At 39.6% G+C, this 70,458-nt stretch overlaps 5 protein-coding genes across 11 annotated transcripts; 2 read left to right on the top strand and 3 right to left on the bottom strand.

Annotated features, from left to right (window-relative positions):
• Positions 1–34,497: 34,497 nt before the first annotated feature.
• LOC113026540 (vegetative cell wall protein gp1-like) lies at positions 34,498–46,369 on the bottom strand. 3 transcript variants are annotated; one of them, XM_026175447.1, is made up of 9 exons: positions 46,100–46,369; positions 42,612–43,476; positions 40,033–40,126; positions 38,695–38,875; positions 38,564–38,578; positions 38,276–38,359; positions 35,245–35,315; positions 34,971–35,106; positions 34,498–34,873 (listed from the first exon to the last, which is right to left on the bottom strand). In XM_026175447.1, the coding sequence occupies exons 1-9, from the start codon at positions 46,172–46,174 to the stop codon at positions 34,850–34,852; spliced, it is 1,545 nt and encodes a 514-aa protein (XP_026031232.1). In that variant the 5' UTR covers positions 46,175–46,369; the 3' UTR covers positions 34,498–34,849. The 3 variants fall into 3 exon arrangements, with proteins under 3 accessions (XP_026031232.1, XP_026031233.1, XP_026031234.1); XM_026175448.1 differs by lacking the exon at positions 38,564–38,578; XM_026175449.1 differs by lacking the exons at positions 34,498–34,873; positions 34,971–35,106; positions 35,245–35,315; positions 38,564–38,578 and having other exon boundaries at positions 38,299–38,359; positions 38,661–38,875.
• Positions 46,370–46,440: 71 nt separating this feature from the next.
• slc35b4 (solute carrier family 35 member B4) lies at positions 46,441–53,832 on the bottom strand. The gene is made up of 10 exons (XM_026175450.1): positions 53,364–53,832; positions 52,010–52,123; positions 51,793–51,895; positions 51,642–51,691; positions 50,683–50,764; positions 50,520–50,580; positions 50,232–50,341; positions 50,045–50,120; positions 49,888–49,963; positions 46,441–48,104 (listed from the first exon to the last, which is right to left on the bottom strand). Exons 1-10 carry the CDS (start codon positions 53,438–53,440, stop codon positions 47,855–47,857), a joined length of 999 nt encoding a protein of 332 aa, XP_026031235.1. The 5' UTR covers positions 53,441–53,832; the 3' UTR covers positions 46,441–47,854.
• A 785-nt stretch (positions 53,833–54,617) lies between these two features.
• On the top strand, positions 54,618–58,200 carry golt1bb (golgi transport 1Bb). Of its 2 annotated transcripts, XM_026175452.1 has the most exons (6): positions 54,618–54,832; positions 55,440–55,531; positions 55,838–56,016; positions 56,309–56,390; positions 57,666–57,681; positions 57,774–58,200. In XM_026175452.1, exons 1-6 carry the CDS (start codon positions 54,808–54,810, stop codon positions 57,779–57,781), a joined length of 402 nt encoding a protein of 133 aa, XP_026031237.1. In that variant the 5' UTR covers positions 54,618–54,807; the 3' UTR covers positions 57,782–58,200. The 2 variants fall into 2 exon arrangements, with proteins under 2 accessions (XP_026031237.1, XP_026031236.1); XM_026175451.1 differs by having other exon boundaries at positions 54,627–54,832; positions 57,666–58,200.
• A 1,775-nt stretch (positions 58,201–59,975) lies between these two features.
• LOC113026539 (spexin-like) lies at positions 59,976–63,104 on the top strand. Its single transcript, XM_026175446.1, has 7 exons — positions 59,976–60,558; positions 60,637–60,698; positions 61,436–61,507; positions 61,586–61,631; positions 61,719–61,778; positions 62,732–62,818; positions 62,915–63,104. The coding sequence occupies exons 3-7, from the start codon at positions 61,445–61,447 to the stop codon at positions 62,971–62,973; spliced, it is 315 nt and encodes a 104-aa protein (XP_026031231.1). The 5' UTR covers positions 59,976–60,558; positions 60,637–60,698; positions 61,436–61,444; the 3' UTR covers positions 62,974–63,104.
• A 317-nt stretch (positions 63,105–63,421) lies between these two features.
• ldhbb (lactate dehydrogenase Bb) lies at positions 63,422–69,256 on the bottom strand. 4 transcript variants are annotated; one of them, XM_026175444.1, is made up of 9 exons: positions 69,120–69,256; positions 68,953–69,003; positions 67,154–67,290; positions 66,622–66,739; positions 66,229–66,402; positions 65,955–66,128; positions 65,762–65,879; positions 65,115–65,238; positions 63,422–64,068 (listed from the first exon to the last, which is right to left on the bottom strand). In XM_026175444.1, the coding sequence occupies exons 3-9, from the start codon at positions 67,280–67,282 to the stop codon at positions 63,901–63,903; spliced, it is 1,005 nt and encodes a 334-aa protein (XP_026031229.1). In that variant the 5' UTR covers positions 67,283–67,290; positions 68,953–69,003; positions 69,120–69,256; the 3' UTR covers positions 63,422–63,900. The 4 variants fall into 4 exon arrangements, with proteins under 4 accessions (XP_026031229.1, XP_026031226.1, XP_026031228.1 ...); XM_026175441.1 differs by having other exon boundaries at positions 67,739–68,980; XM_026175443.1 differs by having other exon boundaries at positions 68,953–68,980.
• Positions 69,257–70,458: the final 1,202 nt, after the last annotated feature.

Genomic DNA, 70,458 nt, shown 5'->3' with positions numbered 1-70,458 from the left:
TGTAACTGTGTCTGATCAGGATTTTGTCACCAATTTATAACAAAGAGTGAATTTTTAAAGCGTATTTGTTAACAAATATTGAGTTGAGCTATTCCAACGCTAAAGGTAAACTCTCCCTAACAAGTCCACTTTATTGTGTGTTGATAAATTTTCTCTTATTAGTGGCTCATGGTTGCTTAAAGCCTATGTCTGCACTTGAGCACAGAGGCAGAGCATCATTCATCCTGCCAGCTGCCTATCCTGGTAGCATTTCAAGGACGACCGACTCCACTTTCTCTGCAGCAGAACAGCTCATAACTGTTTAACAGTCTCTCCCTGTCCTGATACTCTGATACCATCTGCTGTCATCAAAAACCATACAGCTCAAAAGTTTGAGGAGAATCGGAAACGTCTTGTTTTCTAAATACAGTCAAATTTGATTTGATGTTTAGTCGCTCCTAATTATGTCAAGAAATGTAAATGTTTAACAGTAACATTGATCATAAATCATGAATGAGTTTGTATGGAATATCTACACAGGTGCACAGAGGCCCATTTTCAGCAGTAATACCTCCTGTGTTACAGCGGTACATTATCTTATCTAATGTTACTTTCTCATGTGTACAGCCCAACTTCTCAGTCAAAAAACCTTTTTACAAAGATATTAGCACAGATTAAAACAACTACAGTGATGAAAGAAAGAATCAGTTTTGCATCAATAGTGTCTGAATCATCAGATTTTCTCTTCCTAATCTAACTGGACCCATCTGGATGTAGCGTTTCCAATGGGAGAAACGTTTCGTCACTCATCCAAGTGACTTCTTCAGTCACTCAGGCCGAAGAAGTCACTTGGATGACACTGAAAACGCTGCGTCCAGATAAACTCTGTGTATATAGTGTATTATCTTACTTATTTTATATTTGTTTGTATTTATTTGTATTTCTTGTATTTTCCTTCTGCTATCTGTACCTGAGCTGAGGTAACGCAAAATTTCACCGCTGTGGGATCAATAAAGTCTTATCTTATCTTATCTTATCTTATCTTATCTTATCTTATCTTATCTTATCTTATCTTATCTTATCTTATCTTATCTTATCTTATCTTATCTTTTCTTATCTAACAGAATCAACCTTTTGGGATTTAGTTACCTGGATGATTGAGCATGCACCAATACATAACTGGACCCAGTTTGCACTTTTGTTCAAAGGGAGTTACACACCACAGTGTAAGAAATCTTCAGTTTGTGTTCCAAGTTTCATACATAAAAACCCTTATCCTTCTACAAAATATTATACTCGTTCCAAAAATAGTAAATATAGCCACATCTGTGTGTGAAACACAACATTTCTAATATGATTAGATCAAATTTGCTCTGTCCTGAAAAAAGAGTGACACATCCAGTTGTATAAAACCTTTTTCTATAGACATTAGCACACACTCCAACAGGTTTTCATCCACTTGAACCCAAAAAGTCATTGCTCAGGACCCCAAACTTTCTAAATGTAATGCTTCCTTTGATGACAACAATGTTTTTCAGTTTCTGAAATGCAGTTGCAGAAAACCTGAGCTCTGCTATTTTCATCTGGAATGGCTTATTCTTTGTAGAAAGGTTTTTCTACTCATATATTATCCATCTGATCTGATAAACTTGGATAAAGAATCACAATCTAAGATTACAATATACAGGAGTGATTGTTAGTAAAAGTGGGTTTCTGCATAGCTGTGTAGATATTTCCTTAAACATCAGAAGTCATTTACAATGAATGATTTGATCAAAACTATCTGTGAAAAAATGTTACTGATAAACTTCAACAATAAAAGTAAATTTGACATTAAAATCAAGAACTTTTCTGACTGACCCCAAACTTTTGAGCAGTAGTGTGTATTGTATGCATGTATGTAACTGTGTCTGATCAGGATTTTGTCACCAGTTTATAACAAAGAGTGAATTTTTAAAGCGTATTTGTTAACAAATATTGAGTTGAGCTATTCCAACGCTAAAGGTAAACTCTCCCTAACAAGTCCACTTTATTGTGTGTTGATAAATTTTCTCTTATTAGTGGCTCATGGTTGCTTAAAGCCTATGTCTGCACTTGAGCACAGAGGCAGAGCATCATTCATCCTGCCAGCTGCCTATCCTGGTAGCATTTCAAGGACGACCGACTCCACTTTCTCTGCAGCAGAACAGCTCATGACTGTTTAACAGTCTCTCCCTGTCCTGATACTCTGATACCATCTGCTGTCATCAAAAACCATACAGCTCAAAAGTTTGAGGAGAATCGGAAACGTCTTGTTTTCTAAATACAGTCAAATTTGATTTGATGTTTAGTCGCTCCTAATTATGTCAAGAAATGTAAATGTTTAACAGTAACATTGATCATAAATCATGAATGAGTTTGTATGGAATATCTACACAGGTGCACAGAGGCCCATTTTCAGCAGTAATACCTCCTGTGTTACAGCGGTACATTATCTTATCTAATGTTACTTTCTCATGTGTACAGCCCAACTTCTCAGTCAAAAAACCTTTTTACAAAGATATTAGCACAGATTAAAACAACTACAGTGATGAAAGAAAGAATCAGTTTTGCATCAATAGTGTCTGAATCATCAGATTTTCTCTTCCTAATCTAACTGGACCCATCTGGATGTAGCGTTTCCAATGGGAGAAACGTTTCGTCACTCATCCAAGTGACTTCTTCAGTCACTCAGGCCGAAGAAGTCACTTGGATGACACTGAAAATGCTGCGTCCAGATAAACTCTGTGTATATAGTGTATTATCTTACTTATTTTATATTTGTTTGTATTTATTTGTATTTCTTGTATTTTCCTTCTGCTATCTGTACCTGAGCTGAGGTAACGCAAAATTTCACCGCTGTGGGATCAATAAAGTCTTATCCTTTCTTATCTTATCTTATCTTATCTTATCTTATCTTATCTTATCTTATCTTATCTTATCTTATCTTATCTTATCTTATCTTTTCTTATCTAACAGAATCAACCTTTTGGGATTTAGTTACCTGGATGATTGAGCATGCACCAATACATAACTGGACCCAGTTTGCACTTTTGTTCAAAGGGAGTTACACACCACAGTGTAAGAAATCTTCAGTTTGTGTTCCAAGTTTCATACATAAAAACCCTTATCCTTCTACAAAATATTATACTCGTTCCAAAAATAGTAAATATAGCCACATCTGTGTGTGAAACACAACATTTCTAATATGATTAGATCAAATTTGCTCTGTCCTGAAAAAAGAGTGACACATCCAGTTGTATAAAACCTTTTTCTATAGACATTAGCACACACTCCAACAGGTTTTCATCCACTTGAACCCAAAAAGTCATTGCTCAGGACCCCAAACTTTCTAAATGTAATGCTTCCTTTGATGACAACAATGTTTTTCAGTTTCTGAAATGCAGTTGCAGAAAACCTGAGCTCTGCTATTTTCATCTGGAATGGCTTATTCTTTGTAGAAAGGTTTTTCTACTCATATATTATCCATCTGATCTGATAAACTTGGATAAAGAATCACAATCTAAGATTACAATATACAGGAGTGATTGTTAGTAAAAGTGGGTTTCTGCATAGCTGTGTAGATATTTCCTTAAACATCAGAAGTCATTTACAATGAATGATTTGATCAAAACTATCTGTGAAAAAATGTTACTGATAAACTTCAACAATAAAAGTAAATTTGACATTAAAATCAAGAACTTTTCTGACTGACCCCAAACTTTTGAGCAGTAGTGTGTATTGTATGCATGTATGTAACTGTGTCTGATCAGGATTTTGTCACCAGTTTATAACAAAGAGTGAATTTTTAAAGCGTATTTGTTAACAAATATTGAGTTGAGCTATTCCAACGCTAAAGGTAAACTCTCCCTAACAAGTCCACTTTATTGTGTGTTGATAAATTTTCTCTTATTAGTGGCTCATGGTTGCTTAAAGCCTATGTCTGCACTTGAGCACAGAGGCAGAGCATCATTCATCCTGCCAGCTGCCTATCCTGGTAGCATTTCAAGGACGACCGACTCCACTTTCTCTGCAGCAGAACAGCTCATAACTGTTTAACAGTCTCTCCCTGTCCTGATACTCTGATACCATCTGCTGTCATCAAAAACCATACAGCTCAAAAGTTTGAGGAGAATCGGAAACGTCTTGTTTTCTAAATACAGTCAAATTTGATTTGATGTTTAGTCGCTCCTAATTATGTCAAGAAATGTAAATGTTTAACAGTAACATTGATCATAAATCATGAATGAGTTTGTATGGAATATCTACACAGGTGCACAGAGGCCCATTTTCAGCAGTAATACCTCCTGTGTTACAGCGGTACATTATCTTATCTAATGTTACTTTCTCATGTGTACAGCCCAACTTCTCAGTCAAAAAACCTTTTTACAAAGATATTAGCACAGATTAAAACAACTACAGTGATGAAAGAAAGAATCAGTTTTGCATCAATAGTGTCTGAATCATCAGATTTTCTCTTCCTAATCTAACTGGACCCATCTGGATGTAGCGTTTCCAATGGGAGAAACGTTTCGTCACTCATCCAAGTGACTTCTTCAGTCACTCAGGCCGAAGAAGTCACTTGGATGACACTGAAAACGCTGCGTCCAGATAAACTCTGTGTATATAGTGTATTATCTTACTTATTTTATATTTGTTTGTATTTATTTGTATTTCTTGTATTTTCCTTCTGCTATCTGTACCTGAGCTGAGGTAACGCAAAATTTCACCGCTGTGGGATCAATAAAGTCTTATCTTATCTTATCTTATCTTATCTTATCTTATCTTATCTTATCTTATCTTATCTTATCTTATCTTATCTTATCTTTTCTTATCTAACAGAATCAACCTTTTGGGATTTAGTTACCTGGATGATTGAGCATGCACCAATACATAACTGGACCCAGTTTGCACTTTTGTTCAAAGGGAGTTACACACCACAGTGTAAGAAATCTTCAGTTTGTGTTCCAAGTTTCATACATAAAAACCCTTATCCTTCTACAAAATATTATACTCGTTCCAAAAATAGTAAATATAGCCACATCTGTGTGTGAAACACAACATTTCTAATATGATTAGATCAAATTTGCTCTGTCCTGAAAAAAGAGTGACACATCCAGTTGTATAAAACCTTTTTCTATAGACATTAGCACACACTCCAACAGGTTTTCATCCACTTGAACCCAAAAAGTCATTGCTCAGGACCCCAAACTTTCTAAATGTAATGCTTCCTTTGATGACAACAATGTTTTTCAGTTTCTGAAATGCAGTTGCAGAAAACCTGAGCTCTGCTATTTTCATCTGGAATGGCTTATTCTTTGTAGAAAGGTTTTTCTACTCATATATTATCCATCTGATCTGATAAACTTGGATAAAGAATCACAATCTAAGATTACAATATACAGGAGTGATTGTTAGTAAAAGTGGGTTTCTGCATAGCTGTGTAGATATTTCCTTAAACATCAGAAGTCATTTACAATGAATGATTTGATCAAAACTATCTGTGAAAAAATGTTACTGATAAACTTCAACAATAAAAGTAAATTTGACATTAAAATCAAGAACTTTTCTGACTGACCCCAAACTTTTGAGCAGTAGTGTGTATTGTATGCATGTATGTAACTGTGTCTGATCAGGATTTTGTCACCAGTTTATAACAAAGAGTGAATTTTTAAAGCGTATTTGTTAACAAATATTGAGTTGAGCTATTCCAACGCTAAAGGTAAACTCTCCCTAACAAGTCCACTTTATTGTGTGTTGATAAATTTTCTCTTATTAGTGGCTCATGGTTGCTTAAAGCCTATGTCTGCACTTGAGCACAGAGGCAGAGCATCATTCATCCTGCCAGCTGCCTATCCTGGTAGCATTTCAAGGACGACCGACTCCACTTTCTCTGCAGCAGAACAGCTCATGACTGTTTAACAGTCTCTCCCTGTCCTGATACTCTGATACCATCTGCTGTCATCAAAAACCATACAGCTCAAAAGTTTGAGGAGAATCGGAAACGTCTTGTTTTCTAAATACAGTCAAATTTGATTTGATGTTTAGTCGCTCCTAATTATGTCAAGAAATGTAAATGTTTAACAGTAACATTGATCATAAATCATGAATGAGTTTGTATGGAATATCTACACAGGTGCACAGAGGCCCATTTTCAGCAGTAATACCTCCTGTGTTACAGCGGTACATTATCTTATCTAATGTTACTTTCTCATGTGTACAGCCCAACTTCTCAGTCAAAAAACCTTTTTACAAAGATATTAGCACAGATTAAAACAACTACAGTGATGAAAGAAAGAATCAGTTTTGCATCAATAGTGTCTGAATCATCAGATTTTCTCTTCCTAATCTAACTGGACCCATCTGGATGTAGCGTTTCCAATGGGAGAAACGTTTCGTCACTCATCCAAGTGACTTCTTCAGTCACTCAGGCCGAAGAAGTCACTTGGATGACACTGAAAATGCTGCGTCCAGATAAACTCTGTGTATATAGTGTATTATCTTACTTATTTTATATTTGTTTGTATTTATTTGTATTTCTTGTATTTTCCTTCTGCTATCTGTACCTGAGCTGAGGTAACGCAAAATTTCACCGCTGTGGGATCAATAAAGTCTTATCCTTTCTTATCTTATCTTATCTTATCTTATCTTATCTTATCTTATCTTATCTTATCTTATCTTATCTTATCTTTTCTTATCTAACAGAATCAACCTTTTGGGATTTAGTTACCTGGATGATTGAGCATGCACCAATACATAACTGGACCCAGTTTGCACTTTTGTTCAAAGGGAGTTACACACCACAGTGTAAGAAATCTTCAGTTTGTGTTCCAAGTTTCATACATAAAAACCCTTATCCTTCTACAAAATATTATACTCGTTCCAAAAATAGTAAATATAGCCACATCTGTGTGTGAAACACAACATTTCTAATATGATTAGATCAAATTTGCTCTGTCCTGAAAAAAGAGTGACACATCCAGTTGTATAAAACCTTTTTCTATAGACATTAGCACACACTCCAACAGGTTTTCATCCACTTGAACCCAAAAAGTCATTGCTCAGGACCCCAAACTTTCTAAATGTAATGCTTCCTTTGATGACAACAATGTTTTTCAGTTTCTGAAATGCAGTTGCAGAAAACCTGAGCTCTGCTATTTTCATCTGGAATGGCTTATTCTTTGTAGAAAGGTTTTTCTACTCATATATTATCCATCTGATCTGATAAACTTGGATAAAGAATCACAATCTAAGATTACAATATACAGGAGTGATTGTTAGTAAAAGTGGGTTTCTGCATAGCTGTGTAGATATTTCCTTAAACATCAGAAGTCATTTACAATGAATGATTTGATCAAAACTATCTGTGAAAAAATGTTACTGATAAACTTCAACAATAAAAGTAAATTTGACATTAAAATCAAGAACTTTTCTGACTGACCCCAAACTTTTGAGCAGTAGTGTGTATTGTATGCATGTATGTAACTGTGTCTGATCAGGATTTTGTCACCAGTTTATAACAAAGAGTGAATTTTTAAAGCGTATTTGTTAACAAATATTGAGTTGAGCTATTCCAACGCTAAAGGTAAACTCTCCCTAACAAGTCCACTGTATTGTGTGTTGATAAATTTTCTCTTATTAGTGGCTCATGGTTGCTTAAAGCCTATGTCTGCACTTGAGCACAGAGGCAGAGCATCATTCATCCTGCCAGCTGCCTATCCTGGTAGCATTTCAAGGACGACCGACTCCACTTTCTCTGCAGCAGAACAGCTCATAACTGTTTAACAGTCTCTCCCTGTCCTGATACTCTGATACCATCTGCTGTCATCAAAAACCATACAGCTCAAAAGTTCGAGGAGAATCGGAAACGTCTTGTTTTCTAAATACAGTCAAATTTGATTTGATGTTTAGTCGCTCCTAATTATGTCAAGAAATGTAAATGTTTAACAGTAACATTGATCATAAATCATGAATGAGTTTGTATGGAATATCTACACAGGTGCACAGAGGCCCATTTTCAGCAGTAATACCTCCTGTGTTACAGCGGTACATTATCTTATCTAATGTTACTTTCTCATGTGTACAGCCCAACTTCTCAGTCAAAAAACCTTTTTACAAAGATATTAGCACAGATTAAAACAACTACAGTGATGAAAGAAAGAATCAGTTTTGCATCAATAGTGTCTGAATCATCAGATTTTCTCTTCCTAATCTAACTGGACCCATCTGGATGTAGCGTTTCCAATGGGAGAAACGTTTCGTCACTCATCCAAGTGACTTCTTCAGTCACTCAGGCCGAAGAAGTCACTTGGATGACACTGAAAATGCTGCGTCCAGATAAACTCTGTGTATATAGTGTATTATCTTACTTGTTTTATATTTGTTTGTATTTATTTGTATTTCTTGTATTTTCCTTCTGCTATCTGTACCTGAGCTGAGGTAACGCAAAATTTCACCGCTGTGGGATCAATAAAGTCTTATCCTTTCTTATCTTATCTTATCTTATCTTATCTTATCTTATCTTATCTTATCTTATCTTATCTTATCTTATCTTATCTTTTCTTATCTAACAGAATCAACCTTTTGGGATTTAGTTACCTGGATGATTGAGCATGCACCAATACATAACTGGACCCAGTTTGCACTTTTGTTCAAAGGGAGTTACACACCACAGTGTAAGAAATCTTCAGTTTGTGTTCCAAGTTTCATACATAAAAACCCTTATCCTTCTACAAAATATTATACTCGTTCCAAAAATAGTAAATATAGCCACATCTGTGTGTGAAACACAACATTTCTAATATGATTAGATCAAATTTGCTCTGTCCTGAAAAAAGAGTGACACATCCAGTTGTATAAAACCTTTTTCTATAGACATTAGCACACACTCCAACAGGTTTTCATCCACTTGAACCCAAAAAGTCATTGCTCAGGACCCCAAACTTTCTAAATGTAATGCTTCCTTTGATGACAACAATGTTTTTCAGTTTCTGAAATGCAGTTGCAGAAAACCTGAGCTCTGCTATTTTCATCTGGAATGGCTTATTCTTTGTAGAAAGGTTTTTCTACTCATATATTATCCATCTGATCTGATAAACTTGGATAAAGAATCACAATCTAAGATTACAATATACAGGAGTGATTGTTAGTAAAAGTGGGTTTCTGCATAGCTGTGTAGATATTTCCTTAAACATCAGAAGTCATTTACAATGAATGATTTGATCAAAACTATCTGTGAAAAAATGTTACTGATAAACTTCAACAATAAAAGTAAATTTGACATTAAAATCAAGAACTTTTCTGACTGACCCCAAACTTTTGAGCAGTAGTGTGTATTGTATGCATGTATGTAACTGTGTCTGATCAGGATTTTGTCACCAGTTTATAACAAAGAGTGAATTTTTAAAGCGTATTTGTTAACAAATATTGAGTTGAGCTATTCCAACGCTAAAGGTAAACTCTCCCTAACAAGTCCACTGTATTGTGTGTTGATAAATTTTCTCTTATTAGTGGCTCATGGTTGCTTAAAGCCTATGTCTGCACTTGAGCACAGAGGCAGAGCATCATTCATCCTGCCAGCTGCCTATCCTGGTAGCATTTCAAGGACGACCGACTCCACTTTCTCTGCAGCAGAACAGCTCATAACTGTTTAACAGTCTCTCCCTGTCCTGATACTCTGATACCATCTGCTGTCATCAAAAACCATACAGCTCAAAAGTTTGAGGAGAATCGGAAACGTCTTGTTTTCTAAATACAGTCAAATTTGATTTGATGTTTAGTCGCTCCTAATTATGTCAAGAAATGTAAATGTTTAACAGTAACATTGATCATAAATCATGAATGAGTTTGAATGGAATATCTACACAGGTGCACAGAGGCCCATTTTCAGCAGTAATACCTCCTGTGTTACAGCGGTACATTATCTTATCTAATGTTACGTTTTCATATGTACAGCCCAACTTCTCAGTCAAAAATTATCTTATCAGTACCCCAAACTTTCTAAATGTAAGGCTCCTTTTAATGAGAACAATGTTTTTCAGATTCTGAAATGTAATTGCATAAAACTTGAGCTATGCTATTTTCATCTGGAATGGCTTCAAGGGCCCGGCAACCTGTTGATTAATTTGCAATAGCACAGGTGTGTCTTCCATTTATAAAAGCTGACGTTTAAATCGACTAACAGATTACAGCATTAACAGTCCCATTAGTACTGAAGGAAGCTGCGAAGTTATTAAACATTTGACACACTAAGTATTTGAGAAGAAACAAGAAACCTCTCTTCAAATTTCTGTAGTATTTGCCAAAAGCATTGTGCTGAGTAAGAAACAATCACTTTTCTTAACATTAATATTGGGATCATCCTATTTTAGGGCGTTAAAATAACTAAATGAATTCTTCTTTTTATCAGCACAATAGTTTTCAGGCTTGTCAATGCACTTACCGAAAAGATGTTTCTAATGACAGATTAGCCTTTTTCACAGCAGTGTGTTATGTCTTTGTGTACTCACGGTTTTTAAGCTGCCCTCTTGTACTCTTTCTTGATACACAGTTACCTCTGCTCCATCTTTCTGCCGTCTTCTCTCTCCTCATCATGCCCCACCACATGTCCTGTCTTCTGATGCAGTGCCACCAGCTGCCTTTCTTCTGCTTCAAGTTGTATTAGCAAAAATCACAAAGGTGAAATAAATCAGGAAACTGTAAACAAAAGCCTAACACACTTTTTCACATATTAACAAAATGCACTGTGTGCAAACATTTTTTTTCTTTTACTTACCCACTAAAGTATCAACATCAACCCTTCAGTCAAAATACTAGCCTGAGTACCACAAAGGAAACCCTTTTAATTGCACTATGTAGACACATAACATGTACCAAGTGTTTTTTTTTAAAAAAAGATTTACAAATTAAAGCTATCTAGTGTAAGAAAAAACAACTGATTTGAAAAAAAACTGACAAGTCTCTGAAAATATCTCAACTGTTTTTTAGTAACTAAAAGAAAAAATCACTTTACTGAAGAATTAATGTTGGGAAAGTAATTTTAGTCTTTATCTAGCATAATATAGGAAGATTAAACAGAAAAAAGATAGGTAAAAACAATTTTATGGTCTTACCTTTCCAAAGGTGGTTGAAGATCTGCGATCAGAATTCTGTGCTTCTGCAGATGCAATAAGCTTCATCTCCATGGTGACGTCAATTTAAAGATAAACATCATCAACATAACTCTGTTGATGATGTTTATCTTTAAATAGACCCTCTCTGATCCTGCAAAGTAACCTCTTAGCCGCCATCACTGTAGTTCATTCTGCACTGGAGCAATGGTCACAGTGACTGATATATGTAGTTTCAGCACTTTTCATCCCATAGAAATCAGCTGATCTTCAATGTGCCTCTTTGACATATATTTATACCTTCACACTTTACAGGGTGCAGGAGCGGGCTGATTAAAGCTTTTATTCTCACCTCATTCTAAAAATAATATGTACAAGTGGACTCAAAAAAGCAATGTGATGAACAGCTGTCTGCACTGATTTTTACTGTTTAGTCGTATATATGTTTACATCGCGTGTGTGTGTGTGATGGCCTCGGGGTCTCTATCTCCACTTCCAGGTCTTTATTTGTTAATTGCCTCGTTGTGATTGGTTTTGTATATTATCACTGACAGCAAAGAATAAGTTTAGAAGAATCATTTTACAGGATGGTTGTTCACAGGCTGAAGAACAATGGTCACTACAACAATTCGCTTCTCCAAAGGCTCGTGCCTCTCTGTTGCTGTACCCCAAGATTTGATTCAATGACCCAGTACAAGAAAACTTGAAAATCACTTTGATATCTCGCAAATTAACTCTACAAGATCAAAAAGGAGTCAAACAGGTTTCCTTTATTAAACGAATCATAAATGAAATCACATTTATATGAAATTCAAAGAAATATCCTTTACATACTGTCTGTCTCTCTGTGAAAGTCCATGTTGACATACACTACTTGAATGCATGCCTAAAGGTGCAAACATTAAACTAATGCAGATTACAGATATTCAGACAGCAGGCCAAACAAGAATGCTAATGACATTAAATTAAATATTAATAACTGATTTGATTAGCAAAAGGCTTAGAAACACATTAAAAGTTCAAAATTGCTATATTGTTCATGTATTTTGAAGCTGGAGCTGCACTCATTAATTAAAGCGCTGCAGCTGGGACAGGCAAACAGGAACTATGATACAGACTGGAACAACTTTAAAGAACAAATAAGACTAACAGGCAGCAGAACGAAATTGTGGAATGAAATAAATGGAATAAAAAACAAATGATCTGGGTGGACAAGATATCATAATGACCTGAAAATGGGGTCATCTTTTCCATTGGGTGTTTTCACCTCTTCCCCGCAGGTGCTACAAACATATCACTGCTCCTCTTTGTGAGCTCTCGTGTGTCTTTTCAAGTTTGAAATCTTTACTGAATTCTCTTCCACAGTTGCTGCATGAACAATGCTTCTCACCAGAGTGGACTCACTGATGTATTATCAGTTTAGCTTCACACCAAAAAGCTTTTCACTTTCCACAGCACATTTTGCAGGCTTTTCACTCGCATCAGCTTTACTCTGGCTCTCTGACACAGGAGCATTTTCCACTCTGCTGCTGTGACTTCTGTTTCCGTCACGTTTCCTTTTCTACAGCTCTGCTTTTAGAGATGATGCCGAGCCCACAGACTTTCTTTTTTTCTTTTTTCGGCTCTCTGGTTTGGGGGATTTTCCAGACAGGGTCCGGTTACAGTTTTGCTCTTCATCTCTGCGAACGCGTTCTTTGTAAGTAGGAGTCACCATAAAGGTAGAAGTCGGCTGCCACACTGCAAAGCGCTCTCCCTCCTGACTGGTGCAAAGTTCCTTCTGTTTCTTTTTAATTGGCGGCAGGTTTGTTTTCTGCTGGTACAGACTGGACCTCCTTTCATGGTTACAGAACTGTCGTCCATGTCGGCCTATCTTTTTCTTACAGACACGCTTTTGTGGGGGGTTGGAGGAGACAAATGGAGAAAAATCCCCCAAAAAAGTTATGGCAGAAAAACACACATCTGTGTGTATGAATGCATATTTTGGAAGCATACAAGGTCTTAAATAATCAGGCCCCATGTTATCTTAATGACCTTATAGTACCATATCACCCCATTAGAGCACTTCGCACTCACTCTGCAGGCCTACTTGTTGTTCCTAGGGTATTTAAAAGTAGAATGGGAGGGAGAGCCTGTAGTTTTCAGGCCCCTCTTCTGTGGAACCAGCTTCCAGTTTGGATTAAGGAGACAGACACTATCTCTACTTTTAAGATTAGGCTTAAAACTTTCCTTTTTGCTAAAGCATACAGTTAGGGCAGGATCAGGTGACCCTGAATCCTCCCTTAGTTATGCTGCAACAGGCATAGGCTGCTGGGGGACTCCCATGATGCACTGAGTTTTTCCTTTTCAGTCACCTTTCTCACTCACTATGTGTTAATAGACTTCTCTGCATTGAATCGTACTTGTTATTAATCTGTGGCTCTCTTCCACAGCATGTCTTTATCCTGTCTTCCTTCTCTCACCCCAACCGGTTGCAGCAGATGGCCGCCCCTCCCTGAGACTGGTTCTGCCAATTTCTTCCTGTTAAAAGGGAGTTTTTCCTTCTGAGTGCTGCCAAAGTGCTTGCTCATCGGGGGTCATTTGATTGTTGGGTTTTTCTCTGTATGTATTATTGTAGGGCCTGCCTAACAATATAAAGCGCCTTGAGGCGACTGTTGTTGTGATTTGGCGCTGTATAAATAAATTGAATTGAAATTGAATTGAAGCGTGAAAGAGCCATCCAGGAAGAAAACAGACCAGTACCTGATCTCACTATGACAGGTTATAGCAGTTTTTCCTCAGCAAATCCTGTTTCTTTAATAGTTTTTAGTGGAGGGGACAAATGCATGATGTCTAAACATTGTGGGGACATGCTCTCTCCATCTCACTGATAGCTTTATGCCTGTTTCTCTTCTAAATCAGGCTTTTCAGGGTATGGGGAAAATACCTTCTGGAAAATAAAGATGGTGGCTGTATCCCAATTCAGGGTGTGCAGCCTTAAAGGCCGCATTTTAAGGCCGATTACGTCACAGTGGCGCGCCGAAGGCTGTCCCAATTTGAAGGCTGCTCGAAATGCATCCCTCAAATGTGTCCTTCGTTTCCCTGAATTTTAAGGCTGTGGCAGTGTAGACTTTGTGGCCCAACATATCCCACAATTCATAGCGCGGCAGTCGGTGTGGATAATTTTGCCGCAAACGGCAGAAGCGGAGCGGCCGAAGAGTAAACTGTGAAAAGTAAGTACTAAATATTATGTCACTTATTTATGTGCAAATGTTTAATAATGAGGAACATTAAAACATTACTGTTGGCCACATGTCGGCAAAGTTATTTGCCATTAGCGATGTTTGTACTTTCAGCGTTTATTTGGTTTTAAAGCCTTTAAAATATAATAATACAATAGTCGACCTTAATCTTACAGAGAATGTGATGATTTTGTGGATAATTAAAGTCAGTCATATATCCACAATCACAACATGCTGAAAGTCAGTGAATGCCGCTCGGTTTGCAGTCCTGAATATCACGGCACAAGCAGGATCCACTGCACTGTTAATGTTAGCTATGTTATATTGCTGCCTCTGTTCGGTGGTGTCGAGCCAAACGGACTTTAACGTGTGTTTGAACGAGCTGACGGTTCACTCGTTAAGCTGAAAGAAAGATGCTTTAATCACAGGAGTCACACATAGAATAGAATAGAATAGAATAGAATAGAATAGAATAGAATAGAATAGAATTCAACTTTATTGTCATTGCACATGCACAGGTACAGGGCAACGAAATGCAGTTTGCATCCATCCAGAAGTGCTTTAGTGATATAGATATATTACAATATATATTAGCAATAATATAGATATGTGAGTATATTACAGAACATGTGTCCACTGTACCATCTGGGAACTCTTCTTGTTTAGCACTCGTAACTATTTATACCTAGAAAGGCTGAGGATGCCATTTTTACCCCATAGAAATGAAGTGTTGTAAAATAACATTTGGGGTATGCCAGATCTGGTATTTAAACTGTTGTAATTACTTACTGGCCTATAATCTGTGAAACGTATCTCAAAGAATATTATTTGTATGTACAATACTTGGTCTCACAGCAGGTCGTGACATAAGCTATGTATTTGTGTTTCTGGCCATGAATATCTCAACAGTATTTTGTCAACCCACGATTTTTGTATCAGTGTGCTCTCATGCTCTCGTGTCCTCTTTGAAAAGCAAAGGAAGTCTGCATCTAAAAGTCGAAGGAGTGGTGGAGGATTAAGTTGGCAGACTGTCACACCAGGTCATTTTTGTTGATAGAAAAATACGTTATTTGTTTAGGGGTACACATTAAAAAGTTCTTGATTATCTTGATTATTCCAAAAATATGGTTTCATCTAAAATATAACAATTTATGTTGATGGACACAAAAAAGATTTTGTTACGATTTCACAAATTTTCTAGAGACAGGGCTGAACAATACCAAATCATTTTGGGCCAGAAAGAATATCTCTGTTACAAACTCGCAGCCGCAGTCAGCTTTAAGGCAAAGTGACTTTTAAATACCTTCTTTATTAAGGTAAAAAATTTAACTGCCATTAAAAATGTCTTTTCAAGTGAGATCCAGCCATGAGGGTGGCAGAAACTGCAACAAATGTAGCATCAGAGTTTTATATAGATATTTTACATGGGACTGGATTGATTATAATACAGGTACAGTAACGCTGAGTCATAAATATGTTAACAGTGTAGCAGTGGTAGTGGTAATTATGCATTTTTACATTAAAAAAGTAAGTACTTCATATATTCCTTTATTAGCTGACAGTTCTTCATACCTACTATGTGTCCTCTTATCTCTGGTTTCTGGGTGACCTTCAGCAGTTGGTGAGTACTGATCTCCTTCTGATACTGGAGGATCCTTTTTTCAACTTCTGAGGAGATTTCCTCAGCAACAGCAGCTAGTCTCTCCGTGATAAACCGTCTTAAACTGAACTGAAATGAAGACATTTTTCCTTAAGCAACCAAATTATTTCTTCGTCTGGGCATCAGAGTCCACCCTCTTAACATAAAGCAAATTGGAAGCTATCATCCATTAAGCTAGCGGTTCCCGCCTTTTCAGGCTTACTTTCAGATCATTGGTCCGATCCTAGAGGCTGCCTTGATGTTACCAGGGGTGTTTCCTTGGTTTTTGAAATGTGGGGGGTAGGGCACAGGAGGGGCAGGGTGGGCCACAGGAAAGACAGTGTAGACATTAGCATGGGCCGGGGTTTTTCCATGGCTTTTGAAATAGGGTGGCACAGGGTCCAATAATATTTAATTTAACAAACGCACCCTTATTTTTGATTCATAACTGTTCATATGATTTATGCTTTTTTCTTTTTTACTTGGAGATTATTTTAATTGCTTGCATGCTGCCAATAAGCACTAATTATAATAATACAGCATGCAATACTGAGAACCTTCACAGACATGCAATATTAGATTTATATTACAAAATTTGAAAAATAATAAATACTTATAAGTATATGTTATAGTTAACAAAGTGTAGTATTTGACTGCAAAATATAGTGGAGCCATAGCGAAATCCATCTTTCATACTGTAAGTGGATTCAGTGGTATTTTTATGGTACTAACCTTCTATATGGTCATGGCACATAGTTATGGCCTGCCCTGCAGTGCCTCTGACGCATGACTCCTGAGAAATGATAACAGGTCGGCTTAGTTGAGGCAGAGGCACAGTAGTGCAAGACTAATTGAGTAACTAATCCCTTTTGTTATTTTCATTTCAAGTATTTTTTCTTCGATAATACCAGGTTTGTAATGCCCAGTACACACTCCTCAAGCTGCCATTTTCTCTTTACTCTATTTAGTTTATTTTTAATCTTATTTGTCTTATTTATTGTCAGTGTCAATATTATTATAATTATTGTTGATTGTTATTATTTACAGCTCCTCTCTGACTGCTCGTGGCTTTTTGATAGCCTGAGGTAAATTCCTTTTTTTTGTGTTTAGACACTTGACAATAAAGTTTATTCAGGTAATAAGTCTGTAGTGCACGTTGTTTTAGACACACACCTTATTTTTGCTCCAGGGCCTATATTATTTAGTTTTTCTAACTGAGAAATATATAACATCAGCATATAAAATGGTACTTGTCTTTTCTCAGACTCAGATATCTAATGTTGTGAAAGTTATCATCAGTAAAATCCCAGCATTCCCATCTAAACGTTGCCATCTCATCTGCACAAAGCTTGTAGCGTATCTTTGTATTCATGCCTTGCAGTTTGTGAGAACAATGCACAGTCACTTTATTAAGTATAACTTATTATTACTTGATTTGACCCCCTTTTGTCTTCCCTTAACTCTTCATAGGAGAGAATCAACAAGCTTGAGCTTGAAACTTTCCTCAGGCATTTAAGTCCACATTGATATGATAGTGTCACACATTTTCTGCAGATGTTGTGAATCTGCTGTTCTCCCCTATCTCAAAAGCACTTTGTTGGATTGAAATCTGATGATTTGAAGTATATGAACTTGTCATATTCAAGAAACCAGTTTTAAAATGATCTGAGCTTTGCGACAGCAGCAATACTCAGGCAGGCTCTGGCATTTAAGCAATATTCAGGTGATACAATGGGGCCTATAGTGTGTCCAGAAAACATTTGTCACACCATTACACCAGCACCACCAGCCTGAACCGTTGATTCAAGCCAGGACAAGTCCATGCTTTTATGCTGTTTATACCAAATTCTGACCTTAGTATTCGATTGTAGCAGCAGAAATCGAGAGTAACATTTTTTCATCTTCTATTGTCCAGTTTTGTTGAGCCCCTGTGAACTGTAACCTCACTTTCCTGTTATGATCCAACAGGTGTGGCACCCAGTCTCGTCTTGTGCTGCTGTAGCCCATCTGCTTCAAGCTTTTGAAGTGTTGTAGATTAGGAGATGCTCTTCTGCACCCCTTGGCTAGGGTGAGTTGTTATTTGAGGTACTTTTGCTGTAATATCAGCCCAAAGCAGTCTGGCCATTCTCCTCTGACTCCTTGTATGAACAAAGCATTGTCACCCAGAGGAGTCCTGCTCTTTGGAAACACAGGGAACATTCAAACTCCACACAGATGTGCCCAGGGAGAGAAGAGAATCAAACCCAATATTTCATCCATGAAACCTTAATTTAACTTTTACTTTATTAAAGACATTATTGTTAAATGACTTTAAGGCATCTAAATGGTAAATATCTTTAACAAGTCCTCACTTGGACACCATTCACCAGTCGTTTCAACTAATTTCACATAGAAATGAGAAACATGGAGTGCAACTGAAACTTTAATCAATGATATAATTATCTCTTTCAGAACATAGGCAGTAGCTGCTTGTAGAGCTGGGCGATAGAACGATAACGATATGTATCGCGATATAACTTTTACTCGATAGAGAAATTAAGCTATCGCGATAGACCTCGCCGCTCTTGTCCTCTTAAAAAAAAAAAAAAAAAAAAAGGTCAGCCAATCCAAATTAAGTAGCGCAGAGCCGAACCAATCACAGCCGCAGCGTCACGTCGCATGACTTGTTACATACAGCACAAGTGCCAAGCCGCACGTGTGTTTGTTTGGGAAGCAGCCAGCGGGTAATGGAGGAAATGAGTGTGCCGACTAGAAAAATCAACCGAGCGTGACCGAAGAGAAAACAGATGATGGTTCCAGTGCCGGAGAGATTGTCGAACGGAAGAGCCATAGAAGCTCCGTAGTGTGAAGGTATTTCGGCTATTTCAAGTCTGACAAAAAACAGAGTAGCGTGCACTGTAAATTGTGCCGAAAGCAAGTCTGGAAATACAATAAACTGGTGCATGCGTCACACTGTGCGCCACGTTATTGTTTCGGTGAAATGAATTTCTACAATACTGTTACTGTTAATTCTACTCTCTGCAGTGTTTAAATGCTTACATATACACACAGTTACTGTCCCTCCACACATACGACTCTGTTCTGCTTCTATGCCGCAGCTTTGTGTACTTTTTCCCACCGAGGCTTCTAGACTTCTGATTGGCCAACATTTCTGCACGGTTAGGAATCTAGCGCCACCTGCTGCTTTGGCATGTTCATAGCAGCGTTTTCCTTTATTTCTGCCTTTATGTGTGGACGGGATTATTTTTAAAACGAAAACGGAAAATCTCCGTTTTCAAAAATACCCGTGTACGTGTGGACGTAGCCTCAGTCTCTGACTGGAAGCGCTAATTCGTCATTCGGCTTTTGTCAGACTAAAGTAACTGTTAAAACTGTTTGAAAAGCTCAGCTATACAACAAGGAGAGATTGAGAATTTCCTTTTAGTTCTCAGTTTATTTGATATTGACAAAAGTTAGTCAGTTTTGTCTGTTCTTCTGTAAAACAAACTAAGATTTATTTTTAGAATTAATATTTTGTTTCTAAGTGGAATTGACAATTTAGTCTGTTTCGTTTGTTTTATTTTGAAACTTAAACGCTTTAGCGGCTGCCTTTTGTGTAGTTTGCAATATTTGCCTTTATTTATCTGAAAAAGTCTCATGTTCCTTAAGTACATCTACCCTGTTGAACTTATTATGGGAAATAAATATTTAAATAAAAACAAGCTGCTGATTATTTCACATTTTACTTGTGAGCAACGGCACATTTAAATCTTACAAATATAGTTATTTGGCTTATATCGTGATAGATATCGTTATCGCCTGAAATGAAAAAAACATATCGTGATATGAAAAAATCTCATATCGCCCAGCTCCAGCTGCTTGTGTGTGCTTTATTGATCTTTACCTTTATTAAACACAATACAAAAACCCATATAAAAAATTACATTCTTTATAACCACAAAATATAAGTTTATCTTTATTTAACAAAATCAGAAGTTCAATAATACATTTACCATCAGGGGAAAGAGTTCACAGAAGAATTGAGGCACAATTTTGATGAAGACTTAAGAAGCCAGTCAGCAGCTTTGAGCAGCGAGGCAGTAGAAACCGGATGCAATTCAAACTACTTTCATGGCATCATATTTCAGTTTATTCATGTACAGAGTCTGATAGTCCACCTCCCAGAACACTGATTTCATATGGTGCTAGAGACTGTGTACAAACATCTACGTCACCAAATGAAATCAGTTTCTGAGTGCAGTTCTTTACTCAACAAGTCTTCTGATTGACACTGTTAATAGGTTTAATACAGAAAAGGACATTCTTGTATATTCATGGCCTGGCAAGCTTCCTTTAGCAAAGTGGATGCAGGTGTAGCTCAAAGGCTGCTGCTGTTTGAGGACGGAAGCTGGCTGTATTTGTTCAGTTGCTAATTTCCCAGATGAACACCAGAGGGTGTGGTTACACAGCCGGCTAGAGCCATGACAGAAGTGGTGCAAGGAATTTAGCTCGGATCTGAAGGGATGTTTTTGGAGAAACTACCTCAGCAAAGCTGGTTGGAAACTCCTGGGTGCCTCCTGGTGTTCCACCTACCTGATTGTGCAGACCTCTGCTGCAAACGACAAAAAAATCTGAATCAGGCTGCTGACCAACGTCACACTGTGCATCATGAAATGCATGAAAATAAAGAATGATAACACAGGCGATATTTACACATCAGTAATGCTATTTCTGAACATTAAATCTGGCTTTTTAGGACATTTCTGATTATAATCTAGACCATAGGTGTCAAACTCTGGCCCGCGGGCCAGGTTTGGCCCGCAGCCTAATTACATTTGGCCCGCGAAGCCATACCAAATTATTATTAGAGCTGGCCTGCTGGTATTATACAGCTAATATATATATCGTTTAGTATTAAGCTTTGCTTGTTCCATAATCAGTTTTTCAGCAAAACTTGTTTGAGTCCAAAAGAAAAGATTCATTCTTAAATCTGGAGGAAGATTTTTTTCTTCCATAAATATTAATGTTAGCCCGCGACCTTGTTCCAGTTTTGAATTTTGGCCCACTGTGTATTTGAGTTTGACACCCCTGATCTAGACAGTGGTTCTTGAACTAAGACGTAGGATGTAAACTTTTTTGATTTCTTAAGAGGGCAATCAAGAATTTTTTTTTGAAAACCACTGTATTAGTCGATGCTCCTGTTACACAGGAACAAAGCTTCAAATAATGAGGCGAGTGTTTATACAAATAAAACCTCTGAGCCAAAAGCGCAGACTGCTGGAAACAGAAGAACAGAAAAAGATTATTTTGAACTGCCTATTTTGAAAGTCATGCAAAGTTCCTCTAGTAGAGATTATAAATTAGAAATGAGTGTAACAGACTCCTTTTAAAATAAAGCCAAAACATACACTGGGTTTGTGTGAAGCTTAAAAATAATCACCTCTCAATTGAACAAGTGAAGTATCTCATTTGTATGTAAACCAAAGAGTAGGCTAACTAGAAATGCACTTGGAAAGTACAGTGCTATGTGAAATGCCCTCATAGCTCACAGTGTTAAAGAAAGATATCTACACCCACATCCACACCAACAACGGTTCCTTTTCACACCTGTTCCATCTCTTTACATGATTTTGTGAAATTTGCCCAACAACAAATGATGCTGAAAACATGTTGGATCTCCCTGATGGAGGTTTTATGGTGGAGTTTGTACCAAATTTCACTTTTACTGTCTATGCTCAGGCTGATAATGCAAAGGCATTCTTTTTAACAGCCAGCAGGGGGCGACTCCTGTGGCTATAGAACGAACAGTAAATCCAAATGTTCTCAATTGCTAATTTCAAGTTTTACTGAACCCAGCATTGGAAAATTACGATCCCAATTTGAGTCAAAAAGATAGTAAAGCAGTGTGTGCTGTTACTGACAACCATATGGTTTCTCAGAGAGTTCGCATCTAGTTTCAAAACACCAAGATAGTAACTGCTTTACAACAGGCCTCCATTAAACAGTGGGTGGTGTCATGGTGACTGAGTTTTGAATCTCTGTATGAGTAGGAAAGTGCAAACCTTGCTGATTCTCCTGGTTTCTGTATGGTAAGCTGTGCTAAACCAAACTATCCCCTATAGATTCATCTTTACAGTGAAGAGAGGTGAAGGCCAATCAATGTTCTGGTTTGTCTTTCAGAAACAAAATTGACAAATGCAAAATGTGTAACTATTTCTTTAAATGTGGGATGCGATTAAGTAATTACACAGAAGCAGGTTGGGTAACATTCACAGGGCAGGGATAGAACAATAGGATAGAGACAATCCTCTATTCAGCTTTCTTATAGGGTTAAAGCGTCAAGACTTTGTTTTCAGTATCTGAACCAAGTACAATAAACAGCTGAAATTAAGTGTGCACCATAAAGGTATGCAGCAGGTCTAGCAGGTCTTATAATAATGTTTCAACCACAGAAGCTATGAAGCTCTGAGTCATGTTCGTTGTCAGATGGCTTCATTTGAACGTCAGTTTAAATGGGGTGAAGTTCATCACACCTCGCCAAATCCCACTGAACATATGGAGCAACAAGCAGAGACACAAAGCTGGAGAGTAAAATAATGCTTGATTTCAATGAAGGGAAAGATTAGTCTCTGTGCAATCTTCCCACATCATGAAAATTTTTTTTTCATGGATGAATAAAGACAAAGGAAATGAATTCACCAATGTGTCACCAAACTGTGGTGGTGACTGAGGATCCAAAGAAACAGTAGTCATCAGTGCATCTTTCATTTCCCCAGTCCTTTTACCTGATATCATCTGCTGTCTCAGAATATAAAGCAAGAATGAGTCATTTTGACATCACTCTAAAATGCAGAGAATAAGTCAGGGGAGACTCTGCTTGATTCAGGGAGGAAGAAGGATGTGAAGGGGTCATTCTACTAAGTGCTTCCTGAAGGTGCTGTGGCTTCAGGTGAAATATCCTCAGCACCCTTAAGCGAGTTCAGTTAAAGGGCAAGCAATTATCCTTACTAGTGGAAGGCATAACCCCAGAAACATCTGCAGTTATGTGCTGGTGAGGCACGGGGATGAGGGACGGAGGTGACATAAACACGGAGGATCTAATATTTCAGTTCCTGAAATAGCATCTGATGAATTTGACAATTCCGAAGTTCAGAGTGACGTAAATCAAACTGAAAGTTGATTTAAATCAGTCTTTTAAAGTATTTATTTCACATTAAGGTACTCTGTTTTAAAGGAAGACAGTTGAAAAATTCCTGTTGAATCATTGTTTTTGCTCAGATGTTATCAAACGTACGCCAACAGGGGTTTAACATTAAACCCAACCCTGTTTCCAGGAATGGATAACTCACTGGTTGCTGCAGCTTAACCTTTACCAGATTGGGTTGAGAATGCTATTGATCTTCGCATCTAACTCTAGGCAAGTCAGTGAGTAAACACAAATTCCAACATGTCAGATTATTACTCCAAGACAATGAGAAAGAAGTATGATAGGAACCCAAGGGGTCTTTTAGGATTCAGAAAACTGGTAAGGAAAACCATCCCTGACTGCTTAAAAATACAACAATGAAGACTAGTTCATCCACTTCCTGGCCCAGTTACAACCTGTGAATACTTAACTCTTTCGTGGATGAAATATGCATGGTTATTTTGTGTTATATATGTACTGTGCCCTCTAAACAGGGTGGCTGTAGCTCAGGTGGCAGAGCAGGTCAGCCACTAATCAGAAGGTCGGTGGTTCGATCCCAGGCTGCCTCCTGGCTGCATGCCAAATATCCTTGGGCAAGATACTAACCCCGTGTTTGCCTACTGGTGGTGGTCAGAGGGCCTGGTGGCGCCAGTGTCCGGCAGCCTCGCCTCTGTCAGTGCGCCCCAGGGCAGCTGTGGCTACAATGTAGCTTGCCATCGCCAGTGTGTGAATGTGTGTGTGAATGGGTGAATGACTGAATGTAGTGTGAAGCGCTTTGGGGTCCTTAGGGACTAGAAAAGCGCTATACAAATGCAGGCCATTTACCATAGCTGTGAGTTTTCTGATACTGCTTGAAGCGATCAAATGAATGACCTGTTAACAAATGCTGACGTGACACGTGAAAGGGTTAAACTTAGAAGTGTGTCATGCGTCAAGAGAAAAACCCTACATCCTGGACTTAAAGCAATCAACCTTGTGACAGATGAGTCAGAAGAAAAAAAATCCTGGGCTTTTTTTTAAACACATTGATGGTGATCATTGATTATGCATGCATATATATGAGCCTCAGCATGACAAAGAGTGCAAAGGAATAACACAGAAACACAGCTATTACTACTATCATTTGCTATAGGTAGGATGACTAACAGGGGGATTTTAAAGACTTGCTACTGTGCTGCTAATTATTCTGGACCTTTATTTCTTTGCCTGAGATCCGGGACTGCACAGACAAAAGAAGGCTTCATTGCACACTGGACTTAAATGACAGAATGAGGTTTGCAGGGAGTGTTCTGTAGCTAAATATATACCTCCGCCAATGTAGGACAGAATCCAGGTGTGGTCACCTGATGTTCAGAAGCGTAATATCTAGCTACGAAAGCAGGAGAAAGTTTAGAGCAGACAATCATCCAGAATAATTCATCGTCAAGGTTGGATGTTGAGCCGTTTTCTTGCGAGAAATGATGGAGCAACAGAGAGAAAGAGTTTCTCAGAAGTGGCTCAGAGGCAGAGGACCTTATGATACTCACTGCCTTTGCGTTTACTAGACAGAAACCAAAGATAGAAATTTTACACAATTCCCAAATTCTGGGCTGGTTCTCATCCCGGAGAAAGTGCAGATAAATTGTCAACTATTGCCCTAATGGACCTAATGGATTAAAGCTTGGAAAAATAAAAAGTGAAAGATTGTGGCTTACTGTGCTTTAAAAGTTGAGTGAAAATGAAACTGCTAAGTCATTTTCTGTAACAACCAGAACCATTACGCAAAATAACACAGTAACAAGACATAAGGTCAGCATGTTAAAATGATATCTGTGTCTTCATAACACGCAAATTAAAATAAATATATGAATAAAAAGAACAAATACATAAGCACAGGAATAAACACAAACACTTACCGAGCCGCCAGTCACCTGCGACACAGTGAATGACTTCCTCCTTGAAGACGTTTTCATACCCGCTTCTCCGGTTCAAAGCCACTCCTGTCCCGTACTGAGGCGTCCTGTATTATATTGTACTGTAGGTTCTGAGCTCCTCAGGGCTGTCTTCTCTCTACGTAAGTGTGTGAGAGAGCTTGATGAGCGACAGAGGAGTTATGAGATGGAGATGCCGCTGTGAGCTCAGCCCTCCTTCCTTTCTCTCTTTTTACAGTCAGTATGAGCTGTTCATCCACTCTGCTGCCAGAGTCATTATTGTAACTGTGAGTCAACGCGGGCTCCACACAAACACAGGCACACACACACACACACACACACACACACACACACACACACACACACACACACACACACACACACACACACGAAGGCAAGCTGCACTTTATTCATATTTATATTTACAGTCATTTATGAAAGACGTAAACAGGGAGAATAGAAATGTCTTGAAACCTTTACAAACGTGTTCCCACATGATAAAAACCCTCATAAAAAATCGACAGCAGCTGCTACCAAAGAGCTCACACACATTACACAAACATTACACACCCAGCATGACAAAGCATCCTTGGACTAGCCAGCACCAACAAGCGATTACTCTATGTGCGCACTTCATCCACATAAATCCATAGATTGATCTCCTCCATGGTTGTTTGGGGCCAAATGTAGAATGCTGTGAAAATACCACACATTGAGTAATTTTTTTCCCTTCCAGTGTAGGCCTCCACTGGATTCCTGACCTGCAAATTGGCAAATTAAATTGTGTGCGGTGAAAAACAGAGGAACACAGCCCCGTTAAACTAACCACAACATAAAGTATCCTATCATTAACAGAAAAAACAGGCTTGAGCTTCCTCTGTGACAAGAACCACACAAGCTGGGAAATTCCCTGGCCGAGGGGGGAAGGGGAAAGGATGAAATAGGATCCATATGGAGGTGACAGGTGAGAGGGCACGACTCACAGACTGGGAATCTCACTCTGCATTCCTCTGGCTTGACGGGAAACAGGATAATTGCTCTTCCGGCGTAGTAAACTCATGCGCATGCATATTGGAACACCAGACCACATGACCAAGCTTCCTTTTCCCAGTATCCATTCCTCCGTTGTGAGTCAGCTGACCACAACATGACTCGTTCATCTCCTCCTTTGATCTTTCCATCCTGAAGATGCCAACGGAAGTGGCTGAAAGGTCTGAGTCACATTCACTTCTCACCCTGATTTCACTGTAAAACCCTCCTCTTCCCCCTCACTCACTACAACAACATCCACATTTTGATCCAGCTGTCATCAATCCAGCATCCACCTACACAATATAAGCACTTGTTTTTACTCACTCTGCCTTTTACCTCCCACCTCATTCACTTTCCTCCATCCGTCTATCCTGAGATGAATAAACAGCCCCAGCATTTCAAGGAATATCTCCTGCTCTCAATCCAACCTCCTGACCGACGTAGATCCCTAATCCTCACCAGCCCCCTCACCGGAGAAAAGCTCTGCTATAAAGACAGCGAGACTGAAAATATCTCTCCTCTCCTCGCTCTGATGCACTCTCCGTTTCTCTTCCTTCTTCTCTCTCTCTCTCGCTCTATCTCTCTCACTCTGTTTACAACTGAAGAGCAGCTTTAGAGACATGAGGCATAGTGAAACTGGTTCCCTGTAGATTATGAAGTCATGATGACCGGGGCATGCTGATCCAGTCATTACACCTTATGTTATGGGTTTATCCAAATAAACTGACTTCTCTGAAAATCAGTTGCATTTATATTTGTTTAGGAAACAAGAACAAGAAGTGAAATTGAAGCAGGAGAGTGACATTTTTAGAAATGCACTCACTGGTATTCCTCGCTCAATTTAACCCCTTAATTCCATGTTTTCTAACAGCTCCGGAGACCTGATGCCAAAATTTGGATTAACTTTGGGCGTGTTGTCATGTGCAAAGATGGAGAGGAGAAAGCAAAACAAGACCGCTGATCACTGAAGAAAGTCCCACAAAATTACCTTCTGGTCAGCTGGGCCTCCTGGGCCTGCTTGGGTTCTCTCAGTGTACTCCAGCTTCCTCCCACAGTTCAAAGAAGTGTATGTCAGATTGACTGGTGATTCAGACCTATCCATAGTAGCCTAGTGCCATCTGGAATAACACCTACTAGGTTAAATAGGAGGATGGATGACACATTTCTTGTGTTTGTTGTAAAGTAAACTCTTTTTTGTTTCATTTTTCTGGAGCAGGAAGCTATAAACATGTAGTGGTTCCATGGTTTTGTAATGAGTCAGTCATAGTTGCTACATTTCACGCCCTCTGTGTTTCCCTGTCTCTGTCATCATGTTTAGTATTAGTATGTGGCTTGGCGTTAGCTATTTGTCTGTTGGTTACTTCCTGTTTTATTCTGAAGGCAAGTTTTCTCTTGTGTCTTGTTTTGGTTTCCTGTTTTTGTTTTCCGTGCCCTTATTACTTGCTGTGTTTTCTTACTACCTCTGCCTAATCACAGGTCACCAGTATGTGTGTTTGTGTGTGTGTGTGTAGTCCTGCTTGTCTGCTTCCTGTGTGTCTACTGCTTGATACTCAAGAATGGTTTTGTTTTTAGACTTTGTATTTCTTGGAATTCCTGTAAGTGTCATGGTCCCTGGGTCACTGACACAGAAACTCTTTTTTGTTTCATTTTTCTGGAGCAGGAAGCTATAAACATGTAGTGGTTCCATGGTTTTGTAATGAGTCAGTCATAGTTGCTACATAGTTGCTAGACAAAACTACGATTGTCTAGTTTTGACTGTCTTTGTATTACAGTTCTGTCTTGAGTATTGTTGACATTCTGTTTTTTTGTTCTGGTGTTATGGTTATGTTGCAGTTATCTGTGCATTAAGTTAATGGGAGGTTGTTTGTGCTGTTTGTGCCCCATTCTGTCCCCTCAGGCTTATGTCCACATTCTTCTGTTTCTGTGTCTATCTTGTATCTCTTAGTCTTGCTCTCAGTAATCATTACTTCCTGTTTTATTTGGATAGTCTATTCTCAGTTCTGTTCAGTTTGTTCAATTTGACCCGTTCATTCAGTGAAACAGATCTTGCGGGGGCTACACAGTTGCTTCTACAGAGTGGCACTTGCTCCTATGTACTTCCACCTGATTAATTCTAAGTTTATAAGATTTCATTAGTTTCTTGGATGTCATAATCACACACTAGTCAATGTATATTTATGAGTACAATATAATTTGTTTTCTATTAAATAACCTCAAAAAAATGACTGACAGTATCTTGAAGAAACATAGCAAAAATTAAACCTTTGCTGACACTCAATAATGTGGAAATTCTACTAAACACTAGATTGAATTTTCTCTAATTATTTTAACTGACATGTCACGTCAATCTCCCAGTCCTCCTTACTCTACACTCTGTTCCACTATAATTTAGAATACATTTTTAAAATGGTATCAATAATGTATAAAGCCCTACATGGGCAGGCTCCTGCTTATATATAGCAGAGCTACTGAGACCTTATAACTGCAGCCAACCTCACACATTATCTTCGAAATGTTCCATGCTCTTATTTAAAAACCAGAGGTGATGTTGTTGCTGCTTTGGAGCAGCCTTCCTCGGCCTATCTTTGCTAAATCTATGGTTTGTTTAACAGTAAATGTCTCCTGACAACACTTTATAATAGGCTAGCTTTTCCTTAATCTTTCTTTCATTATTTGTGGCCTTTTGTTCTTCTGATGTTTATATTGGAGTGCTTGTGCAGGAATGAATGAAAGACTGTGTGTTTAGACTCAGTTTACATGTATGAATATGTACAATTATGCTTAATGTGTTTTCATCCAAACATTGAAGCACTTTGTAACTGTATGTTTTAAAATGTGCTTTACAAGCCTATTATTATTATTATTATTATTAAATTGGCAGCTGCCACATGAAAAATAAACGGCAGCACTTAGCATTAACATAATTAACTGGAATTAATATCTGTATTTTACAGCTTTGTGTGATTTTTGACAGTATCCATCTCTTATAATCTCTTGTTTTAGTTGCAAGTGTTGCATTTTACTGTTATAATTTTAACCAGCTCATTACTGGTTAAATGCAAAGAAAGCAGCTTCCTTTAATAGTCGAGTATTAAGCAGCTAAGAATTCGAACAATTCAGACCTTCAGAAACAGGTTAGTATTCAAACACATGTAAAAGAAGGAGCGTACCTAGTGGGTGTGTTAAAAAACAAACAAACATTTATATGTCAGTGTAATCCGTTATTGCTGCCCCCAAGTGGCTGAAAATTTGTGCTGAAAATTCAAAGTGAGCTGTGGCTGCTGGTGAAGGTGGCGTGGGTGTGGAAAGGATAAACGGGGGTGAAAAGGACAGCGTCATTGAACAATGACAGGATGGATGAATATGGGGTGTCAGCACAGGCAGAGGTGAAGATGGGTTGTTGACATGTTCTTTCCTCTCCACATGTCCTTTGAAGAGAAATGGATGAATACATTAAAAGAATAGTTGAGTAACAGGCACCGATATGGGGTTACTGTATGTCTCTGTGCACTGAAAATGGATTTGTATTATATATGAACAGACATCAAACACAATTTAAGGCCAGTGGCCAAGGTAACAAGAGTAAAAAAAACCCCCAACATATAAAAACCCAGAGTTACGCAACTATGCTTATCGAGTAGTATAAAGGGTTCAGACATCCTTGGTAACAATCACTATCAAAGAAAATTACAGGATTACATAACTCACCTCCATCAAAACTCACATGTAATATTCCCTAGGGATCGTAAATGGATATATTTACTTATACTTATGTTTTACATTAAAAGTAAATTGACATTCATGCAGACCTTCAGTTCTGTAGCATCTTTTTAATTTCAGCCACACGCACAACTCTCATGACAGCAGCAAAAGAGACGACCAATATTAAATTTTTTTAAACATGTTTTCAATGATAAGTTGTGATGTGAGGCTGATGAAGACAATATGTCAGCCAGTTGCTACGTCTTCACGTAGGTGTAATATGAGGTATTATTTGGTAACACTGAGTGGGTGATTGGGTTACAGAGGTGGGCTTTTCTATGCGGAATGAGATACTGCCTGGGCACACACACACATTTGCACACACAAACCTCATTTTTCTTCTCTTTATTTTATTGCAGCCAGCTCCCTAACAACCTGACTCACCTCCCTAGTTCCAAAGGCCCCATGTCCTTCAGAGAAATCCACATGTATTCATCATTTCGCAGGAAGATGAAAGATTTCAAAGCCAGAGATTTCTTGTGTGAAAGGTGCTTTTATTCAAGTCTTAATATAAAAAACATGCAATTAGATATTTCTTTTTGAAGACACTACAAAACCAACATTAGTTAAAAAAAACTGCCTTTTCCAAACCAGTTCTGACACTATAAGAGTTGCATTTAAATTTTAATGTACAGCAATACTATGGTACAGCTTTCCTAAATGCCCATGGAAGTATTACTATTACCAGCAAGACATTATTGACTGATTTTTAAACATTTATATTTATAAACAACTATATCAATTTACTGAAAGAATTTTGTTCAGTAGAATAAAAATATATGCTACTTTCTTAAACACCTTGATATTTTACTCTGTTATTCAGATAGAAAAACAATTAAATCCGCTCCATCGCTTCACATTGACTGAATGAAAAACATCAGATCAACTCTGATTATCTTCAGTTTAACATTGAGTTGTCATAGCAACAGTTCCTGGCACTGCATCTTTTATCAAGTATTTAAATGCTCAGTTGAACCTTTATTAGTTGCAAACTGCAGTGTTTCTACAGTTTGACGAATGTGGCTTGTAGCATTTGAGCTTGTGACACTGAACCAAACCAAAATGATGAATCACAAATTATATGAGTGACACCTTTTAGCAATTTTATCCATCCTTAATAAAAAGAGAGTTTGCAGCCATGATTGCAGGTAGGGATGAATACTGACAAAGGTCATTCCAGAAGTGGAGGACAATTTAGGCTCCAACAACTGCAAAATAAATAAATAAACAAATACATATATATGCATACATAAAATGGACTTAAGAAATGTGTATAATTGAACGAAATAAAAACACATAAGTGGATTTATACTTTTATGTTTTATCTTGTCTTATAGCAGCGGCCCCCAACCCCCAGGCCACGGACCGGTACCAGGCCGTGAGAGTTGAGGTTCGGGTGTGAAATTGATGGTTTTCAGGATTTTTATTGTTATAAACTCGTGGCTCAAGAGTTGGGCGTTCGCCTTGTAATCGGAAGGTTGCCGGTTCGAGCCCCGGCTTGGACAGTCTCGGTCGTTGTGTCCTTGGGCAAGACACTTCACCCGTTGCCTACTGGTGGTGGTCAGAGGGCCCGGTGGCGCCAGTGTCCGGCAGCCTCGCCTCTGTCAGTGCGCCCCAGGGTGGCTGTGGCTACAATGTAGCTTGCCATCACCAGTGGGTGAATGTGTGTGTGAATGGGTGGATGACTGGATATGTAAAGCGCTTTGGGGTCCTTAGGGACTAGTAAAGCGCTATATAAATACAGGCCATTTACCATTTATTTTTTTAATCGTTTTTATCGTTAACTCTGTTTCCCTGGGACTTTTCCAGTGTATTATGAAAAAAATCTTCTTTTCTTTTTGTTACTGGTACTGGTTTTATTTTGTTGTATTTATCTGCGACACCTTAAAGGCTGGTCCATGAAAATATTGTCAGACATAATCTGGTTATCAAGAAGTTGGGACAAGAGAAAAATACCAAATTCACAGGAAGGGTCTCTTTATCCATCTCCTTGGAGATTTCTGATTGAATTTCTGTGTGTGTGAGGGAGCTTTACTCTAGAGGTTTTATTATCTCTGAATCTGATGAGTTAAATGAGTTAAATAGTTAGTCAGTTAATCTTTCATGAGATCTTTTTTTTTTAGTTGAGTGAATAAACATTTTACTAGGTGAAAAACAAAAAAAGTACATCCAGACCAGTGTTAGTAGTCACAGATGTACAGTAGCGACTGAAATGCAGTTACATAATGTTTAACACACAAGCACCCACTGCACTAGTGCATAAACGCAACAAGCCACAGACAAATGTTAGTAAGTTGGCCACCGCTTCCTCTGTGGCCAATGAGAGAAGCTGACGTCAGATCTGCTGAGGAGACCACAGCTTCACTTTGAAAGACAGTGAGGGGGATGAGACGTTAAGAGTTACTTTCAAAACACATTTGCAGCATTTTCAGAACTGAAAATGAAGCATTCTTTGGTTGTTAAGCATAAAAAACAAACAATACAGAATGTAGTCACAAACTTCCTCATCCTATCCAGTCTTTGCATGTAAACTCTTCGCTTGACAAGTCTCTGCAACTGCGCAGAAACCAAGCACGCGTGCAAACAGCCACTTCCTCCTCAGATGAAGCAGAACACGGTGTACCTTAGATCACACAAGAAACATCTTAGCAGACACGAACACCAGGCCTTGATTTAGATGCTTTGCGGTTTTAACCAAAATTAGGATCCAAGTAACACAAAACTGGAAACTGATGACGCAGAGGCTTTTCTAAATGTAACTAACCATGTCTTTGAAGTAGCTTACTGATACGCTTTTAAGTATTTCCCTTTTTATCTAGTTTTATATTGAATTATTATTGCTCATTAATGTAAAATTTGTAGTTGACTGAAGAGGAGCTATTTTGTATTTGACTACAATGGTTTGTTAAATTAGATGCATTTATATATGTTCTCTAAACCAGTATCAAAACAGCTGCTGTGAAAACACCAAAATCAGTCGCTTCAGCTGTACAGGTATCAATTTTTAGATCATTTAGTGTATGACCAAATATATATTTCCAGTTCTTCATATACTTTGTGTGCAAAGTAATTAAAGCAACTTCATCTCTCTCCTGTTTTTATACTGCTGGGTCAGTCTCAGGAGTTTGGAAAGAAATTACTGGACTTCTTTAAGTTTGGAGATGGTGGAGAGTCCCAGGGACTTAATCCATAGTGGGATTAAGTATTGATCATGAGCCAAGGTGTGGAATCAGAATCAGAATCAGAATCAGAATCAGAAAGGGGTTTATTGCCAAATGTTGAGCAGGTTTACAACATTAGGAAATTGCTGCGGTGCTTCAGTGCAAACATAGTGTCATAAATAGCACTTAAATAGACATGAAAAAATAAAAGTAGGGATAAGAATTAAAAGTGCTACGTAGAAAGATATGTGCATGAGATATACATGAGATATATACATGAGAATAAGAATTAAGAGTGCTACGTAGAAGATATATACATGAGTGCAGGTGGTGATCAGTGCCAAACATGGAATGATGCAGTGAACACAGCGTAGGGTCATGTGTTAGTGGCGGGTACAGTCATATGGTTATTGTTCATGTGTCACAGCAGAGGGGAAGAAACTGTTCTTATGGCGAGAGGTTCTGGTGCGAATGGACCGGAGCCTCCTGCCTGAGGGGAGCAGGTCAAACAGACTGTGTCCAGGGTGAGAAGGGTCAGCTGAGATTCGAGCTGCACGCCGCAATGTCCTGGAGGTGTACAGGTCCTGCAAAAAAATTTGTGCTTCAGGTGTAATGGTGGGGCAGATAGTGGCACACTTTGAGCATTGTTTAAACACCACAGCCACCACAGAGTATTTTTGTTGACCATGTCCATCTCAGTGGGGCCACAGTGTACCCATCTTCTGATGCCAGTTTCCAGCAGGATAATGCAACATGTCCCAAAGCTTAAATGATCTCAAACTGGTTTCTTGAACATAGTAATGGATTCACTGTATTTAAATAGCCTCCACAGTCACCAGATCTCAATCTAATAGAGCATCTTTGGGATGTGGAGGAACAGGAGATTCACATCATGGATGTTCAGCTGACATAGTTCAAAATCCCCTTCTTTTGCAAATACTTCTTACTTTAATAACTAACAGTATAATGTGATAAAAGCGAATAAATTGACTGACAATTTATTGATTGATTGATTGTATTGACGGGTGTGACTTCTTGAAACTGCACCAATTTTCTTGAAATGACCTCCAAGACAGAAACTTGAACCTATTTTCGTAATACTGATTTTTTTTATGCCATAAAAAGTAACTGTGCAGAAAGGAGACCATCTTCCATTTGTGGTAAAACGATGATCACATGTCCACTGTCACATATAAGCATTTCTACGTAGGTTGTTTATGCACCTGCACTTCTGCTGTCCAGTGCTCCGTCTTATTTGCGATGTTCAGGATGTTGTGTTTATGAGTTTTCTTTTTTTGCTTTGCATCCATAATTTTGCCACAAGTAATGAGCTATATCACAGAAAAACAGCCGCTTTACCTCCCTGAGAGCATCAACTGGATTTCATGAGCACAGTAATAAATTTTTATTAAATTGTGAACTCAAAATCAGCAGGGGGCAGCACATGCACAGACACAAACACACGCACGAATATTTTCTTTAACCGTGAACCATTATGTTCCACATCAAGGTTTACTGATGGATTTAATTTTTTCTTCGTTGTTACACTCTGCTCACTCAGTAGTTCCTTCATGCGTTCACACTCTGATAAACAGCTTTTATAACTTCAAGGCACGTGTGTAAAATGATTAATCAGGCTCTCAGTCTGCAAATGTTCTGCTTGTCTGTTGTGTTTTGCTTCATTTAAAAGAAAAAAGCAAGCACTTAAAAATTAATTTTGCCGTTGCATCGATATAATTGCTTTGATCCCATGATGAGCAGCAGACTAAAGTGTCCTTTTAGTTAACGTCTGCATGCGTCTGGCACTTCCTTGGGTACATAGAAAGGCTGCAGTAGTCTGCCAGGATGCGGTCCACATTAACCGCCTGTTCTCATCTTATTCTGTGAGAGGAGAGAGATGGTTTAAAATGATCAATAAAGATCCACAGCAAATGAGGTATGAAATCAAATAATGTGTTTAAGTCAAGTCGGGTCGTACTTTCTTGGCTTCGTCCACACACTGCATGTAGGCAGCGGCAATGCGCGAGCAGCACAGAGTCTTTCCCGTGTTCTCCTTGTAGCATTTTAATATCTGACTCTTCAAGTCTCCACACACTGGGTGGGTGTTAAAATGACTGAGAGAGAGATGAAGAAAATAATATTAAATAACATTTGCCTCATTCTTATGATTCAAACTTAACTTACATCAAATAAAAGCTGTAATAAGGCTTACATGACACTACACATAAACAAATTAAAGTGTTCTGACTTACGTAAAACGGCTGAGAGTCTCTTCTTTGCCCTTCCGGAAGCTCTCGACAGAGACTTTGTAAAACTCTGCACACTGCCAAAGTGGTAAAAAACACACACATTACCCTCAACATAACATATCACAACTGCTTCAACAAAATCCCACAAAAGAAATTCAGGACGTGACAGCTCCTCAGTGGCCAAAATTTGCATTTAAAGACCCCGAAAACATGTTTTAGCTCAACTTCACGGTTCTATCACTGGTGTCAGCTGTAAAAGGTGGTGCTACATGTGTGTAGGCTCTAATTAGGATCCAGACATGTTGGAATTAAAGCGTGATGACATTTGTTAAGGTGTTTGATCATGTACCTATGGCACTGTTAATAAAATGAAAACAAAGCGCAGCATACTGCTGTATCTTGGATTGGCACATGGGTGCATTTACAATGCAATTTGATACCTGAAGAAAGTAATTAACAGTTTCAAATAGTTCCAGATATACTGCTGAAAAATTAAAGGATCACTTAATAATTTTAACATCAAGCCCAGAAAGGATTGACGATTTGATAATTTTGGTTTCCACTAACTGGTGTTGTTTCATTTCTTTCTCCACAAATTATTCAGTGTGCAGTACTGTGCAAAAGTCTTTTTTGTTAGGAAAATGGGAAATAGCCAAAACGTGCAGATATACATGGAAAACAAAGTTGTATAATTCTAACAACTGTCCTCAAGGAATCGCTCTGTAAATTTCTTGAAAGACATTCAAAGCTCTTCTTTGGATCCTGGCCTCTTTTTATTCTGTTCTCTTTCAAGATGACCCCACACTGCTTTAATAATGTTCAGGTCTGGGCTCTTGGGGGGGGCAATCCATGAGTGCTAGTCATGGTTAGTCATTGCATGTTTTGTGCAGTGCCTTTGGGATCATTTTCATGCTGAAAAGTCACTTTCCAGATGATCCTAGATGGTGGATCAAAATCTGAACGTACTTTTCTGCGTTCATAATTCCATCAGTTTTGACAAAAATCCCCAACACCACTGACTGAAATGCAGCTCCAAGTGATGACAGAGCAGTCAGTCACTGTTGAACCTCTCTTCTGACCCCTGCTGTACAGATTGATAATCACTTGAAAACAAAAACGTCATTCAAATCTGGGTTCATCACTACATAAGACCTGCTGCTACTGATTTTCAGCCCATTATCTTGTGTAAAGATAATGGGCTGAAAGACATAAAGACCTGGATGGCCGCTAACTTTCTGCTTCTTAATTCAGATAAAACTGAGGTCATTGTACTCGGCCCTGAAAAGCTTAGAAATATGGTATCTAACCAGATTCTTACTCTGGATGACATTACCTTGGCCTCCAGTAACGCTGTGAGGAACCTTGGAGTCATTTTTGACCAGGACATGTCCTTCAATGCACATATTAAACAAATATGTAAGACTGCGTTCTTCCATTTGCGCAACATCTCTAAAATTAGAAATATCCTGTCTCAGAGTGACGCTGAAAAACTAGTTCATGCATTTATTACTTCCAGGCTGGACTACTGTAATTCATTATTATCAGGATGTCCAAAAAACTCCCTGAAAAGCCTTCAGCTAATCCAAAATGCTGCAGCAAGAGTCCTGACAGGGACTAGAAAGAGAGAGCATATTTCTCCTGTTTTGGCTTCCCTTCATTGGCTTCCTGTTAAATCCAGAATTGAATTCAAAATCCTGCTCCTCACATACAAGGTCTTAAATAATCAGGCCCCATCTTATCTTAATGACCTTGTAGTATCATATCACCCTATTAGAGCACTTCGCTCTGCAGGCCTACTTGTTGTTCCTAGAGTATTTAAAAGTAGAATGGGAGGGAGAGCCTTCAGTTTTCAGGCCCCTCTTCTGTGGAACCAGCTTCCAGTTTGGATTCGGGAGACAGACACTATCTCTACTTTTAAGATTAGGCTTAAAACTTTCCTTTTTGCTAAAGCATATAGTTAGGGCTGGACCAGGTGACCCTGAATCCTCCCTTAGTTATGCTGCAATAGACGTAGGCTGCCGGGGATTCCCATGATGCATTGAGTTTTTCCTTTCCAGTCACCTTTCTCACTCACTATGTGTTATGTCTCTGCATTGAATCATATCTGTTATTAACCCCTGTCTCTCTTCCACAGCATGTCTTTTATCCTGTCTTCCTTCCCTCACCCCAACCGGTCGCAGCAGATGGCCGCCCCTCCCTGAGCCTGGTTCTGCCGGAGGTTTCTTCCTGTTAAAAGGGAGTTTTTCCTTCCCACTTTAGTTGTTGGGTTTTCTCTGAATCTATTATTGTACGATCTACTGTACAATATAAAGCGCCTTGAGATGACTGTTGTTGTGATTTGGTGCTATATAAATAAAATTGAATTGAATTGAATTAATCCAGCTTATCTTTTTCTCCCTGTTTTCCTGCCTTAAAAATAGCTTCTTGACATCCACCAGAGAGACCATTTCTAACACGGCTTCAGTGAACAGCAGACAGCTGAAAGGCCAAATGAAACTCAGGTCCTGTGTCAGGTCTTTGCTGGATTTCCCCCCCCATTTCTTAATTACATGACATTCAGATTTTGATCATTTGCTGTAGATACTTTTTCGGCCTACAACTCGCTCTTTTGTCCCTAATGTCTCTGGTTACCTTTAATACTTTGAAGGACACACTGAGATTACACAAGTTACAAGATAGTTTGGCTCCTTAGAAGCAAAATATAATAAAGGGTGACTCAAGACTTTTGCTCAGTACCATATGTCAGTAAAGATTTTCAAGTTGAACATTTAATTTATCAAGATCTGATGTCTGATTGTGTGTTGAGGGTTGCCTAAATTTTGGAGTAATATATACATCACATTAGATTAGATTACAACTGGAATTTTTCAAAACTAGTTAAAAAGCCAGTTAGGCATACACGTTGTCTTTTGTTTACAGTCTCCCCCCCCCCCCGGCCACTCGACACATCTCTAGCAAAACATAGTCTCGCTTTAAACCTGTAAGAACTTTAAACATATAAGAATTACTTCAAGTCTCAAAAATGTTAACTAACCTTTGTATCGAGTTTTGCAAGATGTTCCTTGTAGAGAGCGTCTCGTTTCTTCAGCTCTTTCTCCTTCTCCTCCAGCTGATGAGCCTGCGATAATGTAACATTCATAGAAGATATCAGTACAGCTCTGAAAACGTCATATTGAAATTTTTTAGAGGCTGACACTCAATTTACATGCGGTTTTTTCAGGGTCAATTTTTCCTGTTTTTCAAAGTTACAGCTGCAACTCATGTCTGTGATTTGCAGCTGTTTGAGAGTGAGGCATGCATGCATGCATCTCTATCGTCCTACCTTCAGCTCCATCCACTGAAACAACAACGCGGCAAGAAAGAAAAAGAAGCACATTAAAAGGAGGAAAGAGTTTTGTATTTACAGCAGAGTTCCTCACATATTCAGAGTCAAGCGTGTCTTCCTTTGCTTACATAAAGCTGCACCATGAGCTTCTCATCTTCCGTCTTCATTCGCTCTTTCATGATAGTCTCTGTGAGCTTCTCCGTGCTTGCCGCCCTCTCAGCCTCCAGAATCTTCTTCACCTGCTCCTCCACCCGAGCCCGAGCTGCTGCCCTCGCCTCAGCTCGAACCTGCACCCTCATCTCCTCCAACCTTCACATGCACAAAGTGCATCTTTTAAAGAACTTAGAGTTGATTAATCGATAAGCTGATCAACTGAGAATGCATCAGCAGCAACTGCTCAAGTGTGCAGATATCCTGGGATAATTGTACTTAATTAATAAGAATATATTCTCTGACTGGGGAGGGGCTGTAGATCTAGTACACTCTGCTTCTGTATGTGTAAGACACGGATTGATACAGTTCAAGGTGTTACACAGACTCCACTTGTCAAGGGAGAAACTGGCAAGAATGTACCAGGGGGCCGATCCGACCTGCCCCAGATGTAAACAGGTGCCAGCCAACTTATGCCACATGTTCTGGTCTTGTTCCAGGCTGAAAGACTTTTGGGCTAACATCTTTAGAACATTCTCATTCATTTATACTAAAGATATGGAACCAATGCCTCTGACAGCCATCTTTGGTGTGGCACCGAGGGAAACTCAACTAACAGCCTCTCAGAGGAAGGCAATAGCATTCACCTCATTGTTGGCTAGGAGATTGATTCTATTCAACTGGATAAAGGCAACACTGCCATCCCATAAACGCTGGGTGGAGGAGGTGATGGCACACCTCAAATTAGAACATCTCAGATTTACTATACAGGGCAACACCAAGAAATTCTTTAAGGTCTGGCAGCCTTTCATTTCCTATTTTGAAGATGAGTTTTCGTCTACTCCATAACTGGCAACTCCCCCCCCCCCCCCCCCCTTTATTTATTTATTTATCGTTTCTCTGTCTGGGTATAGTTTGTCTTACACTGTGTTGTAGGAATTGAGTTCGAGCTTTTCTGTATGAATGATATGCTTTCTGAAAACTCAATAAAAACACTGATTAAAAAAAATAAGAATATATTCTCTGATATTCAAAGTTTTGATTGCAGTTTAACTTTAAAATCTTTGTTATCGCTATTTAAATATTATATTTATTATTGATTTATGGCGTTTTTGCTTAAAAAATGAATAAATTTGAATGTTTTCCTATTAAATAGAATTAGTGACTAAATAATTAATGTGGCATCTTGAGCAGAAATGTGTGCATCGGTACGGATCGACTACAAACCTCTACAGTTGTGTTTTTATCTTATCAGAAGGGACAAATGAGACAGCAAGATTCAAAACTCAGTAAAACATTTAGTCTTGTGTCCTTACTGCCTCTGTAGCTCCTGCCTCTTCTGGTCGATCTCCTCCTTCAGACTTCTCTGCATCTCCTCTTTGAGCTTCTGCCTCAACTCGTCTTCCGACACTTGAGAAGAAACAAACAAAGCAATGATTGCAAACATGTTAAATCTACTGATTAAATTTGATCTCCTACTAAAAGCCTGAAACTCTTTCCAAATGAAAGCCTCAAACATAACTTGAACATCACTGCTTTAGAACGCTGAAATGAAACTTCTACCAGAAATAATGGTCTGAAATAATGGTTACACATTGGTAATAAGAAAAGCAACAAATGGTGTGTCCCTGTGTACTTATTTTTCTGATATGAGTGCTTGATCTTCTTCACAGAGTCAGTATAGTAAGAAGCAAGGAAACGGAGAACCTCACTGGGAGGCAAATCTGCTGAGGTGGTAGGTGGCGTGTTCTGGCACACGCTACAGTTCGGGTCAATTCCACTGAATGCTCTGCCTCAGAGATTTCCGGATGTTACACTGTAACTCTGTAATGTATTTTAGGCTTGGAAACTTCAAACTGCTGCTTTCAGCTCTTGTTAACTGAAATGATCCTGCAGACAATAGACGGAAATGCTCATTCTCAAATCTTAATCCCACCTTAGAGACAAGTGGTTTATTATTGTTATTATTACACTTTTTGGATGCTTCATCAGCTGTATCTCTCTCATTTCCTCAGAGTCATGTGATTTGGACTTTAATTCTGCATACTTGTGTATCTACAACGAGTCTTCAACCTCAGTCTGCGACTGGGGAGAGTGCCCGCCCTATGGAAGACATCCTGCATCGTCCCGGTCCCCAAAAAGAACCGGCCCAATGAGCTGAATGACTTCCGACCGGTGGCACTGACGTCACATCTTATGAAGACTCTAGAGCGGCTCTTCCTCAACCTCCTCCGACCACAGGTACAACATGCCCAGGACCCACTACAGTTTGCATACAAGGCGGGTGTCGGAGTGGAGGATGCCATCCTGTACCTCCTACACAGAGCCCACTCACACCTGGATGGGGGAAAAGGCACGGTCAGGATCCTGTTTCTTGACTTTTCCAGTGCCTTTAATACCATCCGGCCCTGTATGCTTCAGGAAAAACTGAACAGGATGGAGGTGGACCCCTGCCTGGTGGCTTGGATCTCCGACTACCTCACCAACAGACCACAGTACGTCAGGCTGAAGGACATCACGTCTGACACTGTGGTCAGCAGCACAGGAGCACCACAGGGAACTGTGCTGTCCCCTCTTCTCTTCACCCTGTACACCTCTGACTTCGGCTACAACTCTGAATTATGCCACATTCAGAAGTTTGCAGACGACACAGCCATCATGGGGTGTATCTGGGATGATCAGGAAGAGGAGTACAGAAGTCTGGTGAGGAACTTTGTCGCATGGAGTCACACAAACCACCTGCAACTCAACACCTCAAAGACTAAGGAACTGGTTGTGGACTTCGGGAGGTCCAGAGAAGGTCCGCTGCCGGTTCAGATAGAGGGGGAGGAGGTGGAGGTGGTCAACAAGTACAAGTACCTCGGGCTGTGGGTGGACAATAAACTGGACTGGTCATGCAACACAGAGCACCTGTATAAAAAAGCCCAAAGCCGACTGTACTTCCTCAGGAGGCTGAGGTCTTTTAACATCTGCAGGAAGCTCCTGAGGATGTTTTACCAGTCAGTGGTTGCTGGAGTACTTTTCTATGCTGTGGTGTGCTGGGGGAGCAGCACAGCAAAGAAGGACTCATCCAGGCTGGAGAAACTGATCAGGAGGGCTAGCTCTGTGGTCAGCATGAAGCTGGACACTCTGGTGACAGTGGCAGAGAAAAGGACATTAAAGAAACTGATGGACATTATGGACAATGCCAGGCATCCTCTGCACACGGCCATTAACAATCAGAAGAGTCTGTTCAGTGACAGGTTGCTTCTCCCCAAGACAAGAACTAACAGACTTAAAAACTCCTTTGTCCCACACGCCATCAGACTGTTTAACTCCTCTCTGGAGGGGAGAGGGAGGGGAAACAGGAGGACAAAGGAGGGGGGAACAACTAAGCTGTAGTGCCTCTTCACCTCACTGTACAATACCTTGTGCAATACTTTTGTTAATAGTCAACAGTGCAATAGACTCAATACTTGAAATGTGCAATTCACTTGTATTTTTATTTTTTATTCCTATTTATTCTATTTATCCCCTTCGTATATTTTATTTATATTGTCTCTGTATTTATATGTGTGTGTGTGTGTGTGTGTGTGTGTGTGTGTGTGTGTGTGTGTGTGTGTGTGTGTGTGTGTGTGTGTGTGTGTGTGTGTGTGTGTGTATATATATAATATTCTGTAACTCTGTAACTTCTGTCGGTGCTGTGCCTTTTTGGAAATCGAATTTCCCAGAGGAACCCACCCGAGGGATTAATAAAGTTCTATGTAATCTTATCTTATCTTATCTTATCTTATCTGACTGAGCAACATTATAAGGTTTGTCCTATTAACCTCCATGTCCTTAGCCACAGCATGCACTTCAAAGCATCACAAGAGCTAATTGGAAATGCCAAAAGATTAGGATGGTTCAGACTCACCTGTCACAGGTGGGGGTGGTGTTGTGACAACAGGTACTTCCTTCTCATCAAAAGGAGGCACAGATGGGTTCTTGGGGGACTCCTCGGTTGGTGGCGGTGGAGCTAGAGGTGGGTGAGTTGGGGCAACAGCTTGCTCCACACAGTGACAAGATGGAGATGTTTCTTCAAAAGAGAGCATTGGAGGTGCTAGAGCGTCCTCTGGAGGAGGTGGAGATTGAGCACATGGAGGCTCTGGATCAATAGCTGGAACCACGACTGGTGCCTCCACTTGACACCGCTGGTCCACTTCCTCCACTGGTCCAGATGGAGTAGATTCAACCGTGGGTGGAAGTTGGACTGTTTCTACTGGTGGAGGTGATGGGGTAACAGATTCTAGAGGTTCAACAGATGGAGTGACAGTAGCGGGCTCAATAATAGTGGGGGGTGTTTGAGATGAAGGTTCAGGTGGAGCCAGAGATGCTTGAGATGACTCTACAGACGTGGGTAGGATTAAGGTTTCAGCAGAAGGTGGGACTTCAGCAGGGGGTGGAGGAAGGGGCTCTACAGGTGCTTTGACTCCTGGGGAAGGGGTGGATGGAGTTTGAGCTGCAGGCTCTGGAGGGGCTGGAGGAAAGGAGTGAAACTGCACAGGAGGAGGCGGGATGAGCTTAACAGCAGGAGCAGGTTCCACTGTTGGAACTGTGGCTCCCTGAGAAGGAGGAGAAAGAGAAGGAGGTGGTGCTGCGATAACTGTAGGTGGAGGAGGTGACAAGTGTTCCACAGAAGAGGTGGGATCTGGAGAAGCCACTGGTTTTGATGCATGAGCGAGATGCGGCGAGACGACCTCTGGCGACAGCTTCATCCGCTTGATGACTCGGTCTGACAGCTGATGAAAGAAGAATAATAATAACCATAAGCGCCACCTGCAGGCCACAAAGAGCAAATTCAAATGTTTCCCATGCTGGTGCTCTGCTCTCTATCACAGGTTCAAGTCTTGCGTAAGTAATGTGAAGTTTACGCATCACTGCCATTAAACACTGCAGCGTTATTTCATAAGACTCAGCGTGCCACTGAACAAGTGTCCAAAGGAATTTTATATCAAATACATCAGAAAATAGGTCTCCTTGTTTCTTGTAAATATAATTGAAAAGACCTTCAGACTGTCTGACCTTTAATATTTTCTAAGAGAAATTCAGAATAAGAACAAATGAGAAATAATGTTATTTTATTTGTGCTTTTGTCTGTTAAACAGCCACCGGCAGTGACATAAATACACATTCAAAATCCAGAGAAGCGACTTTGGTACAGCCTTGCTGCCCTTTGAAAAAGTAACACTTACTGAGAAAGATGAAAGCATAAATGGTATATAACTTTATTTGTTTAAGAGTGAAGAACCTATCACTTTTATGCAACAATATATTTTCTTAAAAGAGTTCTTATCAAATACCATGACCAAGGCTACATCAGTGGAGAAGTTTAGTGACTTTTAAGAAAATAGAAAGCCCAGCAGTATTGCAGCATTGAAAACAAGCCAATCAATCCAATGATATGTCAAACAAAACAATAACTGACAGTTTTTAAATTGAAATTGTGCTGTTTTTAAAACACAATCTCACACACCACTGGCTCAAATGATGCTCCAAACCATGACAGAGCCTCCGTCGTGCTTTTACACAGCGGAGGCTCTGTAGACACTTCTCTCCTGACCTCCTCCATAAATTCAAGATTTGAACCTACAACTTCAAATTTAGCTTCATCACTATATAAATTTAGTTGGCCTTGAATTTCAGCCACCCTTCCACTGAGACCATTTCTGATGAAGCTTTAGCAAAAAGTGTCCTATTATAATTATTATTAGGACTTAACTTTCAGATGCGTTTCATCTAATCTGCATAGTTTTTTTAAGCCTGCCACTTCAAAATGAGAGAAAAAGGAAAGAAATGAGAGGTGGCTCAAGACTTTTGCACCTTGCTGTATTTAAGGACCCCAGTGCCTGTATTTAAATCATTCACATTTCTCGGGACTTTTTTGGTGTTATGCTGCCTCCCACTGACAGCACATAACACCAACTAGCAATATGCCTTCTGCATATTTGGATACACTTTAATACAGTCTGTAAATACGATCATTCTTGACAAAATCAGAGGCTTCAGAGAGGAGAATTATATATTTTAGGATAGTTTTTTATTGCGATCAATTCATGCAGTAAAATTTTATTCTTTGAAGCCAGGGATGTCAAACTCATTTTACCCTGTTGGTCACATCCAGCCCACTTTGATTTTAATTGGGGTGAAAATCCCCTCTGTCAGTGTAAAGAAATGTAACTGCACACTTAATCCCTGTGATATCTCAATGTAAGAAAAAGGAAGTATGTTTTTCTATGTGACAAAGGAACTGTGCTGTAGTTAATAAAAGAAATCTTTGAGCAGGACTATTCTGGCTTAAATTGTAACAAATAAAAGCATAAAATTACAGAAAGATGTTCTGGTAGGTCATTGCCCAGACCATCCGGTAATTATAAAGAATAATATTTTTGTTAATTCACAGAAAGTTTCCTATTTTATTTATTTGTTTATTTTACTTTAAAGTAGACAGATTAAAAAAGGAATTTCTGTAGTGGATAGTGAGAAAAATAGTAACTTTAGTGTTTTTCATTTAACTATTACTTCATAACTTTGGTGACAAATACAGAGTCAAATACTGAATAGCAGTTTCTATCCTGTTTTTCTTATATTACTCTTTTGTAATTATATTTAAACCTTTTCTCTTGACCCCGCAGGGACTTTCACTTAATTTGTTACAATGACAATAAAGATATTCTGATTCTGTGTAGTATGAATGGTGGCTGGGCTGTCTTTATTAGCAGAACAAGCTGTAAAATTTATGAAAATACAGTTCAAAGTCCAAAATAAAAAAAAAGAACAAACTCCAATCCTGTGGGCCAGACTGGCCGGATTCAGGCACGCGGGTCTAATATTTGACACCCCTGATACAAACCAAGGTAAAAGTGCTGTTGTTACACTGTAATGTCACCAATAGAGGTCGATAAAGGTCGCAGATTGAGAATGGCATTATTTACCTGAAATAAAGCTGATTTAATTATAGATATGATGCCGTAAAGAATTAACCCATAGTTTGGATATTACAGGAATTTAAAGACTTTGTGAAGCAGCACTTCCACACGTGTGGGGAATGTAAGGCGAGCATGCACTTTCTATTTTTAACCCCTACACCAGAGGGATGCCGCTGACTTTGTGCGGGGTGATTTTAGCAGACTTTAAAAAATGGAAAGAAAAACATTTTTCAACAAGGGCGTCTGAGACAGGAATGGTAAATGACCTGTATTTATATAGCGCTTTACTAGTCCCCAAGGACCCCAAAGCACTTTACATATCCAGTCATCCACCCATTCACACACTGGAATGACAGGAAATCACTGACTTGCACTGATGCGCTGTGCAGCCGTGCGCTATACTGATGGAAACAGCTCTAAACAAGCCTTCACTCACCCGAATGCCCTTCAGAAAAGTAATTCCTCCGCCTTCATCTTCCTCACAGAAGTGACTCGGGCTGTTTCCCCCCATCACTGCCCCTGCTGAAACTACAGCACCCACAGCGTGGACGAGTGCTTAGTGACATAAAACCCAAACAGCTGCCCTTCCCACCACCGACGGGGAATAACATGAGCAGCCATTGGATGGAGTTGAACACCACCCCCCTGGATTGGTCCATTGCGCATTAGTCAGTGAAACGTAAGAGAACAGAGTGTCCCAGCTTTAAACATTCATAAAACTCACTTAAAAAGGAAGCATGCACAGATAAAAAAAACAAAATAAAAACAGTCTCAGTCTTCAGCTATGTTCCCACTTTAATTTCAGTCACCAGGGAGTGTAAAGATTTATTGTTGACAAATACACCTGAGACAATATGACAAGGACACGGGGACTTTAATATGCACTGCATAACCTGTCCCCCTATCTAATCACGCAATCTGACTCCAGCAGCTCTTCACACATGAATCGGTGAAGTCCTTAAAATGAACACGAACCTGGAGCAGCTAGAGGCTAAAAAAACAAATATCCAAACAACATCATAGGCAAAAAAGAAAAGTGGCACTGAATTTGTGTCTGTGAACGCACCATAATGAGGTACTAATGTTAAAACACCTAACACCGAGAGTATTCGTATTTTTCCTATTGTTAGCAAATCCAAAATAAAGACCAAACTCAGAATCTGTGTAGCCAAAGTATTACAACACAACACTGACCGACACTGTTGCACTGGCTGACAAAGCTCTCACCAGACCCCCAATCACACACTTCGAACAGTACCTACAAAATAAAATATTAACTCGTCCTGATAAAAACAGTCTCCAGCTGTATTCAGAAATGATTTCGTTAAATGACACCGGCTGGAAAAGTGGGACTTTAGTGTGAAAATCTGACGTTTTGGCCACAGGGGGCAGTAAAACTGTCGACACAGCATATACATGCTGCAAACATATTTCTTTCCCCTTCAAATCTATCATTATAATTATAACAGATTAAACACTGAAAACATCTTTACCTAGAGTCTGTCAAGCGGAAACAAGAATGTTTATGGATTTTGTATGAAAAAAAAAAAAAGACAATTTAATCTGACTAATAATCACTCTTCAAGTTTGTGGTAAAATGCTTGACAGGAAGCTCACAGTAAGTCGTTTTTACAACTTTCTGCAATCAAGCACAAGAAAAACAAGTTCTGGGGTAAATGATGGCATGTATCTCTTTGGGCCTGAAGAGAGGGTGAAAACTCTCTGTGGTTTCATCACCATAATCAAGTAGTCACGTGATCAAGTAGTGTAAAAATATTGACTATAGCTGGTTTTAGAGATCTACATCTTCAGTCACAGCGAATGGGCTTGGTGCTTGGAGTCAGAGAGCACAGACGGACAAAACACAGATTCATTCACACGTGGAATTAAAATAAATAAATCCATCATGAATGAGATCTGGCTCAATTGACTCAAAAAGCTCCTAGCAATAAATCTGTGCTGATTTTTAATAATCTGCTGGATTTGATCTGTTCATGGGATTTGCTGACAACAATAAAAATGCAGAACACCACCATCCTTTAAACTGTTCAGGTGGTGTATGACTGAGCACCGTGTAATCAAGTATAAATCTAAATGACCCTAAAACTGTATAAAACTGCTGCGGGATAACAACATCACTCTACGTCCAACACGATAACTGATTTTCTGTCCACCGCCAGTCTCTGGTTCGTCACTCTGCCTTCTTCTCTTTGGCGTCGGGTCCCCGTAGAGCCGCCCGCACGCTGCTCCACACCTCCGTGTACAGAAGAGTACCGACGAAGACCACGGCCGTCCCCACCCAGTGCCAGGTGGTGAAGGGGTTTTGGAAATAAATGATGGAGAAGATGAGGCTGAGGAACTTCCTGAGCGTCACCACCAGCGTGACCGTCAGTGAGGCGCACTCGGTGGTCAGGATGAAAACACCACGGATGCAAACGTACCTGAAGAAACGGTTAAAGACTGCAACAAAACTTGAGACACAGAAGACAAAAACCTAATTTCTTCACGTGTTGCTAAGACGGTCTGTGTCAATTGACCTCGTAAGCTAAACCGCCATTTAATTAATGTTATTTTTCACGATCAGCATCACTGGACAGATCAGGCAGGGATTAATCAGTTAATATTGTGATCCCGTGTATAACAGAAATATTCAAACCTAGTTTTGGTAGTAATATAAAATTATTCTGGTAAATTATTGTAGTATTTATTTAAATTAACATTTTTCTATGAAGCCCATAGTGGATTATTAAGGTTTTATTTTACAGCTGATTTATAGTTTAGTTCCATTAATTAATATTAGTTTACAAATATTTAGGAAAACAACTTAAACTTTCATTTTTTTAAAGTAAAAAAATAAGGGCCACTCTTTAGTTTTCTCACTTATAATATTACTTTGTGTTACGAACTATTTTAGCAGTTGTTACAGCACGAATTTAGATTCTGGGTCATACTGTTTCTCTTACTGAGACAGCATTATAGTTTACATACATGCTACAAAGGCTGAATCCCCACGAATATTTTCTGAATTTCAAATGAATCAGTATATGTACAAGTAATCTCTGTGAACCATAAGCTCTGGTTTCAGACTGCTCTGAACACACGGCTTTGTATTGTCAAATAAAAAGGATATCACTACCAAAGTTATCTCAGACACGCTTTTGGTTCTAAGCTGAGAGGCCCAACCAGGAACCAGCATAAGAGTTAAGCATTAAAAACAGCGCATAAGCGGCTTTGCCCAAATAACTCTGTTTTATCATTATAAATAAAGGCAAAGTCAGTAATCAAAATTCAGCTGATGCTCAGAAACAATGAAATTTGATGAGTCAGCTACTTAAAGCAAGAGGTGATGTATAAAATTTCCATGATTAAAACCACGCTGCAGTTTTGACTTTTGGTATAAAAATCCAAGCACCTTCTTCCTTTACAGCAGTGCCTTTCATGCCTTTATTTAAACAAAAGAAAAGAAAATCCAAACAAGCCTTCATCAGCACAGAGTTGTCAACCCACTCAGGGGAAACATGAGCTGGCCTCTCACAACGAGAGGTATTACTTCACTGATGTTGTCACAGAAACCGGGCTCAGTGCTGTGAACATGTCCGGATACTTGATCTGTGAGCTCGCCGAGAAGCGACGCTACCATCTGTGGGACTAAGACCTGCTGACTCTGTGAATCCCGCCCAGACGTGACTAAAACCACAGGGCTGCTGAAGCGAGGGCCACCTCAGATAGATCCTCTGCTGTGGTGTGAAGAGCTGTTTGTGACACCACAGTTTTTAAGTCCAGTAAGAGCGCGATACTTTCAAACTCAACGGCTGTTCATAATGTCAACAGTGGGCTGAATGTGTCTTTAGTGCAAGCTGAGACAAGATTGATCAAACTAAACCGATTTTTTTATTTAATATTAGCTTTAATAGCACACACATATGTGAAGTGCTCGACAGTTATCTCTGCCTAATTAGATGATTAAACTCTGCTTGGTATGTGGGTGTAAACATTTCTTTAAAACTGTGTGTGCTTAATGAATTGAACATTGTTTTTTGCATCTGATGAAGGTCATTTGGATCTAAATTTGTGATTTAATAAAACAGCAATAAGCTGAGGTTACAGTTTCTATTTTTAGCTGCTGGGGGAAAAAAGCAAGTTATGAACTGTGATATTGTGTTTAGTAGGAAAAGAGAAAAACAGTACAAGCAAACTGCAAAAGTACTTGTTTTGGTAGGATACTGTGTGATGACATTGATCAGCAGGTAGATCCACATTATCGGCACGGTCAGTTCGACCCCAGGAATCAGCGTGGGAGCTGCAAAGAAAGTAATCATTGACACCTGTGATGAAACACGCACTCTGAAAAAGACTCCCAGAATGAATTGACGGCACTCACTGCTCTGACTGAAGAGGACACAGTGGTTGTAGATATTTGTAGAGAGAAGCAGGAAGCCCGGCAGAGGCAGGCAGTGCTGCAAAAAGATGCAAAGGAATCATGTTAAAGGATTGCACATTTTAAAACAGCTCCATGAAAACATTTGTGGAGTGAATTCCTGGGCTGTTGGTGCTGGAGGAAAACTCACATTGTAGAAGAGCGCCTCTTTGGAGTGTTTTCCATACTTCTTGTACAGTGTCTCCTGAAAAATGCCCATCCTCGCAGACATCAGCAGGGCAAAGGTCAACATGGCGATACCTGAATGCATCCGTACAACATGTATATGGATTATCAACATGTCATGATCAACATGACTTCCCACCCCTGCAAATGCCTCCAACACACAAAATGATTGGACAGAAACTTGTGACTTACTACTAAACATACACACCGATATTCACATATCTGCAAAAAGCCAGCATCAGCTGCCACTCACCTATAAGCCAATGCATAAAGGTGTAAAAGCCTTGGTCTTCTGAACCCTCATTTGACACATTCTGCAAAATCAGGAGTGCAGTTTATGAGAGCACACTTAAACAAATGCTAAAATGACTCACAGTCAAACTGCAGCAGTACCCAGTGTTCTGCAGAGGACTCACCACTTGTTTGGCAGACATGATGGTGCAGATGAAGATACCTGCAGAAACTAAGGCTATAGACAGATATTTGCTGGCCGAATATCTGCGGAGAGAGAAGAAAAATGTGGGTAGATTCACTACGACTCTTTTCAACTTTTATTTCGATTTGAAAGCTTCCTCTTTTCAATAGCTTCAACTACACAGCTGAAAAAAGTGAATAAAATTTGCATTTTTAAGCCCGAGATGAGCGTTTTCATTGTCGCCACCTTGGTTGAAAACTTGGCTGGGACAAGGAAGGGAGGAAAGCTGACTCATTAACCAATGAGCGCATAATTCTCCGTTCCTAAACATAATGTAACCAAGATTTACAAAATAGAATGTATTTGTTACTGAATATAACCAAAACCGAGTGACCGAGAGGGGGAACACAGACAGCTTTTCCTCCCATAGACTTCTATAGTATGGAAGTATCTTTGCAACCTAAGCAAGCGTCATCTGGTGGCCTTCAGATATAATGCAGGTGTTTCCACAATAGCTTCCTTTGTCCAACCTGGCTGCTATGTCCATCTTTAAAACTATCAATGTATAAAATATAATGATGGGTACTGTAGACAGCACCACTACAAACTTTCAAGACAATGAAGATGAATGTGTAAATCAGACTGTCGTAGTAAACCTGCTCCAACAGGATCTGGTGAAGATGATTTTATTTCTATAAAACAGCCAAATTTGTGGAACACGGGATTGTCTTTGTGAAATATGAATGAATCAGTTCAGATGCAGGGATTTTTGCAACTGTCTGTCCACAGAATAAAACCCTGATCATTATAATCTCTGTCAGCAAAAAATTGATCCTATTAGCATTTAATCAAAGTGTGTGGTCATTAAGTACACTCCATGAAGCGTTCTAGTTGCTAAATTTACAAAGTCAAAAACATAGTGGGGAAACGTTATGTATGTTGTTGGGGGATGCTGGGTACCTTTTCTTCAGGATGATTATTCCCAGGATCATGTTAGCGATTAGTGATCCCTACAGAGAAACAAGAAAACAGTTCAGAGATCAGGTTTTGGTGAAGGAAGTGATGGTCAGTGATAACAGGAAACATTCAAGAGTCATAGTGTGAAACTTACTGATCTAAAGATCATGTGTAGAGGCATGGCGATGTTGAAGTTGAGAGCGTAGTTGTTGATCACACTGACAGTGAAGAACATGGTCACCATGATCACATAGTTACTGAAAAAAAATAAATAAATAATGGACAATGTGATTCAGTGTCAGCTTTAAAAAGTCACCAGCTGAAAAATATTCACGTCAATCTTTTTTGTTAATAAATTATTTAATTTTCACCTAATAGGTATTGCTGGTTTCTTGCGTCCAAAGTTTGTTTCAAAGATGAAACCTTCCAATGCGATGAAGACAAACTGAGCAAAGGTGACTATGTTGCCACATCCTGGAAAATCTCTATGAAAAAAAAGAAGAAAAAGAGCCAAGAGTTAATTAATAATGCATCATTTAATGCTAACGACAGACATTTCAAAAATGAATACACTGGAAAAACAAACAACAAAAAAAAAAAAGAACAGAGCAATATATGTATAACTTTTTCTCTAATCTACATACCCACTTAGTATAATTGAATGGCATTATGTAACTGTAATGAAAATAAAAACTAGCTTCAGAATAAATGTGCTAAAAGAAAATAAAGATAGAAGTAAATCTTTAGTTTTAGTCTTTGGTAATGTGGCCCAATCTATGGATACTATACCATGAGCAGGCTTTTGCATGGCTGTTTCTAGACATAGGGATATCTACATGAATATGAGCCAGGTGCCTGCACAAGTGCTGTGATTATTTATTCAGAAATTCTTAAATTTACAGTCAGATTTACACCCAGCCTCACCTGTATGGACGCACAACTTTCACAGGTAAGGAAGGGGGGATAAAAACAAACAACTAAAACAAGGTGCTGACAGACACCCCAAATATGGGTGTGTATAGTATTGACACTGTGCATACACATAGTCACCTGACACTTTATTTGGAATACCTGCTCAGCTCTTGTTAAATAAATTATCTCATCAGCCAATCATAGGCACCTTGTTAAATCTGTTGCCAGGGAGAATTAAACAGTTCTGAAGGCAAAAGGTCCAAACTTGGACCAAATAAGTGTGCAGTAAAAGTATTTCCATAGAATCTCACTAACTACAGGAAACCACTCTCTTACTTTCACTTCAGTAACACTGACCAACAGCTGATAACACAGAAACACCGAATAACCACAGAAGCACAAAGTACATGTCAAAAGACTGAACTCCTTCCAGCATAAACTCGTGATGCAAGTGATTATGACACACAGTGATACTGCTCTGCTACATATACTGCACGCAGCGTAGCCAGTTTTCTCGTTAACACCATCCATTAACTACGTGAGGTCAGGAGTAACTTAAAAAACGTCTTGATCAAGTATGATTTAAGAAGCAAAAACCGTTGAAAACGAGTTAAAATTATTCAGGAGGAGAAGGGTAGCTTAGTAACACTCAGACACTTAGACAAACATGCAAACGAGACTTCACTTCCTGTATGAATTCAGTGAAAACACCTGTGCAACGAGGAATCTAAAAACAAACTGTTCACACAAACGTTTGTGAAGTAAAGTCTTCATGAGGCATTGGTGTAGACACGGTGTAAGTTTCTCACTGACCTCACAAGCAGCTCCAGAAACACCACATTGCTACAACAGCCGACAAAAACAAGAACAACGGCAAACACGGGCCCCATGGTGTTCACGGCGGGAAAAACTCGGTGGAAGATGTGTCACTTAATCAAACGGGACAATGAACGGAGCATGTTTGCATTACGGCAGCGGTTTGTGTGTCCGACTTCTTGTGCTTTCACACAAACTCCGGTTTCAGCTGAACACGTCTGAATCCGAGATTTCGCTCTTCCTTGTTCCAGGTGCTTCATGGGAGTTGTAGTTTATTTAAAAAATAGGAAAAGGGGTTTCCCGTGTGCGTAATATTTATAGTTTCATGTAACACATTACGAGTTAAAAAACGTATTGTACAGGAAGCAACACTACGTGTGAATATTAGAGAAAAATGTAACAAACGAATGAATAAATATGCGTTCAGCGTAATCACGGTCCAGCTCTGACGACACGCATGCGCAGCTCATTACAGACTGAAAAATAATGAGATATCACTCTGCCTCATTTTATAGGTACATGAAGCCACGCAAGGCTGTTGGAGCAGGGGAGCTGCTCACTATGAACTATGATCGTGCAAATTTTGGTATCGATTTGATACCAAGTAAACACAGGAAGATTATTACTGATACTATTACTTTTAATCTATGAAGGGAGCTTATATAGGGAAGAGCAGGGTGCTGGGATTTATGACATGAATCATCATCCATTTGCAAATTTTGAAAAGATTTAAATCACTGTGGTTTTACTTTCCATAATAAAAAGTCAACACAATCAGCGTTTCATGGATTTTAACAATGACCTTTTTGGAGAGCTGGAATGTAAATATGCCTGTCTCTGACGGACTTTGTTTTTAAATATGTTATAGACTATAGATAAAATAGATATGACAGTCAAGCCAAAAAAGGTTCAGACATTTTTCTTTTTCCAAATGTTTTAATTAAAAAATATATATATAACACAATTCAATGATCTACATACTAAATTTGAGGGATAAAAATAAAGTACTGATTATTTCGCGCTAGCATCGATCCAATATCAATAACATTTACAATTTGAAACATCTAATAATTATCTGATATGACACCTTATATATTTTTGGACTACAGATGTCTTACAGTTAAATGATTACAACAGCCAAATAAATCAAATTAATAAGACCAAAGGATAACAAGTACTTTTTTTCTAAACGTGCACACACAGACAGCAAAATTGGCAGAGTGTGTTGGATCAGTGAGTGTCATCATAGACGATCTTTGCTGGCGTGCGCGTATACGTGGCTCCGGCTGACGTGGTTGCGTAATGAACCGCTACCTTTGCCTCCACTGCTGCTACTGCCGCTTGTAGCATCAACACTTTGGCTACGCTGCTTTCGTAAAGCTGCCAGTTTGAGTCGTTGCGACCTCTTGGTGATTGGACAGAGTCTTCAGCGGATACCAAAATGATTTCGCTCACGGATTCACAAAGTAAGAGCCGCTTCTGTTTCTATGCTGTTCTTTGTCTTTCTAGTGTTTCTGTGCGAAACCGGGTTTAGCTGAATGTACGAGGCCAGCAGCTCAAACACGATTGGCTGAGAGCAACGCTACGTCACCACGTGAAGTAGCTGTAAAGGGGAACTGTTTTTTTTTTTCTTTTTCACTTGTTTCTTGTTTTTAAAAAAAAAAACGTATATCGAGCACGGCCGAAGTGTAAACCAACGAGGTTAGCGTATGTGCACGAGTCATTTAACTGCTTGGTTTTTTGTTGTTGTTTTTTTACACTTGGCTGTGTGATGTCAGCACAGAAGTCCCACCTACCTGCTGTTCAAACCTTCTGTCTGCAAAGGGCAGCCAATAATAAGAAAGCTTGCTTAAAGCTGGCTAATCCAGAGTCCCACTGTAAGAAAAACAAGGCTTATTTTGGACTGGATCATGCAAAGCTGCCTTGTAATAAAATGTGAAGCTGGAAATGAATATGAATACCCCCCTTAATGAATAGTCATTCTGCATTTCTTTAATAAAATTGAAATCCATGTAAACCAAAGTAGATCATGCGACTTATTAATAACTTCTTTCTTTTTCTTGATGTCTGCAGAGATTGGGATGGGACTGACGGGGTTTGGTGTGTTTTTCCTCTTCTTTGGGATGATGCTGTTTTTTGATAAAGCTCTCCTTGCCATTGGAAATGTGAGTTGATGGTTTTTGGGTTCATTGATATATCAGAGTAGTACCTGTATTGTTGATTGCCATTTGGCTGTTGGTCCATATGATCACATTTGCTGATGTGAGTGGAAGTTGATCTTTTCTTTGCTGCTCTAGAGCAGGGCAGTAAAAAGGAAACAGATGTTAAAAATGAATGTTTATATCAGGTAAATTATTAGATTAAAAATTGCTGTGAGCACAGAACCTACCTAGTAATTATAACACAGTGTGAAAGTCTATCCTATATAACCTAAAAGATCTTGGACCCGTGACATGTTGTTTCCTGTGCAGATTCTATTTGTCTCCGGACTGTCGTTCGTCATCGGCCTCGAGCGTACCTTCAGGTTTTTCTTCCAGAGGCACAAACTAAAAGCCACCAGCTTCTTCCTGGGAGGAGTGTTGGTGGTTCTGCTTGGCTGGCCGATTGTTGGGGTTGTTCTGGAGATCTACGGTTTCTTCCTCTTATTCAGGTCAGCTCAGTCAGAAAGGGCTGAACTCCTTTTCCTCTTCTTCCTCGTTTGGCTGCTCCCTATTAGGGGTTGCCACGGTGGATTATCTACCCGAATCTCTCCCTATACCTAACGTCCTTTGTCACCTCAATCCCTCTGCATGTCCTCCTTCACTATATCCATGAACCTCTTCTGCCGTCTTCCCTCTTTCCTCCTGCCTGGCACCTCCATATTCAACACTGTCCACTATCTCTCCTCTGCACATGTCCAAAACAATTTCCAAGTCTCACTTTATTCTTGCACTCGTTAACAGGGGATTCTTCCCGGTGGCAGTCGGATTCATCAGACGAGTGCCTGTGCTCGGATCTTTGCTCAGCTTACCGGGGATCAGTGCGGTAAGTGTCACTCTCAGGCACTTTAACCTTAATAAGGGTCACTAATCACAAATATTGTTTAGCTTTATAAGGCTTTCAATGACATTTGTCTGCAGGACTAACAGTAAATAAACACTGTCTGAATTTGATGAAACTTTGTGGAGAGGAAGATTCCACTAATCTTTGATGCAGTAATAATAAAAGTTGGTCATGGTGGAGAAGGTGCTCTCTGAGTGCACCTGCAGTTTTCTTTTATGCAAGCCTCTCTGGTTGCAGTAAGAAGTCAGATTCTATAGAAGTGCGTGAGAAAATGGCTTCTGGCTCTCCTGCTTAGGTTATGGTCTCAGTTGCTACTTTCAGGTTTCATTAAATACAACATGATGTCCACTGTGTACATGAGATTCCAGCTGTAGTTGAAATAGCAGGGTACGCCACCTACATTGTGGCCGAGTCACTCAGACTCATGGTCTGATCCGCACCTTGCATCTATTTAAGCTCAAGGCCTGGAAGCAGAATTTTGCTAATCAAAGGGTGTCACGGTGGCCTCCTCCATCTTTTAAATACAGTCTTTGGCAGACATGGAAAAATCTGGTACTTGCAGCCCGTTGTCTAAAAAGTCATGCAAGTATAATTATACGAATACTAAACTATCTTGTTTTATTTGTGCTAAACAAAATTCAGTTTACCACCATATATGACTAAAATACATCATTTAAAGTCTTGCATTTGAGAAGCTGGAACCAGGGATTTGTTTTCTTTATTCGTATTTGAATAATGTTAAGTGCAAAGAATTGATTATCAAAATATTTGGGGATTAGTTCTCTAAGCTAAACATGAACTTTTTCCATTAGATGATACAAATGGCATTTACGGCAAAAAGCAGCTGAAAGTTTTTAAAGAAGCTGATATTACTTTGTTGATCTATGTGGGCTTTAAAGATTTTTAGAGTGAAATGGCTCCAAAAGCTGAGGAAGGTTTTTTAGATGAGAGGGCTCTGGTCTTTCTCTCATCTAGTCTAATAACAGGGTCCCTGTTGTCCTGAGCACGACCTCATGGGATTCCCCGCTCAGTCTCGTGTCTTTGAAGCCTTTTGTAGCTTCTTGGAAACCGTCAGCGTCCAGGATCAGTTAATTCTGCCGTGGTTGCTAATATTTTACAGCTGTTTACCAATATAAAAACCTCACTGCATTATCAACATCATCATCCTTGCATGTTCTGCTTCATACATGTTATTTTAAATCATCCTTCGCATAACAACTCGTAAATAATTCTGCCCTTTTTCATGTTTTATTTCAGCTGGTGGACAAAATTGGTGAGAGCAACACGATGGTATAACAAAGAGGACAGTTTCAGCGTTTCTTACCGCCTCATGGTGACTGTATATTTTGACCATTGCCATTCCAGAGCTGTGAATCCAAACATTACTCTGCACAAAAGACACACGCATCTGTGGATGTCTGACTGACTGTACATTTAATTCTATTAGAGGGAAACTGTTTCTGACTGCTACTGGAAAACATTACCAAGAGATCTTTTTTTAAGGCTGAAAGCAGTTTCTCTTTTATGTCATTCCACTCTGATATTTATGGACTGATAATCTGGGACCACTGGATTAACTCGGAGGACAGTGACAGCATCTGTGTGCCTGAACAGACACTGAGGGCCTTTTTTTTCCCTCCATGAAGAGTTAGTGGAATTTTATACTTTAAAAAAATGTGCAGTTGAGCTAAATGTGGCAGAAATGTAAAAACAGTTTATATTGTCCTGGATGGAGATGTTTAACTGTAACTTTTCTAAGTGCTTGAAATAAAGTGTGCATTTTATAAATTTTGTTTTGTAGCGTAAGTAATTTAGATGTCCCAGGTCTTACCTGCGTTTTGGGTAATAACAGTATGATTTGCTAAAAGAAGCCCAGCTCCATCTTCTATTCAGGGACTCTACTAGAAGAGCTTTACATGGTTCACCCATACTGGGCCTTGGTGAAGCTCCTCTAATGCACATGTCCTCTGAAACAAGCTGTTTTACCCTTTAATGCACAGGTGTTCAACTTCAGTCCTCGATGGCCGATGTCCTGAAACTTTTCCATGTGTCCCTCTGCAGCACACCTGAATAAAATCAGTAGGTCATTAGACTTTATAGAACTTGACTGATGCTGAGGTGGCAATTCATCCATTTGATTCATGTTACAGCAGCTCATGACTAAATTAACATGGTACAATAAAAGTACTTTTAAAAGTAGTTTTATTTTCTTCCAAAAACTTATATTTACTTACATTTATTTAAACTTCAGTATGGTTAGGTGTTGCCACCTGAGCATGTAGTCAAGTCTTGCTAATGACCTACTAATTTTATTCAGGTTGTTGCAGCAGGGACATATTTAGAAGAAGGCGGTTGGAGACTGTATGATCGTGTGTAGTAAACTAATCTCATTGTCTTGGTTGCTTCAGAGGCAGGGACCAAGTCTGCAACCACTTGTAGTCAGTTGCTGGATTCAAAGGTGGCAATACAACAGCATTAAATGGATTCAGTCTGCTATCAGTGTACGATTGAATGTGCTCAAGTTGGCATCCACATGCAATCTGTTTGTGATAATACGGTGGTTATACTCAATAATATATATAAGATTTACTAGCATAAATTTCCAAATTTGTTGCCATGTATATAAACAGAAGTCTAAACCATTTAGATTCAGAGTCCAGCTGAAAACTCATTGATTTGAAACAAATTCATCCAAAAACAGTGACGGTGTTGTTACAGGACAGGGATTTAACTATATAAGCAGCTGGAAACCAGTTGAGTCCTGTTACAGAGAGGCGTGTTGCAGATGAGTTGCGCTGATTGGCACAGACTGACTTGTTTAGATTGCAGTGTGTTGGCACTCTGCGTTTTTAATTGGTCGGCATTGTAAATATTCACCAATCTGCGTGAGAGTGATTGCAGTTAGTCCGAGTGGCCCGCAATTGTCTGCAGACAGGTTGCCTCCCAACAGGCGACCTGTGCGGTCACTTTGTGATTCAAAGTGGTCACTCACTGGTTGAGGGTGCTGTACGGTCAACTTCTGATGGAAAGGTTGGTCATCAAACTGGTGTTTACTCTGATGAGTCTTAAGCCAGCTTTATATGACAACGTCAACCACTGTGAAATGATAATACGTTCCCTTTAAGCATTCACATATCAGAGATTAGATTTATAATTCAAAACGAATTAACTGTTTATACACAGTGTGTACAGGTCATAAACACAGAGATTTATGTATGTGTGAAATTTCTAAAACAGTTGAAACAAAAATAACAAATAAATTCAAGGTCCTCATGTCATCCAATGTCCTTCATGCTTTCAGCTGATCCAGGCTTCTGCTCCTCATGTCGAACCCACATTCTCAAACTTTGATACAAATCCATCATCTTCAAGCAAATGCACTGCATTCATAATAAAAGTGGAAGAAAAACTAATGATGGGTTACTTAAATATTTTTGCTAGAGCCCTTGGTAGAACAAACACATTTAATTTAACTACACTTATATTTGCCTTTGAAATAAACACATTAATTGCCATGTTGTGATAGTAAAGGCCTAAATGTCTCTTAGAAAATGTTTGAGAGGTTAAAATGTATTAGTATGTGTATATTTTTAGCTCACCTGGCTGAAGGACCAATGCACTTAAGCCACGGCAAGACTTAAGTTCATCCATAGTTCACATTAATACAGTGCTGGTCTTATTTTAGCAAAGACCACCATTCACTTTAGTTTTATTACATAGCTGCAGTTCAAAACAACAGTTGCCCCAAGGCTTTATATTAAAGAGACAAAGACCCTGCAATATTACCAAGACACTTGAACAATCATATGACTCCGCCCCCTATGAGCAAGTAGTGCTCCTCACAATGATGACCGCAATTTGGGAGAAGACCTACTGAAGTCATGGACAAATCAGTTGTAGCCAATAAAATAGATTTGCAGATTACACAGGGCCCTTGAAGGACTAGAATTGTCTTATTCTGGCATCTGCACCTGCCACCTCATCACTGCTCACCGCATCAACTTCATTCATAAAATCTCACCGGCGTTGTCGTCCTGCAGTGACCCTGTGAAAATACTCTGCTGCTTGCAAGACTTAAAAGTTTGAGTGTCTCTCATGCGTCTGCGATTAATGTGCAGCGACATCTTTAACAGCACCGTCAGCTGAAGAAGTAGGTGTGAAGTGATTAAGACACCTGTCAGCGTCATCAGTTGTTTTTTTCTTACAAACGATGTGACTGCACTGACAGGGAAACATTAAACATTTAAACCAGCTGCAACCTGCAGGAGAGCACAACGCTTAAAGTAAAAGGTAAGATATCCCTCTTCTTAGTTATATATAATATTTTAATTTTCTTAAATGTGACAAAATTAAGTAAATTAAACTTTTACTTTCTAAGTCTACCTTTTACTATTTATGAGCAAAATAAAATTTGTTTATAACACAATACAGCATAAAAAATCATAAAGCTAATAAAGCACAGACAGAAAACATGTAACTATTGTCATTCAGTAGTAGTTAGTATAGTGAGGTGTTAGTACAATACAACAGCTCACAATTGTGTGTACAGGAGAAGTTTACTTGCTAAAAATACACGGGCAATTTCTTAAACCTGCTTACAGAGATTTATTATAGTGTGTTTACATTAGTAACATGTAACAAAGTCAGAATGCTATAAATTGAAGTAAAATAAAACACTATTAATGAAAATATGCTACAAATACTGTTATTATAAATACATTTTAACTGTATAATGTACACAAACCGCAACTTACTGGTGTCCAACTGTAAATTTACTTGAAGGTAGTGGCTGTAATTTAATTTAAAGTACATTTACTGTAATAAAAATGACAGAAAATGTAATTTACTGTAAAGTTACTGCAAACATTTTACTGTAAATTACTGGCATCTAGATGCCGATGAGTTGCTTTAAAATTTGTTTACAGTGAGTTTACATCTAAACACAGAGAAATAGATGTGTGCTGGATGACTGTAATTAAACGTATACTTCTCAGAAAAACATTTTTCCCCCTCTTGTTCTGTTGCAGAGTTCAACAATGTCTCTACTAGTCACGCTGCTTTTGCTGTCGCTGGTTTCTCAGTGTTGGACTGCTCCACAGGTTAGTCGGTATTTTTCTTTTGTCATGTTTAACCCTGATCAGCCTGAGCTGGAACAGAATTTTCTTTTCCCTTTTCAGAGGAGAAACTGGACTTCTCAGGCGATCCTATACCTGAAAGGAGCACGTAAGAACGCACTGACGGCAGCAAACAGTCACCCAGGTTTTAGACGTCTATCAGATCGAAACAATATAGTGTGCTGATCTTTTACAGAGGGACGCCGCTCATTTTTGGAGCGTGCCAGAAGAGAGGAAGAAAGCACTTTTCACTCAGGTGTGTGAATACATGATGCAGCTCGAGTAGTGTAATCAGATAAACAAGTAAATATTCTGTGTAAGCTGACTAGTATTGTATTTGGCTCTTAGGAGCCTGTATTCATTTGTAAGAAATCATCCTTTGGAATAAGTTTGTACTTAATATTGTGGTAACTTTTTGTTTTAGTTTGTTTTTACTCACATTTATTGTATTTGTTAGTTTTTTAATGATTTACTTGATTTTATTCATTTTATTGATCTTGTTTGTTTTACACTAACTTGTAAAGCACTATGGTCGAGCTTGTTTGTTTTAAATGTACTCTAGAAATAAGGCTGATATTGTGATTTTGAACTGGTTACATTTTCTGAAACATTTACTAATGTTTCAGAAATCAGTCATTAATGAGAGCTTCTTCTTCTTCTTCTTCTGCTTTTTAATCCTAGGCAGTTTTAAGAGTTTGTTAAATTTTTTAGTTGCAGGTATTTTATTTCCATCAGAGTAAAAACTCCATGAATAAATTATTTTGCTATCATGTTTGAAGTGATGGCTTATTACCAGTTAGAAATCATAATAAATATTACATTTTGTTATGTTTACTTATTAATTTTGTGTTCCTTGTTTTAACCCTTTAAAGCCTGAACAATGAAATAATTACCAGAAAATTAATTTTTAAAAAAAAAACAAAGTGTATTGTGGAATTTATTTAGATTTTAGACAATCCCCACTGATGATGTAGAAGTCTCAAAAACTGTATGTGTCAAATATGATACACGAGGCGTTAAGAGGGTGAAGTGCCACATATGTGATTTCATCAGCCTGATCCTGGGTGTTTATTTCCGAGGGTTTCATACGGAAGATAAAAAAGAGGAAATCTTAGTCTCCTCTTCACACAGCTATATTTGTATTTTGTTGGTTGCACAGTTTTTTGTTTCTTTTCCAAATACTGCCATTTCTGCTCCGATTCTCTGCAGGGACTCACAAGCAGAACAGCGATGGCCGAGGCTCTTCTTTGCTTTTATCCATTTTACTGGAACTCCTACAGCGAGCTGTAGAAGAAGGTAAAACCTTGGAATTCATCACCACCAACACCCTGACTTACCAGATCCTCCTGAACTGCTTTAAGATTATTTATGGCTCTTTTTTTTAATCCTCAGATGCAGGCAATCCAGATAATCACCTGGACTATCAGGAGGTGAATAGAACCCACTTGTGAACATTCATCAGAGCCCAGTTCTATGTTTTTCTGTTTCTTATGTTGCTTGTTACATTTTATTATTGTTGATGTTTGTCTGCGTGTCGCAAATTTGACTTAACTTATAATAAAATGCGCAAAATAAATGAAAATGTCCGTCTGCAAGATGTTAGAGTCTGATTTATGCGTGAGTTTATCTCTTCATTTGACTGTCATCATGTGCAGTTTGGTGGTGTGACGCATGGATGGATTTCCATTTACACTCATCCTTGTCAACTTATTAAAACAATTACGCCAGTCACTCATTCACACCATGAAGTGATTAACACCAGGATGACAAACTATCAGTCACTCATCATCGCGCCGTCTTCACAGCGGTCACTGAGAGAGCCGTGTCGGAGGTAGACGATCGGGATCAGACAGAGTTCATCGACTAATACATTCCAGTAAAATCACCATGAGCTTCCAGCAGGGTTTTAGGATTTATTTTATTGAACCATGTTGTTAGATCATAGGCCACATGTAACACTCTGCTCTTCACTTTCAGCAAAAGAGAAAGCCCATGTTCACAGATTTCTATCACGCTACATAAATAGCCAACACTGAAGAACTGAAACACTGCACTTATTGCTTTAGTCCCTGCTTCTTTTATTAGTTGCCAAAGCAACATGACACGTGGTCCCACAGTGCAACACAGCAAAGGACAAATGAGTCAGAGCATCTCACTCATTATTGGGGTCACCTTTTGGTCTCCAGCGAGCAGAAGTGCACAAACTGACCCCTACGGCTAAATCTGGCTGGATGAAACCCCTCCAAAAATCTGGGAATCTACATAGTGCAGTAGGCTGAAGGTGCAGAGGGGCAAAGCTTTCTGGTGTGACCGTGGAGTGATGCTGAAGGTCATGAGTAGTCAGGAAGGTGTAGCTATTAGCTCCCCCTGCGGGCAGGTTAGACATCCTGCAAGTCCTTCTGGATGTCCCAGAGTGTGTTAGCGCTGGCCTGCAGCTGGGCCACCTCTTCATCTGTCAGGGTCATGTTGATCACGCTAGCCACACCCCCGCTGTTCAGCACGCAGGGCAGACTCAGATAGACCTCGTCACTGATCCCGTACATGCCCTGTTAATGACAAAGCACACTGTCTTTATGTGGAAGGGCTTAGCGTCATAACAAAGACTTGCTATAGAGGTCTAAAGAGGGGAACTATAGGGAAAGCAATTGTTTTTTAAATATTAAAATATGACATTACTGTGTATAGAACAGGGGTGTCGAACTCCAGGCCTCGAGGGCTGGTGTCCTGCAGGTTTTAGATATCACCCTGGGTCAACACACCTGAATCACATGATTAGTTCATTACCAGGTCTCTGGAGAACTTCAAGACATGTTGAGTAGGTCATTTGGCATTTAAATCAGCTGTGTTGGCTCAAGGACCCATCTAAAACCTGCAGGACACCAGCCCTCGAGGCCTGCAGTTCGACACCGCTGATCTAGTGCATCTACACATCATGAAATATATTACATATGTACTCGCACAAGCTCAAAGGGGGTGGAGTTGAAATCTGAACACCCAACGTGGAGCTTGAGCCCACGACCCTGAGATCAACAGTCTTATGCTCTAGCCCAGGGGTGGGGAACTCTGGGCCTCAAGGACCGGTGTCCTGCATGTTTTAGACATCTCCGTGATCCAACACAGCTGATTTAAATGGTTAAATTACCTCCTCAACATGTCCGGTAATGAGGCCTAGTAATGAACTTATCATTTGATTCATGTGTGTTGACCCAGGGTGATATCTAAAACCTGCAGGACACAGGCCCTTGAGGCCTGGAGTTCCCCACCCTTGCTCTGGTGACTGAGGTTGCCGGGCTTCAACTCTAGAGAACGTGTCGACTGAACCTGCAAATGTTCTGCGTTTTTCCTTGAAACTTGCCTTTTGGAATATATAATGATTATCCAAACAGATGATTACATCTGATGATTCTTTTTTGGCTTAGTGTTTCACTCTTACTATCAGAAAAGTGGCTTGGGAAAAAAAGAGCTTTATTTAACACAACTGGTAATTACACTCACACTTTATACATTTTGGATTCAAAATTCTAGTTAAAGTTATATTTTAAAGAATACTGGGAAATTCTTTAACGAGTACATGAACATGAGCGTCTGTTACCTCCACCATGGTGGAGACGGGATGAATCCTGTTCATGTTCCTTATGAGACTCTCTGTCAGGTCGGCTACGCTGAGACCGATGGCCCAGTTGGTGTAGCCTTTCAGTTTGATCACCTCATAGGCACTAAGAGATGTAAAACAAACAAACAAACAAAAACATGTCTAAAGTGTCTAAAATCATGAAAATTCACCGAGATTGATTAAGACAGCGACAGGTAACAGCTAAGGTAGCGATAGGTGATACGTCTGTGTCGTGTCTAAACGGTCAGCCATTGTATTGTGACGTGGTGTTGACTCGGTAAAGATGAGATCTACACTCATCTACACAATATTTTAAACTCGCTGATGTTGATCCAGCATGAAAGAAAGAGAGACTTTTAGCCTGAAGAATTTCAGAATTGAAGAGAAAGTTTGCAGATGAGCTTCCATGTTGGCCTTAGTTTGAAATCTGACCCATGTCAGGGTTTCCGACCAATAAGGTGCAGCTCTTTGCTGACAGTGCACATGTCCAGCATTGACTGTGACTGTGTTATCAACTTGCCCATCAGTGAACAGAGATATCGGCTCACCACTAGCAGGTGAGTTTAAAAAGATCATACTTTAAAATATTGTATCCATAAACTAGATTTAAGCGACCTCCAGCCTACCTGTCCACCACCTTCTTGTGAGTCTCTTTCCAGTTCTCGTCGTCGCTGTCAGTGCCGATATCAGGGTTTAACGTCTGCAGGCTGACTCCAGCCACGTTTGTTCCACTCCACACAGGCACTGTAACACATCTGGAAACCATCAACCTTCATGCACGTACACACCATACACAGTTATTGCCTACAGCATCCTCACCACTTGTGTCTCCATGCTCTCCCAGGATCCATCCGTTGAAGCTGCTCGGGTGGATTCCCAGTTTGTCAGCCATCAGGAAACGGAAGCGTGCCGAGTCCAAGTTGGTGCCGCTGCCGATGACACGGTGCTTTGGAAGCCCGCTCAGTTTCCAGGTCACATAAGTCAGTATATCGACTGTCAGAGAGAGGGAGAGATTTATAGTGTTAAAAGGTGAATACTGCAAGATTTCATGTCTGAGGACGTAAATAAAGAAGAGCTATGTGGTTGGCTGAACCTGGATTGGAAACAACAATGATGACGCAGTCAGGGCTGTATCTGACAATCTGGGGGACGATGTGCTTAAAGATGTTGACGTTTCTCTGAACGAGGTTCAGCCTGCTCTCCCCCTCCTGCTGACGGACTCCAGCGGTCACCACGACGATGCGGGAGTTAGCTGTAACCGAATAGTCTGAAATACAAATTTTAAAAAACAGATCAGTTTGGGTTCACATTCTCCTTCAAACCTTTGCAAAGGTGGGAAATTAAATTTAAACAGCTCCATAGTGAGCTGCACCCTGTAAATACTTTTTAAAGAGTTTTAATTAAAACTAAGGCTGCTTTATGAGATTGAGCTCCTGTGTGTTTGCATGTGTGTGTGTATGTGTGTTTGTCTGCGATATGAACTCGCCTTTATCTGCAACTATTTTGGGGGTTTTGAGGAAGAGGCTGCCATGCTGCAGGTCCATCATCTCTCCTTTCAGCTTATCCTCCACCACATCCACCAGCGCCAGCTCATCAGCCAGCTCCTGCACATATCAGACAAGGTCAAACCGATCCATAGTACAGTTTGCTTGTTGCCATTAGAACTAGTTGAAAAAAAGAACATAATAGAGAGCTTCAAGTGAGTCTGTTTTAAGCCTAATGGCTTAAATAATTGTTTTATGATGTATGATTCAGTCCAACGGTGAAACGGGTTATCTAATTTAAGTGAATGAAAATAAAACCTGAACAGCTTTAGGAGAACTCCACTGTAATCCTTCCTTTTTGATTACAAATACATGTTTCCTTGTTAACAAGTGCAGTAAAGGGATAACGGTCAGATCAGACACCAAGAGATCAGTAATCTCGTGGCAATCTTGGAAGAGCCTGAGTATGATCCCATCTCGTGACCCCAGCAGGCAGCGTGGTAATCTGAGAGGCAGAACCAGTGAGACTCTTACCCTGAGTAGGATGCTGAGAGCGCAGGCCATGCCAACCTGGCCCACACCCACCACTGTAACTTTATTCCTCGGAGGCTCAGGTGGACCACTGAACAGCGGTGTGATCAGTTTCTGCAGGACTGAAGCCATTTTCAGTGCTGAGAAGTGTAAATGAAAGAAGAAAGGGATGAGCGTTTAGGGTCAGGTGAAGCAGCAAAGCATTTTACACAGACACGACAGTAGCCAATGGTCCTGCGTGCAGCCTCGCATGCACACAACTCATAAATAAGTCAGAGTGCAGAGGGATTTCTAACGCAAGCCTGACATACAGTGGCATAGAAGAAAACCACTTCTCAGACACTTCGATCATTTACAGCAGTTTTCTCTTTTTTGAAATGGAACTGAAGGCAAAGGAAGGAGGGCAGGAAAAAGAAAAGGCTTCAAGGACAACTAGAGAGTGCATTATTTCCCTTTCTAGCAGGTATGAAGAAGGCGATCTGCTCTCAGACAGAAACGTATTAGGTCCTGTCTCACGCGTTCTCTATTTGCAGAGAGTTCACCTTGAAATGACATATGGCCAGACACAAAAACACCAGCAATACTTGCATTGTCCGATGAAGCTCCGAGCTGCAAGGTATAAATACCACCATGTAATCAGCATGGCCACCTGGATGGATGACTAAGTCGTGTTCCTACAGAGCTCTGTCCCCCCTCCTGCATCCACAACACCTCCCTGAGTCACAGTTTTTGCAATGCAGTCGGTCCAGGCAAGTATCCGCTCAGCTGCAGCAGTCCCACAGAGCTCATGTGACTCAGGGTTAGATGGAGGAGCTGTCAGCTGCACAGAGCTCCGCTCCTCACCTCCCTCCCTCCTTCCCAAATGAGGAGGACGTAGCAGTATAATCGGATGCCAAACTTGATTGACTGACTGCAGACTGTTAAAGGAGTTACTGTAATCCCTTAACGCTGCTTCCATCTGCTACACCTCACCTCTAATGGGAGGTCTCAAAAGAACAGCTGATTTCTATTTAAAAGGCTTGATAATTTATTCTAAATGAATGAAGGGACCTGCTTTATGTCTCTCTAAGCACAGTTTAAAACACTGGCCTGTAATGAATCTGAAATGATGCTGTTGTTAAACAACCATCAGATACGTTTAGAAATAATTAGATTAAAACCATGCACTGCAAATTGCAAATAATGTAAAGCAAAGGGCACTTATGCTTGAAGAGACAGACATTAACATCCCTGTGCGTCTCTAATAGCAGGCATGAATGCTGAATATGCTGCTATTGAAAGTGCAATGCTGAAACGATCCATTCATTATCCAAGACCGAAGCTGGATTACCAGCTGACAGCACCATGCACTCCAGTCATGTAAATGTGAGCGGTTAATGAGATGGCTTAGCATCCAAGGTCATTGGGGAGGGAAGGAGGGAGGGAGGGTGACAGCAGTTTTCATAACTCTCAGTCAACTGCAGTAGAAGCATGGTTGGTACTCCAACACAGTGAGGTAGTCGGCTGCGACGTCTGAAAAAAGTTACATCTGCCTTGAACTTGAACCTAAACAGCCACTGCGGGGGAGGATGAGATATAATGAATACATGATGACAAAACAAAGCAACAGGAAAGCCTAAAGCCCCAAACTCAGCTATAAAATTAATGTAATGCAGAATTTTAACTTCTAGCTAATTGCCCTGCTTATACATAAACTTTTCATTTGTGGTTGTGAAAACAAATCCCTTAAAAAAAAAAATACTCTGACTGCCACTGTAAACACAAGCAGACCCTACGTATATGTAAACTTAAATGTGACTCACAGTTCTGCACACACTGAAATGGACCACCCTAAAGTGAGAATGAAGAGAGGACTGATGCAAGCAAAACAAAGCCAAAGGCATTCAGGTGTCACAAACTGCTACACATATTTCAACAACAGAAAGATAAAATTATACTATCTACACAACACGGAAATACCGCAGTTCACCTGTTTTGTTGAGCGTCCAGGTATAACTCCTTGGGCTACAGTGAGACTCTCCTCTGTTGTGCTGTACGGTGTGGCTACTCTTCTTCCTGTTGTGCTGTCAGCCTGCAGTCTGCCGGATTTAATGGGCTAAGCCTCTCCGTCCCCTGCAAAGACTCAATTTGGCACTCCATCGGCCACCACAGTCAGCTGGTACATCATTCACTGACACTTCATGCAAAATAACAAAACATGACTACGTATTCCAAAAACATAAACCAAAAATAGAGCTGTTATTGTTGCGGACATTATTGTCACATTTACTTTACATATTCAGTCGGTGAATGAATGCCACATGCCGGTGACTCCAGCAGATTTGGTCTTGTGGCGTTTGTCCTTCTAGCCGGTCTTGGGTTGGAATTAGCAAAGTTAATAATTATCAAACAAAAAGCCCTGCATTTTAGTGTCAGTACAACACTCACGCACTCTGATGGGCCTGCCTTTTACCTCACTATGTAAATATACTTAATATAAATTAGGTAATTTTGCCTTTATTTCCTGACTTTCAATTATCTTTAAAAAAACAAACAAACAAACAAACTTATTTCAGCTTGTATTTTTCTTTAAACTGTTCCAAGAAATAGATGTGTGATTCAGCTGCAGGTGTGGACTGACCGAGCATTTGGACGCTGAGTCCTTTTTTACACGCTGCTGGATCTGAGTGTCATGAGGACACTTTGTCAAACACAAGCACACACACCAGTAAACCAGCAGGGGGATACAGTCTCATGCAGAAAAGATTCATAAAACACTGTGTGCAGTTCATGAGGGAAGGCATGAAATGCAGCAAAGTGCAAACGCATTCTTTCATCGCCTTTAAAAAGCCACCAGTGCACGTGCTGTCCTGGAGGCAGCAGTCCAAGCAGAGGTTCCCTGGACCTCCCTCTCTCCAGCCACTTCCTACATATCTTCTGGGGGAATATTGGGAGGTACCTAAACCAGCTGAGATGCATAATCTCTCCAGCTTGTCTTGGGTCTTCACCCAGTACCACGTGCATGAAACACCTTACCTATGAGGCTTTCTGTAGGCATCTTAGTGAGGCCCCTGAACTCAACTCCATGACCTACTACTCTATTGTCATGGAGGTGTCTGTGTGACTGAGTGATCTTGTCCTGGACAATTTGCTGCTTGTAGCGTCTCTTAAGGCAAATTGGTCCTGGGTGAGGGGCCTGACTAAGACCTTGACTTATAGACCAATGGTGCAGGTTACCTTACCCTGGGTAGGGTTACTGGGGCCATCCTGGAGCCTGGTCTGGAAGAGGCCCGCTGTCAAACAAATTAAAGCTAGCTTCTGAGAGCAAT

This window comes from Astatotilapia calliptera, chromosome 7 (genome assembly GCF_900246225.1).
Source record: "Astatotilapia calliptera chromosome 7, fAstCal1.2, whole genome shotgun sequence".
Classification (NCBI taxonomy): Eukaryota; Metazoa; Chordata; class Actinopteri; order Cichliformes; family Cichlidae; genus Astatotilapia; species Astatotilapia calliptera.
Note: the sequence above shows the minus strand (reverse complement) of the source record. Positions and strands in the feature narration are given on the sequence as shown.

Excerpts from the sequence above, each read along its gene's own strand:
- golt1bb (XM_026175451.1), top strand. The coding sequence starts at position 54,808 with ATGATTTCGCTCACGGATTCACAAA. Across the intron at positions 55,532-55,837 it reads CTCTCCTTGCCATTGGAAAT|ATTCTATTTGTCTCCGGACT; the intron begins GTGAGTTGATGG and ends TTTCCTGTGCAG. Across the intron at positions 56,017-56,308 it reads GGTTTCTTCCTCTTATTCAG|GGGATTCTTCCCGGTGGCAG; the intron begins GTCAGCTCAGTC and ends ACTCGTTAACAG.
- slc35b4 (XM_026175450.1), bottom strand. The coding sequence starts at position 53,440 with ATGGGGCCCGTGTTTGCCGTTGTTCTTGTTTTTGTCGGCTGTTGTAGC. Across the intron at positions 50,121-50,231 it reads AAGAGGCGCTCTTCTACAAT|CACTGCCTGCCTCTGCCGGG; the intron begins GTGAGTTTTCCT and ends ATCTTTTTGCAG. Across the intron at positions 49,964-50,044 it reads TGTCCTCTTCAGTCAGAGCA|CTCCCACGCTGATTCCTGGG; the intron begins GTGAGTGCCGTC and ends CTTTCTTTGCAG.
- ldhbb (XM_026175441.1), bottom strand. The coding sequence starts at position 67,793 with ATGCTGATTACATGGTGGTATTTATACCTTGCAGCTCGGAGCTTCATC. Across the intron at positions 65,880-65,954 it reads AGAGCATGGAGACACAAGTG|TGCCTGTGTGGAGTGGAACA; the intron begins GTGAGGATGCTG and ends GATGTGTTACAG. Across the intron at positions 64,069-65,114 it reads CCGTCTCCACCATGGTGGAG|GGCATGTACGGGATCAGTGA; the intron begins GTAACAGACGCT and ends TGTCATTAACAG.
- LOC113026539 (XM_026175446.1), top strand. The coding sequence starts at position 61,445 with ATGTCTCTACTAGTCACGCTGCTTTTGCTGTCGCTGGTTTCTCAGTGT. Across the intron at positions 61,508-61,585 it reads AGTGTTGGACTGCTCCACAG|AGGAGAAACTGGACTTCTCA; the intron begins GTTAGTCGGTAT and ends TTCCCTTTTCAG. Across the intron at positions 61,632-61,718 it reads CCTATACCTGAAAGGAGCAC|AGGGACGCCGCTCATTTTTG; the intron begins GTAAGAACGCAC and ends GATCTTTTACAG.
- LOC113026540 (XM_026175447.1), bottom strand. The coding sequence starts at position 46,174 with ATGGGGGGAAACAGCCCGAGTCACTTCTGTGAGGAAGATGAAGGCGGA. Across the intron at positions 38,876-40,032 it reads AGGCAGGAGCTACAGAGGCA|GTTGGAGGAGATGAGGGTGC; the intron begins GTAAGGACACAA and ends GTGCATGTGAAG. Across the intron at positions 35,316-38,275 it reads TTGCAAAACTCGATACAAAG|TGTGCAGAGTTTTACAAAGT; the intron begins GTTAGTTAACAT and ends CCACTTTGGCAG.